The sequence below is a fragment of the Hemiscyllium ocellatum genome, chromosome 44 (genome assembly GCF_020745735.1).
Source record: "Hemiscyllium ocellatum isolate sHemOce1 chromosome 44, sHemOce1.pat.X.cur, whole genome shotgun sequence".
Lineage (NCBI taxonomy): Eukaryota > Metazoa > Chordata > Chondrichthyes > Orectolobiformes > Hemiscylliidae > Hemiscyllium > Hemiscyllium ocellatum.
In genome coordinates this window covers 10,951,874-11,023,962 of record NC_083444.1, presented here as the reverse complement: position 1 = coordinate 11,023,962, position 72,089 = coordinate 10,951,874, and the positions used below count along the sequence as shown (strand labels likewise).

Sequence of the window (72,089 nt, the reverse complement as noted above, 5' to 3'; positions counted from 1 at the left end):
GTCTATTCTCACACTCTTGATCCCTTTGGTCCAACCCGTCCATGGTGGATCGTAGATTAAAAATGAGAAGATACTGCTTCAAACCAAGGAAACTGTGTAATATGTTTGCACTTTTAAAGCAGGTTACAGAAATAAGTTGTATTTACAATTTTGAAAGTGTGGTGCTGGGAAAGCACAGCCGGTCAGGCAGCGTCCGAGGAGCAGGAGGACCATGTTTCCTGATGAAGGGCTTAGGCCCAAAACATCGATTCTCCTGCTCCTTTCTCTGCAACTTGTTCTCTCTGCAAAGCCCCACCTGGAAGAAAAAGGGAAAAGAGCCCCCTCAGAGGTACTGGAAGGGCAGATCCAAACCCAGTGAATGAAAGACTGAAAAGCAGTGCATTCACCACCTCACATCATTAGCAAAGAATTGGAAGGAGTCAATGGATAATCACGAGAAAACAACTCATTGATGGGCAGAAGTGGGTACTGCAGATGCTGGAGATTAGAGTGGAGAGTGTAGTGCTGGAAAAGCACAGCAGGACAGGCAGCACCTGAGGTTTATAAACTGGGCGGTGTGGGGTTCCCGAACTATGAGGTTGGAAGCTGTGGGTGGGAGATCCCCTGAGGTAGTGAGGTTGTGTATGGTCTGGGAGATGATGGTTTGGTGTTGGGGGGTGAAGTCGTGGTCGAGGGGGTGGTAGGAGGAGGTGTCTTCGAGTTGGCATCTGGCTTCAGCGGTGTAGAGGTCAGTACGCCAAACAACCACTGCACCCCCACCCCCCCCACCTTTGTCCGCTGGTTTGATGGTGAGGTGGGGGTTGGAGTGGAGGGCTGCGCATTGTGAGGGTGAGAGGTTGGGGGAGGGGGGTAGACAGGTTGAGGTGGTTAATGTCTGGCGGCAGTTGGAAATAAAGAGGTTGAGAGCGGGTAATCGTCGGGCATGGGGTGTCCAGGTGGATGCAGCGTGTTGGAGGTGGATGGGCGGGAGTCTAGATGAAGAATGTAAGCTCAGAGGCGGCAGAAGAAGTGTTCGACATCACAACGCGTATTGAAATGGTTGATGCATGGACGGAGGGGGATGAAGATAAGGCCTTTGCTGATTTCCTGATGAAGCCCGAAACGTTGATGTTCCTGCTCCTCGGATGCCGCCTGACCTGCTGTGCTTTTCCAGCACCACTCTAATCTTGACAACAACTCATCAACATCTGTGATCCAGACTGGTGCCAGGACTGTCCATCTGACTTTTTAACAAAATCTTTCCCAGCTACAATACTTGCACATCTTGTTTTGTGTGACTGTATTTGTAAGGGATCTTTAAGAAAGGGGTAGAGATTCATTTATCGGTTAGCGTTTCAACTTGTCCATTTTTTTTTCCTGGGGATACTGTTTGTTTCAGATCTCCGTCCTCCATAGTTTTTCATCATTTTTGTCTTTTATTTTGTCATTGGTTAAAAAAAGGTTGTTTATCTTGTTAATAGAAAACAGAAACCTATATTCTTTTAACATGAAGCTGGTAAAATTGGTCACATCAGTGGCTTGATCAAATTTGTAATGCCTGCAGGAATGATGGAGTTTGATTCGCGTGCAACTGTTCCAATGAATCCCGACACAATCCGCAGGCAATTGGACATTACTGTAAGACCCCAGAAAGTGAGGAAGCTAGCCTTGCATTGATGGGAAATCAGACACTTTTTGTATGGTATTTGTTAATGGGACATGGACGTTGCTGGGTGGGCCAGCATTTATCGTCCTGGAGAAAGTGATAGCGATCTACCTTCATGACCACTTGCAGGACGGGGTGGGAAAAGATTACCTTAAATCTTGAGGCGAATGAGTAGCAGAGCAGAGTCACACCAGTCAAGAGTCTTGCAGTGGAGTTCAGCGCAGCCACGCAATCCTGAGGGAAGAGGAGGAAGGACAGGTTTGAGCAGAGTTCCAAAGGTCGAGAGGGCAGGGTCAGGAGAGGTGTTTGATAGGCTATACGGATTGCAGCGTGAGTTTAATAGAGTGGATGGATAAGGTGAATGGGTTAATAGGCATGAATAGGGTGAATAGCCAAGGTCTTTTTTCTAGGGTGGGGGAGACCAAAACTAGAGGACATAAGTTTAAGGTGAAAGGGAAAGATTTCAAAGGGATCTAATGGGCAACTTTTTCACACAGAGGGTGGTGCGCGTGTGGAATGAGCTGCCAGAGGAAGTGGTGGAGGCTGGTACAATTAAAACATCTGGTTGAGTATATGAATAGGAAGGGTTTAGAGGGATATGGGCCAGGTGCTTGCAAATGGAACTAGATTAATTTAAGATTCCTGATTGGCATAGACAAGTCTGTGCTGTACAGCTTGGGCTAAATTGTTCCCAGGATGTTGGAAACGGGGGAAAAGGGTGAAGGATTGTAATATGAGTGTGGAGCTGCAAGAGGTCTATAAGGCAGCCATCTTGGTGGTTATCAGATTAGAGTCCTAACCTCTTCCAGCACTCTGTTCTGCACCTTTCCTTGAATTCTTTTTTCCTACGAGACCCCTATTTTCTCCGTCTCTACACTCCGCCATTGTCAGCCATGCCTTCAGCCATCTTCCCTTTACCTTGTCTTTGTTTTCTGTGGCCTGTTTGCTGCACTGCATGGTACCTTTAAGAAAGGTGTCCAGTCGGAGAAGTGCTCATCTTGAAGGTACTCATTCAAGAGCACTGCCCAGCCCTGCAGCTTGTCGGGAACATCGGTTTAAAGCCCCTGTGACTGAGGTCATCCCCACCCCTGCTTGCTTGCTTGCTTTTTTGACTAGGCGCAGTGTCCAGTCCCCTCAAACCTTTCTGAAGCACGTCAGTGGGTTTAATCCATTGGAGGGCTTTCTGTGGTCCCAAGCCCTACACTGGAAGGCCATGGAGGAGCTTCAACATCTCCACTTAAGAGGCCAGAATCTGCTGTCTTTAACACTATATGCAAATGGTTACCTCCTCCTTGTCCTCATTGTGAATCATAGAATTCCCTACAGCGTGGAAGCTGGCCATTCGACCCATTGAGTCCACACTGACTTCTGAAGAGCATCCCACCCAGACCCATCACCCAATCTTATCTCCATAACCCTGCATTTCCCATGGTCAATCCACCTAACCTACACATCCTGGACCATATGGGCAATTTAGCATGGCCAATGTATCTAACCTGCACATCTTTGGATTGTGGGAGGAAACTGGAGCACCCAGAGGAAACTCACGCAGATACGGGGAGAATGTGTTAACTTCACACACACAGTCATCCAAGGGTGGAATTGAATCTGGGTCTCTAGCACTGTGAGGCAGCAGTGCTAACCACTGAGCCACCGTGCCTCCCACCATTTGTAAAAATGCGATGTAAGGTACTGGCAGAGGTCACTCAGCCCAGCATGTGCTGGTCCCAGCTCTTTGAAAGCTATCTGATTATTCCCAGCCCCCTTCTGTCCCCCATATCATATGACCTTTGCTTTCCAAGTATATAGCTGAAAATGTAAGGAACAGGAAATTCGACGTTTCGGGCCGGAGCCCTTCATCAGGAATGAGGAGAGGGTGCCGGGCAGGCTAAGATAAAAGGTAGTGAGGAGGGACTTGGGGGAAGGGCGATGGAGATGTGATAGGTGGAAGGAGGTTAAGGTGAGGGTGATAGGCCGGAGTGGGGTGGGGGCGGAGAGGTCAGGAAGAGGATTGCAGGTTAGGAGGGCGGTGCTGAGTTCAAGGGAATCGACTGAAAATGTGTTGCTGGTTAAAGCGCAGCAGGTCAGGCAGCATCCAAGGAACAGGAGATTCAATGTTTCAGGCCGGAGCCCTTCATCAGGAATGAGGAGAGGGTGCCAGGCAGGCTAAGATAAAAGGTAGGGAAAGTATATATCCTTTTAAACACCATCCCTTTATCCTGCCAATCTGACTTTAGACAACTTTACCCCATTGGGTGCTGCTGGAGGTCAGCCTATTCAAACTGCAGAGGCTGAGAATGGGGCCCACAGGGTGCAGCTCACTCAGACTAACCAAAATGGTCCCAATTGGGAAGTGTTTGATGACTCGGAGGGACTATTTAGCCAATCACCCGTGATGCCAGTGCACTGTGTCGCTTGGACGACACCAGAGAATTAGTTTCAACTCACATGAAGAACAAAGTCTGGTTGCTGAGACTTGGGTAACTGCATCTCTTGTCTCCGTGCCTAAGAATCAAAACAAATATTGGAATTTTTATCAAAATCATTTGTATTTGCAATTATGACTTATATGATGACTAAGGCCTCATACTGATGTTTCTCATCATCAAAGACTTCTGCTCTTTGTGCATGAGCTCAGGCATCCATTATGGCTTAGATGGCATCCATTCGACCCATTAAGTCCAAGCCCAGTTTTAGGCATTCATAAGCTATTTGACTCAGAGAGTTGCAAAATAACAATAGTTTTCATTTATAAAGCACCTTTATTTAAAAAAAAACTGTTGCAATGTCTCAATCACGTATCAACCCATCTTAATTACCAGTTAAGATTTACCATGTCTTCCTGTGGGTCTCAAGTCACACATAACCTAGACCAGATTTCCTTCCCTGAAGGGCATTTCAGAGAATCCTATTGTAGAAACCCTACAGTTTGGAAGCAAGCCATTCAGCCCATTGAGTCCATGCCAACCCTCAGAACAGCAGCTCGCCCAGATCCTCCTACCCTCTCCCAGTAACCCCATATTTCCCGTGGCTAATCCACCTCGCCTTCACATCCTTGGACACGATGGGCAATTTAGCATGGTCAACCCACCCTAACCTGCACATCTTTGGACTGTGGGAGGAAACCTACGCAGACACGGGGAGAATGTGCAAACTCCGCAAGGGTGGGCTCTAACCCAGTCCCTTACACTGTGAGACAGCAGTGCTAACCACTGAGCCACCATGTCACTCCAAACAATAGCTTTATAAAAATGATTTCACAGTCACTATTCATCTGCAGATTTTGTTTTAATTTTTTAAGCTTTTGACCCTGTGGGATTTGAATCTGGGACCTCTAGTCTAGCAAAAATATGACTGCACCATCACTTCCCCATTAACCTTATAGAGTGTCTCAAAAAAGTATTATCAAAATGACATCTGACACTGAGTCACATAAGAAGAACAAAGGGACTGGTGACCAAAGGATATAAGTTTTAAGGATTGTCTTAAAGGACAGAGAGAGAGAGGATGAGAGGTTTAGGGGAAAGGATTCCAGAACACAGAGCTCAGGCAACTGAGGTCACGGCCACCAATGATGGGAACAGAAGATGATTCAGGGGGGTGAATTGGAAGTGTGCAGTGATCTTGAGATTACAAATAAAAGGAAGTGAGGGGTTGAGGGCAAGGCCACTGTGGCAATCTCAAACTGAGGCTGAGGTTGACCTACAAGATGTGGAAAATTGGCTGGACACTGAACAATGATCTAAAGCTGGGATTGTTGCCAATCTCCAACAGTTTCTTGATTGTGTGGTTCAACTACTGGTTGCTATGAGCTAATGAGTCATCAGGACGTGTTTCTCATTTGTGGTTGTGACTGAATCATGGAATCTCTAAGTGTGGAAGCAGGCCATTCGATCCATAGAGTCCATACCAACCCTCCGAAGAGCATACCACCCAGATCCAACCCTCTCCCTGTAACTGCACATCCCATGGCTAACCAACATAACCTGCACATCCCTGAGCACTATGGGGCAATTTAGCACGGCCAACCCACCCTAACCTGCACATCCCTGGACACTATGGGCAATTTAGCATGGTCAATCCAACTAACCTGCACACTATGAGCAATTTAGCACGGCCAATCCATCCTAACCTGCACATCTTTGGACTGTGGGAGGTATCCGGAGGACCTGGAGGAAACCCACACAGACAGGGAGAATGTGCAAACTCCGCACAGTCGCCCAAGGTTGGAATCGAACCCGGGTCCCTGGCATTGTGAGACAGCAGTACCCATCACTGAGCCACCATCCCACCCCTGGTGAGTGGTCAGCTGGGACTAATAGCCCCTTGAGTCAGGAGTTTGCAGGTTTAATTACCACTCCAAGCTCAGGTAGACTGTCCAGTGCAAAACTGAAGATGTGTTCTCAAGAATGCAAGGGCCAGGCTATTCTGCCCCTTGAGCCTGCTCTACCATCTAGCAAGAATATAGCTAATCTGATTATGGTCCCAGCTCCACCCTCCCTCTTCAATCAGAAACCTGTCTAATGCAAACTTTAATATATATATCCACTGCTCTCTAGTGTGAGAGAATGCCAAACACTAAAGACCTCTGAAAGAAAAATAATCCTCTTTATCTCCATCGTAAACGGGAGATCCCCCATGTTGAAACTGTGCCCCCTCCCCACACCCCCAATGTCTAGAGTCCTGCAACACCCTCAGCATTTATCCTGTCGAGCCCCCTTGAATCTTAAGTTTTAATGAGATCCCCTCGCATTCTTGTAAAATCTAGATAGATACGGCTGTCAGATGAGATTAACAAAGGCCGTGAGTACTCTCTCCGGTGGATACGAAGGATCCCATTCTGCTGTCCAAAGTTTTGTTGGATTTGCATATTAATAGCCCTCTAAAGTCCTTGCAGGAAGTCAGGCCTTGTAACTGCAAATGCAAAATACAACAAGCTCCTCCTGATCTGGAAAGTGAACATTTAAACTGTACAGGGTCATTCCACCAGCTAGACTCTTAAAGATTTAAAACATCTAAAAAACTTTCTTACTGTTTCTATGTGGATTTTTTCACTGTCTCTCCATCCAGTCTTTCTTTCCCTCTCTTTATCTCTTTCTCTCTCTCTTTTGACGTGAAATTTCCCTTCTTTCTGTCTTTCTTTCTCAATCCTTAAATTGCATTGTTTAAGGAGGTCAGAAAGAACAAAAAGCAGGACTTGTATTTAAATATCACCTTCCATTAGCCCAGGATGTCCTAACGTGCTTCCTCAGCCAACAGAGTAATGTTATACGAAGCACGGCAGCTCATTAACATACAGCAAGCTCCTACAAACAGCAATGTAATAATGACCACATAATCTGTTTTTGTGATGTTTGCCGAGGGATCAATATTGGCCACAGGACACTGGAGATAACTCAAAGCAAAACGCTGTTGTTGCTGGAGATCTGAAATAAGAACAGGAAGTGGTTCAGAAAGATGCTGCCCAACGGAGAATCCCTACAGTGTGGAAGCAGGCCATTCAGCCCATTGAGTACACACAGACCCTCCGAAGGGCAACCCACCCAGACCTGCAGCCCACACTGCCCATGGCTAAACCACCTCACCTACAGATCCCTGGATGCCGTGGGCAATTTAGCATGGCCAATCCACCTAACCTGCATATGCGTGTACTGCAGGAGGAAATCCACATAGACACGGGGAGAGTGTGTAAACTCCACACAGAAGTCGCCTGAGAGTGGAATGGAAGCCAGGTCTCTGGTGCTGTGAGGCAGCAGGGCTGACCACTGAGCCACTGAGCTGAGGGTCCTGCAGCACTTTCCAATTGTATTCCAATGGGGTTCTCGCTCCCTGCTGTCCTTCTCATTGGCACCAAAGAATCTTTAATGCCCAGCCACAGCTGGTGGCTTAATGTCTCTCTCCTGATTGGTGGCTCCACTGCATTCGCTCAGCACCACCGATTCTCATCTGACCTGGAGGTAGGAGCACTACCCGCTGAGTCACTCAAGGTTGGGTTCAAAGTTTTCCAAATGCCCACGCACACTGACCTATGACCTTGCAGCAGCTTGGAGAGCAAGACACACTGACATTTTTGAGTTTTGGATAAATTAAAGATTGAATTAACAGCGCGTGCTTGTGAGAAGGTTGTCCTTCTTTTTCATCACTGGATATACTTGCAAGCATGTCGTATCAGAAGCTTACCACAGCTGCCAATCAAAGTCTTCACTTTCAAAATAAACTGTGTGAACAATAAAATGGAAGTTAGCATCGGACGAACCAATAAAAGCAGAGTTCTGCGCAAATCTGAAACAAACGCAGGCAATGCTGGAGAAACTCAGCAGGTCTGGCAGCATCTGCAGAGAGAGAAAAACAGAGTTGATGTTTCGAGTCTGGTATGACTTTTTCTCAGAACACGAAGCGTTTTGAAGAGTCCTTCGTATTCTCAGAAAGAGTCATAGTGAATCGGAAATGTTAGCGGTTTCTGCTTTCACAGCTGCTGTTAGACCTGCTGTTTTTCTCCAGCACCTTTTGTGCTTATATCAGGGAAACTAAGTTTGTTTGAACAATCATAAGCATTACTGTTTGCAGTGCCGTTACAATGAACTAAAAAAAAGCACTCAATCATGGCAAAACCATTTACCTGTAAGTAAAAAGTGAGGTCTGCAGATGCTGGAGATCAGAGCTGAAAATGTGTTGCTGGTTAAAGCACAGCAGGTCAGGCAGCATCCAAGGAACAGAAAATTCGACGTTTCTGGCCCGAAACGTCGAATTTCCTGTTCCTTGGATGCTGCCTGACCTGCTGTGCTTTAACCAGCAACACATTTTCAAAACCATTTACCTGCAGGGCATACACAGGAAGCTAAGTTCAATCATAGACTCCAAAGAAAGACTAGCTTGAGGGAGAATCGAATCAGGGTCATTCAAGCATTTTACTTTATTTATTTACGGGATGAAGTCATCACTGGCTAGGTCAACATGTATTTCCCAGAGGGCAGTTAAGAGTCAACCACATTGCTGCGGGTGTGGAGTCACATGTCAGCCAGACCAGGTAAGGATGGCAGTTTCCTTCCCTAAGAGACTTTAGCTGGTCTGATGGGTTTTTCCCATCAATCAACAATGGTAGGAATTGAATTCCCCATCCAGGTGAAATGGTCTTGGGATATGCCTCTTGAAGTGGAAGGAAATGGCAAACCCCCACTGGCAAAAATCATACTGAGATGGAAATAACTCAGGATAAAATATCAGCTGATGAGGACCCTCCAACCTGTCCTGATTCACAGGACAAAGGACTTGTCTTTCTAAAGAAAGGTCAAGCTGGTTAGACCTATAAGTATTGGAGTTTTGAATAAGAGGTGATCAAATTGAAAGATATAAGACTCTTGAGGACACCCAACAAAGTGCATGTTGAGAAGAAGTTTCCTCTTGTGAGGGAACTGAGAGCCAGGAGCACACTTTCAAAGTCAGGGGTCTCTCTGAGGAGATGAGGAGGAACTTCTTTTCTTAGAGCATCATGAGTGTTTGAAACTCTCTCCCCGAGAGAGCAGCAGAAGCCGTTACAATGAGGTTTTGATTGTCACAGGAGTTGATGGTTGATGAGGGCAGTACAGGAAAGTGGAGTTAAGACCACAATGAGATCAGTCATGATCATAATGATGCAGAACAGTCCCAAGGGGTCGAATGGGCCTATTGATGCTCCTATTTCTTGCAATTTTATTTATCATGGACACTCCATGAATTTACATACATGAACTCCACACACATGAAGGGTGAAGTGGTGCATGTTGAAGAATCAGAAGCAGCAGCATTGATTAAGAGGGATGATGATAGCATGTTTGAGAATGGAAATGGGTGGGGGCAGAGCTACACAACTCTTAGTAGGCAACACAACAAGAGAAAAGGTTGCTTAAGAAAAGATGTTCAGGATTCCTAACTCTAACAATAGGGCCATGGCATAGAAAAGCACAGGGACCCAGTGGTTAGCACTGCTGCCTCACAGTGCTAGGGACCCAGATTCGATTCTGACCTCAGACTACTGGCTGTGTTGGAGTTTGCATGTTCTCCCTGTGTCTGTGTGGGTTTACTCCGATTTCCTCCCACAGTCCAAAGATGTGCAGGTTAGGGTGGATTGGCCATGCTAAATTGCCCATGGTGTCCAGGGATGTGCAGGGGAAATGTAGGGTCACAGGGATAGGGTAGGTCTGGGTATGATGCTCTTTGGAGGGTTGGCCTGGATTTGATGGGCCGAATGGCTGTAGGGATTCTATGATTCTTTGTAAAGTACTGGATCATCTGAACTGGAATGTTGTGCTGAGGTCTTGGCATCACACTATGGAGAGGGATGAGAAAGCCTTCAAAGAGGATGCTGAATGGATTTGTACAGAATGATGCCAAGGATGAGGGATGCCAGCCAATTGGAGAGGTGGAAAGTCAGACTTGCTCTCCCTGAGTCAGAGATGGATAAAGGGCTATTAATGAAGATGCTCAAAATTCTAAAGGTCTTTGATGGAGGAAATGAAAGTGGGAGAAACTCCACTGCTGAGGAGGCTTGTAAACAGAGGGACACAGATTTCAGTTATTGGCAAAAGGACCAGAAGCTATTGTGGGGCAATGGACAGTGTTCTTGCCTCTGCTCCAGAGGCTATGGGACCAGGTCCCTTTCAGAAGTGTTCATAACATGGTCAAACAGGCTGAGTTTCACTCTGAACATGTGCCTTTGGCATTTGGTAAGAGTGAATGTATGAGCAGGAGTAGGCCATTCAGCCCCTCAAACCTGCTGTGCCATTCAATAAGATGCTGCCTGATCTGATTCTAACCTTGAATCTGCATTCCTCCATCTCCTGATAATCTTTTGCCCCATTGCTTAGCAAGAATCTCCCTCCTTCGGCCTTCAAAACATTCACAGGCTCTGCTTTTGAGACAGAAAGAGTTCCAGAGACTTATGACCGACAATAAGAAAAGAAATCGCCTCCTTTCCATTTTAAATGGGTGACCCCTTTCTTTTTAAACAGTTACTCCCAGTTCTGGATTCTCCCACAAGAAGATCCATCCTCTCCACATCCACCCAATCAGGACCTCTCAGGATCTTACATGTTTCAGTCAAGTCACCCTATACTTTCCTAAATTCGAGTGGATATAAGCCCAGCCTGTCCAACCTGCCCATTCCAGGTATGAGTCTAATGGACCCTCTAACTGCCTTCAACATATTTGCATCCTTCCTTAAATAAGGAGGCCAATACAGTACTCACCAAAGCCCTATATAACTGAAGTGTAACCTCCCTGCATTTGTATTCAGTTCCCAATTAGCTTTCCACATTACTTGCTGTATCTGCATATTAGTCCTTTCTGGCTCCTTCTGGGCAGGACACCTAGAACCCTCTGCAATCTTTCATTACTGAGGGGTGACCTTCTAGAGGTTTATAAAATCATGAGGGGCATGGATAGGATAAATAGACAAAGTCTCTTCCCTGGGGTGGGGGAGTCCGGAACTAACGGGCATAGGTTTAGGGTGAGAGGGGAATGATAGAATAGAGACCTGAGGGGCAATTTGTTCACACAGAGGGTTGTATGTGTATGGAATGAGTAGCCAGAGGAAGTGGTGGAGGCTAGTACAATTACAACATTTAAAAGGCATCTGGATGGGTGTATGAATATGAGTTTAGAGGGATATGGGCTGGGTGCTGGCAAGTGGGACTAGATTGGATTGGGATATCTGGTCAGCATGGACGGGTTGGACCAAAGGGTCTGTTTCAGTGCTGTATATCTCTATGAGTGTATCTGCTTTTTTTTTCATTTGGGGCAGCATGGTGGCACAGTGGTTAGCACTGCTGCCTCACAGTGGCAGGGACCCGGGTTCAATTCCTGTCTCGGGCAACTGTCTGTGTGGAGTTTGCACATTCTTCCCGTGTCTGCGTAGGTTTCCTCCGGGTGCTCCGGTTTCCTCCCACAGTCCAAAGATGTGCAGATTAGGTGAATTGGCCGTGCTAAATTGCCTGTAGTGTTAGGTGCATTAGTCAGGGGTAAATGTAGGGGAATGGTCTTCGGAGGGTCGGTGTGGACTTGTTGGACCGAAGGACCTGTTTCCATACCATAGGGAATCTAATCTAATAATCCTTCATGCAAAAGTAGACAATTTCCCACTTTCCCACACAATAATACTCCATTTGCTAGATCTGAGCCCATTTACTTAAATTATAATCATTTAGAGTCAGAGCATGAAAACAGACCCTTCGCTCTAACTAGTCAATGCCGACCAGAGATCCAAAATTAACCTGGTCCCATTTGCCAGCATTTGGCTCATATCCCTCGAAACCATTCCTATTCACGTACCCATCCAGATGCCTTTAATCCAAGTCATTCCTGTAAATTGTGAACAGTTGAATTTCCCAGTTGCACACCACATGTTACTTATTGCTAACCTGAAAATAACCCATTAATTCCTGCTCTCTGCTTTGTGTTAGCTGACCATTCCTCAATCCACACCAGTATGATACTCCACATTTTATGTTCTGCAAAGGGATCAGAAAAGATTTACAAGGATGTTGCCAGGGTTGGAGGATTTGAGCTATAGGGAGGGGCTGAATAGGCTGGGGCTGTTTTGCCTGGAGCTTTGGAGGCTGAAGGTAGACCTTATAGAGGTTTATAAAATCATGAGGGGCATGGATAGGGTAAATAGACAAGGTTTATTCCCTGGGGTGGGGGTGTCCAGAACTAGAGGGTGAGAGGGGAAAGATATAAAAGGGACTTAAAGGGCAACTTCTTCACATAGAGGGTAGTGCATGTATGGAATGAGTTGCCAGAGGAAGTGGTGGAGGCTGGTACAATTACAGCATTTAAAAGGTATCTGGATGGGTATATGAATAGGAAGGATTTAGAGGGATATGGGCCAAGTGCTGGCAAATGGGACTAGATTAGATTGGAATATCTGGTCAGCATGGATGAGTTGGACTGAAGGGTCTGTTTCCATCCAGTACATCTCTATGACTCTATGATATGGCAGAAGTCTCCTGGAAATTTAAGTATAGTACATCCAATGATTTCCCCTTCATCTATAACACATTGAAGAATTCCTTCATTAAAGAACTCTAACAGATCAATTTAACACAAATTCCCTTTCGCAAAACTATATTGACTCTGCCAATTAGAGTCATAGAGTCAGACAGCATGGAAACAGAGACTTCAGTCCAACTAGTCCACATGGACCACGTTCCCAAACTAAACTGTCCCACCTGTTCGCATTGGCACATACCCCTCCAAACATTTTGTATTCATGTACTTATCCAAATGTCTTTTGTGTATTGTAACTGTACCCACACTCACCAGTTCCTCTGGAAGTTCATTTACACACTAACCACTCTCTCATGGAAAAGAAATTGCCCCATGTCTCTTTTGAATCTTCCTCCTTTTACCTTAAAAATATGCCCCCTAGTCTTGAAATCCCTGACCCTATGGAAAAGACACTTGCCATTCACTTTTTCTATACCCACCATAATTTTATAAATGTAACCTCCTACAGTGAGAAAAAGTCCCAGCCTATCCAGCCTCTCCTTATAACTCAAATCCTCCAACATCTTGGTAAATCTCTTCTGAACCCTCAGCTGCTTGATAATATCCTTCCTATAACAGAGCAGCTGGACTAGACACAGTACTCCAGAACAGGCCTCACCAACATCCTGTACAACCTTAACGTGACATCCCAACGCCTATACTCAAAATTCTGAGCAATGAAGGCAAGCTGATGGACTCTCTTTAAACTATATCTTTCTTTTTCGCTCCTTATTCTTAAATTATTCAAAATGGCATCGTATCGTGGCAACAAATGAAAGCTTTTCATTGTAATTTATTGTATCCTTACTATAAAATAGACATGACAATCAACCTAAGGCCATACTTTTAATTGTATATGATCTGCCCTTATTTGTTTTACCAATTTGGAATACCTCCCATTTACCCAGATTAAAACCCATCTGCTTCTCTTCAGCCCATTGACCCAATTGATCAAGTCCTTTTTGTAATCTTCGATAACCTTCTTCACTGTTCACCACCAAACTTGGTGTCATCTGCAAACTTACTAACCCTTCTACATTCTCATCTAAATCATTTATATAAATGACAAACAAAAGTGAAATTTCTTTAATTTAACCAAGCGACCTGCTAAAAAGTCTATAAAAATAGTTTCTAACGTTTTCTCCACAATAGATGTTAAGCTATGGTTTCTTGCTTTCTGTCTCCGTTGTTGAATAGAGGAGCTAAATTCACTACAGGTGAACGATGGTCACATCCAATCCCCCTAATAGGACCTTCCTTGAATCTGGGGAGTTTTGGGAAATCAAAATAGATGCATCCACCAACTCACTAGTCACTTCTTTTAAGTCCATCAGGATTGGGTTCTGGTCAGCCCATAGTACCAACATCAGGAGAGACTCCTGGTCAGCTGCATTTGATGTGGAGCAGTGCTCACCAGACTGATGGCCTAATCTGAGAAAATCCAAGCTCCAGGAACAGATGTAAGCATCTGTTTTGTCCACCTCACCTGTCCCTAGACGTGCAAAAGTCTTTGAAGTCCAGGAGAAATATAATGAAACTCTTTACAACATTGCAAGTTGTCATGACCTGCTGCATGAAAAGGGTGGTGGGAGAAGATTCTACGGTAACTTTCAAATTGGGAATTGGAAAAATGCTCATGGGGAAAAGAAATTCCAGGGCTAAGCAAAGAGAACAGTTAGATAACTGGATAAATTCAGAAAGCAGCTAGTTCAAACACAGTGGCTGAATGGCCTCCTCCTGAATGTGTCTTTCAACGATTTCAGGTGACTGATGCTTGTCCAAAATTGGAAATGCGTTTGCAATAAAAAGGACACCTCTCTTCACTTTACTGGCTGTTGGTATTTGGAATGCTGTCTTCAAGACAGGAGTAAAGGCTGGATCGGAGAGTCATAGAGTCATACGGTACGGAGAAGACCCTTTGGTCCAACCAATCCATGCCAAACATAATCTCAAACTAAACCTGCCTGCTCCTGGCCTATATCCCTCCCAACCTTTCCCATTCATGTACTTATCTGAATGTCTTTTAAAACATCGTAATTATGCCCACATCCTCCACTTCCTCAGAAAGTTATTTCCACAGAGTCACTCTGTGTAAAAAAAAAATTGCCTGTAATGCCTTTTTAAAAATCTCTTTGCTCTCACCTGCTTTTGCCCGAAACGTCGATTTTCCTGCTCCTTGGATGCTGCCTGACCTGCTGTGCTTTTCCAGCACCACTCTAATCTAGACTCCAATGCCAGGATGTCATTCCTTAGATAATCTCCAGCATCTGCAGTCCCCACCTCTGCCATAACAATGTGCACCCTATACTTGAAATCCCCCATCCTAGGGAAAACGTAACCCTATCTGTAAACGTCATTTTGTATAAAATTCTATAAGGTCACCTGAGGTTGCATTGTTAGGTCAGTGTTTAATGGACAAGAGAGTTTGGAGATGGGGGCAGAGTTGGATTTGGGTGCGTGGTGGTTGTGGAGACGGCAAGGAACTGACAACCTTCCTCCAGCCTTTTCCAGCCTGGCTAAAGGAACTGACAATCTTCCTCCAGCCTACTCCAGCCTGGCTAAAGGAACTGACAACCTTCCTCCAGCCTACTCTAGCCTGGCTAAAGGAACTGACAACCTTCCTCCAGCCTTTTCCAGCCTGGCTAAAGGAACTGACAATCTTCCTCCAGCCTACTCCAGCCTGGCTAAAGGAACTGACAACCTTCCTCCAGCCTACTCTAGCCTGGCTAAAGGAACTGACAATCTTCCTCCAGCCTACTCCAGCCTGGCTAAAGGAACTGACAGTCTTCCTCCAGCCTACTCCAGCCTGGCTAAAGGAACTGACAACCTTCCTCCAGCCTACTCCAGCCTGGCTAAAGGAACTGACAACCTTCCTCCAGCCTACTCCAGCCTGGCTAAAGGAACTGACAATCTTCCTCCAGCCTTCTCCAGCCTGGCTAAAGGAACTGACAACCTTCCTCCAGCCTTTTCCAGCCTGGCTAAAGGAACTGACAACCTTCCTCCAGCCTTTTCCAGCCTGGCTAAAGGAACTGACAATCTTCCTCCAGCCTGCTCCAGCCTGGCTAAAGGAACTGACAACCTTCCTCCAGCCTTCTCCAGCCTGGCTAAAGGAACTGACAACCTTCCTCCAGCCTTTTCCAGCCTGGCTAAAGGAACTGACAATCTTCCTCCAGCCTTCTCCAGCCTGGCTAAAGGAACTGACAATCTTCCTCCAGCCTACTCCAGCCTGGCTAAAGGAACTGACAACCTTCCTCCAGCCTACTCCAGCCTGGCTAAAGGAACTGACAATCTTCCTCCAGCCTACTCCAGCCTGGCTAAAGGAACTGACAACCTTCCTCCAGCCTACTCCAGCCTGGCTAAAGGAACTGACAACCTTCCTCCAGCCTTCTCCAGCCTGGCTAAAGGAACTGACAACCTTCCTCCAGCCTACTCCAGCCTGGCTAAAGGAACTGACAACCTTCCTCCAGCCTTCTCCAGCCTGGCTAAAGGAACTGACAACCTTCCTCCAGCCTACTCCAGCCTGGCTAAAGGAACTGACAACCTTCCTCCAGCCTACTCCAGCCTGGCTAAAGGAACTGACAACCTTCCTCCAGCCTACTCCAGCCTGGCTAAAGGAACTGACAACCTTCCTCCAGCCTTTTCCAGCCTGGCTAAAGGAACTGACAACCTTCCTCCAGCCTACTCTAGCCTGGCTAAAGGAACTGACAACCTTCCTCCAGCCTACTCCAGCCTGGCTAAAGGAACTGACAACCTTCCTCCAGCCTACTCTAGCCTGGCTAAAGGAACTGACAACCTTCCTCCAGCCTACTCTAGCCTGGCTAAAGGAACTGACAACCTTCCTCCAGCCTACTCCAGCCTGGCTAAAGGAACTGACAATCTTCCTCCAGCCTTCTCCAGCCTGCCTAAAGGAACTGACAATCTTCCTCCAGCCTACTCCAGCCTGCCTAAAGGAACTGACAATCTTCCTCCAGCCTACTCTAGCCTGGCTAAAGGAACTGACAACCTTCCTCCAGCCTACTCCAGCCTGGCTAAAGGAACTGACAATCTTCCTCCAGCCTTCTCCAGCCTGCCTAAAGGAACTGACAATCTTCCTCCAGCCTTCTCCAGCCTGGCTAAAGGAACTGACAACCTTCTCCTGTCTTCCGATGAACAAAAGTGCTCAAATGCTTGTGACATGTTTCTTAATGGATTACCTCACGACCCCTCCCCACACCCCCCCCCCCCTCCCCACTTTGAAGATTGCTTGGATTGTCTGTTCTCTGCTGTCCCTCTCTCCCATCCCTTTGTTTTGCCAACAACTTTTCCTATAGGCTCATTATCAAACTGGTCTAAGAAACTCTTTCTCCAGCATCTACACAGCTATTGCCTTTTATCTGGCCCCTTCAGCCCTTATGGGGACTGCACCATTTGTGGCTCTGATTATCCGAAGGGAAAACATTTGCAGGACCTGGAGAGATATCAGGTGGGAGTGGGAGTGGAGGGAAGGATGCTGAGTTGTCCTTGTGGAGTGACAGCACAGACATGATGAACAGAACGGCCTCCTCCTGTTCTGGAACCATTCCCAGATTCCATTCTGGGATCCCTGATTCTAAATCACATGGAAATTCTGAATTACCTTGGCTCTGAATTTGTTTAGACAGGAATCCCATAAAAATCTGGGATTTGTTTAGATGGAAATTCCACTAAAATTTTGGGGTTTGTGCGAATGAGAATCCAATTCAAATTCTGGGATTTGTTGAGATGGGAATCCCATTAAATTCTGGGATTTTAAAAACCCACTAAAATTCTGGGATTTGTGTAGATGGAGAGCTCATTAAAATTCTGGGATTTGTTTAAGTGGGAAATCCCACCAAAATTCTGGGATTTGTCTGGATGGGTACTCATTAAACATCTGGAATTTGTTTAGACCTCAATCCTATTAAAATTCTGGGAGTTGTTTAGGTGGAAGTTCCATCAAAAGTTTGGAGTTTATGTTGGTGAAAATCCCATTAATCCAGGATTTTTTAAAATACCCAGTCCAACTAAAATTCTGGAATTTATGTAGATGGAGATCTCATTAAAGTTCTGGGATTTTTAAAGACCCCCCAGTCCCATTAACCTTCTGAAATTTATCTAGATGGGTGTCTCGTTAAAATTCTGGCATCTGCTTAGACCTCAATCCCATTAAAATTCTGGGACTTGTGTAGATGGGAATTCCTTGACTCTGAATTCCATATGTTTACATATGCGTGTCTGTACCAACAAAAAAAATTAAAATTTGTTTGGATTAGGAAAGTTCTGGGATGAGTTTGGATCTGAATCCTGTGCAGGCAGAGAGCTGGATGTGCCTAAAAATCCCCTGGCTGTTGAATCTGGGACAATCTCATCCCTCCCTCAAATCCCCGAGGCAAGCTCCGATTTACCAGGGTGAAGGTGTTGAACGCCAGTACAGCCAGCACAGCAGAGCCAAAGAGGCAGAAGATGAGCAGCTCAGCAGTGAGGCATTGTCTGCCGGCGATAATGTAGGCGCACTTCTCTGCAGGAATCCAGGACCTCTCCTTCTGGAACCACTGGCATGGTGGCAAGGGAATGACCATGAGGGAGAGTGGCACTGAGCCAGGAGGGTAGGAAAACTGGGGGCAGGCAGGGAGGTTCTAGCTCTTGGGTTTGGGGTGGAGGTGGGGGGGAGGGGTGGTTGGGTGATCTACACACCCTGGGGGGTGGGTGTTGTTGGAATGTGTGTCAGATTCCACATTGTGACCCCGCCTCCCCTTTTGTTATGCGAATCAATTGAGTTTCAGTGTTAATGCAGTGTTTTGCCAGCCTCCTCTCAATGGGAGAAAACTCACTGCTCTCTTAGCAATGTGTTCAGTGAAATTGATACATATTTCCCATACATTACAGACATCCACATGTATTCCATGTACATTTTGCATCTGTTACATACGTTTGTGCACATTTCACGCCCAGCACGTCCAATTATATTTCCCATACATTTGCATATATCCATATGCATTTCACGCACAAGTATATATCACATGCACGTATATCACACACATTTTTCATATACATTTCCTTTGCATACATAACCCACGAGTATTGGTGATGTGTAAGTGCCGGTGTTGGACTTGGGTGGACAAGTCAGAAATCCCACAAGGCCAGGTTATAGTCCAACAGTTTATTTATAATCACAAGCTTTCGGAACACTGCTCCATTGCCAGGTTGCGCTGTAATGTTCTATGTTCTATGACCTCAGCTTATTCACTTCACTTCGCTTCAAACAGGGTTTCAAATAAACCTATTGGAGTATAACTTGGGGTCATGTGACTTCTGACTTTATCCACAGGTTCAGTGTTTGGAAATACACATCCATAGGTCCTGGAAGGCAGCAGGGCAATCACAGAATTCCTACACTGAGGGAGTAGGCCATTCGGTCCACATTGACCCTCGGTAGAGCATCCCTCCCAGACCCCATCTCTGTAACCGTGTATTTCCCCACAGCTAACCCACCTAGCCTGCGCACCACAGGGCACTTTAGTAGAAACAATCCACCCTAACCTGCACATCTTTGGACTGCGGGAGGAAACTGGAGCACCTGGAGGAAACCCACGCCAACACGGGGAGAATGTGCAAACTCCACACTGAGTGGACTCGAATCCAGGTCCCTGCCACGGTGAGGAAGCATTACTAACCACTCAGCCTCCCCTGAGGCAGTTATGGGATACTGAAGATCTAGATCCCAGGAGGGACCTCTTGGTTTCGAGATCGGTCAACAGAATCACAAGGAATGCTGTCTGTATAAAGCAAGGTTACCAGTTAAATAAAATAAGGCAGCCTGGTGCAATTTTGTACAGCAACACAGAAGTTAAGGCTTCTTGTATTATGTGCAGAAATTGTGCAATTATGTTCGAAAAATTAAACATTATTTATAGGTTGTTAAGAGACAGCACAGCATTAATTACAAGAAAAGACAAATCAAATGTAACAAGGTGACATGATTGCTATTCTTCATCCTCAGAAGCCCCAGCTCCTGACATGATTGACAGCAGGTCCTGGGAAATGGTCCCTGTCCCACATCCATCATCATCTCATATGTGCAGTTCAAGGCTAGCTCAAGTGGTCAGCCAATGTCCCATGATTCATTTTATGAAGACTCCATTATCTGCTTTATCTTCTAGTTCAGCTAACTCAGCCAAGCAGAAATGCAGAGTCACAGTGTCAAATCATAACTTGAAGCCATTTTGTTTAGATTAGATTCCCGACAGTGTGGAAACAGGCCCTTCGGCCCAACCAGTCCACACCGACCCTCCAAAGAATAACCCACCCAGACCCATTTCCCTCTGACTGATGCACCTAACACTATGGGCAGTTTAACATGGCCAATTCACCTAACCTGCACATCTTTGGATTGTGGGAGGAAACTGGAGCACCCGGAGGAACCCCACACAGACACGGGGAGAATGTGCAAACTCCACACACACAGTCACCCGAGGTGGGAATTGAACGTGGGAACCTGCTGCTGTAAGGCAGCAGTGCCAACCACTGAGCCACTCTTGCCGTTGTTGTCATAGAGTCATAGAGATGTACAGCATGGAAACAGACCCTTCGGTCCAACCTGACCATGCCGAACAGATATCCCAACCCAATCTAGTCCCACCTGCCAGCACCTGGCCCATATCCCTCCAAACCCTTCCTATTCATATACCCATCCAAATGCCTCTTAAATGTTGCAATTGTACCAGACTCCAACACTTTCTCTGGAAGCTCATTCCATACATGTACCACCCTCTGTGTGAAAAAGTTTCCCCTTAGGTCTCTTTTATATCTTTCCCCTCTCACCCTAAACCTATGCTCTCTAGTTCTGGACTCCCCCACCCCAGGGAAAAGACTTTTTCTACTTATCCCATCCATGCCCCTCATAATTTTGTAAACCAATGTCCTGTACAGCCGCAACATAACCTCCCAACTCCTGTATTCAATACAATAAAGGAAAGCATACCAAATGCCTTCTTCACTATCCTATCTACCTGCGGCTCCACTTTCAAGGAGCTATGAACCTGCACTCCAAGCTCTCTTTGTTCAGCAGCACTTCCTAGGACCTTACAATTAAGTGTACAAGATTTGCTTTCCCAAAATGCAGCACCTCACATTTATCTGAATTAAACTCCATCTGCCACTTCTTGTTATTTTAAATTGAAAAGCCATTTTGTAGTTACCTACATTTACTTGTTGTTTCTGACAACAGTCCAAATTCAAATTTTAAATCCTCAATACTTGCCATCTTTAGTCAAGTCATTGAGTACAAGAGCAAGGAGATAATGGTGGAGCTGTATATGATATTAGTTGGAGTACTATGTGCAGTTCTGGTCGCCACATTATAGCAAAGGTGTGATTGCAGGAGAGAAGGTGCTGAGGTTGTTGCCTGGGATGGAACAATTCAGCGATGAAAAGAGATTGTATAGACTGGTGTTGTTTTCCTTCGAGTAGAGCAGGCTGAGGGGAACCGGACTGAGGTGTACAGAGTCCTGAGGGGCATGGACAGGATAGATAGGGGAAACCTTTCCCCTTGGTACAGGGATCAATCAGGGTTGGGTAAGGAGCAAGAGGTTTAGATTGGATTTAAAGCAGAATTTAAGGTAACTTGGTGGTTATCTGAGTGCCACGGCCTTCAAGGATGATAGAGGTGGACAGCATGACAACACTTAAGGAGTATTTTGATGATTTCTTGAACCACCATTAACGTACAAGGCTGTGGGCCAAGTAGTGGGAAATGGAATTAGATGCTTGATGGCCGTGTGCAGACATGATGGGCCAATGGGCCTCTTTCTGTGCTATAAAGCTGTGTGATCCTATCGATATACATGAAGTGACTTAAAGAACATGCCCTCTGAGGTTGTCAAGTACTGTCCTGATGTTACAACAACAATGCACATTTATATAGCGCCTTTTGAGCTGATTTTAAAAACTCTCAAGGATTGTCTCAGGAGCATTATAAAGTCCTAACGTGACACCAGGCTATACAAGCAGGCCTTAGCTGAGGTGAGCTGGAGCAGTGCCAAAAAAGCCAGTTTTTAATGACTGTTGTAAAGGAAGTTAAAAATCACATGACACCAGGTTATAGTCCAACAGGTTTTATTGGAAGCACTAGCTTTCGGAGCGACGCTCCTTCATCAGGGGGTTGTGGAGTATAAGATTGTAAGACACAGAATTTATAGCAAAAGTTTATAGTGTGATGTAACTGAAGTTATACTTTGAAAAACATCTTGATTGTTTTGTTAAGTCTCTCATCTGTTCGAATGAGCACGGTAAACGTGAGGACTGCAGATGCTGGAAGTCAGAGTCTAGATTAGAGTGGTGCTGGAAAAGCACAGCCGGTCAGACAGCATCCGAGGAGCAGGAGAATCGATGTTCTGGGCAAAAGCCCATCATCAGGACGGAAGGCTTCAGTCCTGATGAAGGGCTTTTGCCCGAAGTGTCGATTTTCTTGCTCCTCGGATGCTGCCTGACCGGCTGTGCTTTTCCAGCACCACCCTAATCTAGACTCTATTAGAATGACCATGTAAGTGTCACTTCTTTCATATGTAAATTGCAAAACTTTTTTTAAAAGTTACATTCTCAGGTGAACTTTAACAATTGGTGTCAGCCCAGATAATGTGTTGAAGGTGTTAGCCCCACTGTGTGCTGCTGTCTGTGCCATCATGTTTAGATTGATTCTAATCTAAAAAAATGAATGAACAGAGTCTTAAATGGATTCATGCAATTTTTGAGTAAAGTACCATGTAACTGTGCAAGTTGTAAAGGGAGAGAGTGAAGCAGAGACTTTCAGATCTCGGTGTCCAAGTACTGGAAAGCATAGCTGCCAAAGGTGGAGCGATGGAAATTGAGAGGCTCAAATTGGAGGAGTGCAGAGATGTGCAAGGGAGCTTTTGTGGGACCTGAGAAATTAACAGAGGGGGGTGTGGGGTAATGGGGGATTCATAAACAAGGGTGAGAAAGCTAAAACTCAAGTTTCTTGACCCAGGGTCTGTGAGAAGTCATAAAGGAACAGAGCTCACTGCAAGTTCAGGACAGGAGCAGCAGAATTTGGATGACCTCAGCTTTTTGGAGGATGGGGTATTGGGAGACCAGTCAAGAGTGTGACGGATAATCTCATTTAGAAGTTAACAGAGGCATAGACAAGGGTTTCAGCAGCAGATGAGCTGAGGGAAGGGGAATGTCGTGGAATGTTAGTGGATTGGGAAAGCCAACAATGTGCACAACAAGACTCCACAAACAGAGACAGGCTATATTAGTGTCGAGAGTGAGGTGCTGGAAAAGCAAAGCAGGTCAGGCAGCATCTGAGGAGCAGGGCATATTAGCACGGGTAACATTTTTCAAAGTAGTGGCAGTCAAGGGAAAAGTTAAAAATCCCCCAACACCACGTTATAGTCCAACAGGTTTTATTGGAAGCACTAGCTCTCGGAGCGCTGCTCCATCATCAGGTGGTTGTGGAGGACACAGTTGTAAGGCACAGAATTGATAGCAAAAGTTTACAGTGTGATGTAACTGAAATGATACTTTGAAAAACACCTTGATTGTTTGTTAAGTCTCTCATCTGTTAGAATGACCATGTTAGTCTCACTTCTTTCATATGTAAATCGTAATTTTTCAGTCAAGGAAATAAGTAGTTGGCTGGGTTGGGGCGGGAGTGGAAGAGGTTCACTATTTACAGGGGAACCTCGATTATCCGAACGAGATGGGAGGGCACTATTTCGTTCGGGTAATTGATGATTCGGTTAATCGATTCAATGCCTCTCCTCTGGGGCTCGGAGTTTTCTATTACGTCTGCTCCCTGTTCAGATTAGGTAGCAGCAGACCGCACACAAGCCCCTGCCCCCAACACCACCCCTCCAACCCTGCACCCCAACCCCGTCCAACACTGCCCCCCCAACCTCCCCCAACACCGCCCTCCCAAACGCCTCCTCCAACCCTGTCCATCAGCGCGTCTCCCATTCCACCCCCCCCCCCCCCCGCCATCTTTGATGTACTATGTCTGTCGGGACCTCGAGACCTCCTTTGGATAATCCGATTTTCAGATAATTGGTATTTAGATAATCGAGGTTCCTGTGTATTTTTTTTTAGACTTACAGTGTGGAAACAGGCCCTTCGGCCCAACAAGTCCACACCGACCCGCCGAAGCGAAACCCACCCATACCCCTACATTACCCCTTACCTAACACTACGGGCAATTTCGCATGGCCAATTCACCTGACCCGCACATCTTTGGACTGTGGGAGGAAACCGGAGCACCCGGAGGAAACCCACGAAATCTCCTACACCCACTGATACATCCGGATTGGGTCTCGAACCTTTGATTTTCCCAGTTGAATCAATAAGCCATCCATAACACTTGGGTTAGAGTTTATTTATACAGATACAACCCCAGGTTTTCCTTCTTTGCAGCCAGTCTCAAGTGTAGACACTTCAGAAACCTGCCAGCCAATTCGTACACAGCAAGCTTCTTCAAGGCAGAGATTGATAGATTCTTGATGTGTCGAGGAATTAAAGGCTACGGGGAGAATGTGGGTAAGTGGAGTTGAAATGCCCATCAGCCGAGTGGACTCGATGGGCCGAATGGCCTTACTTCCACTCCTATGTCTTATGCTCTTAAGCTCCCGGTACTGTGCTTAAGTCCCAACCTGACCTTGAATTGTCTTCTGAGATGTTGGCCAAGGGATCAATGTTGCTCTCTCAAGAACACGTTGGAAAATATTCCATGCTTTGTTTTGAAATAATGATCAGGGATCTTACATGTCCACCTGAGGAATCAGAATACAAACATGAGTTGGCTATTCAGCCTGCTCCACCATTCAACATGATTTGGTGTTATCGTCTATCTCAAGACCATACTCCCAGCAATCTCCTCTTACCCCTTCAGTCTCTAGGCATCTAATCTTTTCTCAAACATATTCAGTGACCTGGCCTCTACCTCCTTCTGTTTTAGCTTCACCACCACCCCTGCTGAAGAAATTTCTTGTCACCTCAATCCTAGATGGCCTACACTGGATCTTCAGTTTATGACCTCTTGTCCTAGATCTCCTCAACCAGGGGAAATATCCTCCTTGCATTCAGTCTAGTCAGCCCTTTCCAGTCAGAGTTTGATATGTCTCAGTGAGATCCCCTCTCATTTTGCTTAACTCTATGAAAAACAGGCCCAGTTGACCCACGTTTTCCATATAAGACGGCCCTGCCAGCTAGGAATCAGATTGGTGAGCATTAAGAAGTAGACTTTATTGTCATGTGCACTCACGTTCAGGAGTACAAGTGTACAGAGTCGCCATTCTTGTTGCCACCTTGGATACAAATCTTAGTGAGAGGGGAGAGAGTTAAAAAAGATGTGAGGGGCAATTTTTTTTACACAGAGGGTGTTTGCCTGTGGAATGATCTTCCTGAGAAAGGGCAGGTGCAGTTACAATGTTTAAAAGACATTTGGATAACTACATGGGGAGGAAGGGTTTGGAGGGACAGGGACCAGGAGCTAGCAGGTGGGACTAGTTTAGTTTGGGATTATGTTTGGCATGGGCTGGTGGGACCAAAAGGTCTGTATCCATACTGTATGAATCTACAATATTATAATTCTTCTCAGTATAAAGCAGGAAGTAAAGAAATAGAGTTCAGTTCAAAATTACGATCCTTTTTTTAGCTATAAGCCTGCACTGGCTCCAGGCGATGCTTTAGCCACAAAGGTATGGGGTCCCCACGATGGGCTCGATCTCTCCCTCGCACTGGGCTCAATCTCTCTCCCACAGTGGGCCTGATACCTCCCTCCCACTGGACTCAATCCCTCTCCCACAGTGGGCCTGATACCTCCCTCCCACTGGGCACAATCCCTCTCCCACAGTGGGCCTGATACTTCCTCCCACTGGGCTTACTCCCTCTCCCACAGTGGGCCTGATACCTCCCTCCCACTGAGCTCAATCCCCCTCCCACAGTGGGCCTGATACCTCCCTCCCACTGGGCTTAATCCCTCTCCCACAGTGGGCCTGATACCTCCCTCCCACTGAGCTCAATCCCTCTCCCACAGTGGGCCTGATACCTCCCTCCCACTGGACTCAATCCTTCTCCCACAGTGGGCCTGATACCTCCCTCCCACTGAGCTCAATCCCTCTCCCACAATCGGCCTGATACCTCCCTCCCACTGGGCACAATCCCTCTCCCACAGTGGGCCTGGTACCTCCCTCCCACTGGGCTCAATCCCTCTCCCACAGTGGGCCTGATACCTCCCTCCCACTGAGCTCAATCCCTCTCCCACAGTGGGCCTGATACCTCCTTCCCACTGGGCTCAATCCCTCTCCCACAGTGGGCCTGATACCTCCCTCGCACTGAGCTCAATCTCTCTCCCACAGTGTGCCTGGTACCTCGCTCCCACTGGGCTCAATCCCTCTCCCACAGTGGGCCTGTTACCTCCCTCCCACTGGGCTCAATCCCTCTCCCACAGTGGGCCTGGTACCTCCCTCCCACTGAGCTCAATCTCTCTCCCACAGTGTGCCTGGTACCTCCCTCCCACTGGGCTCAATCCCTCTCCCTCAGTGGGCCTGATACCTCCCTCGCACTGAGCTCAATCCCTCTCCCACAGTGGGCCTGATATCTCCCTCCCACTGGGTTCAATCCCCCTCCCACAGTGGGCCTGATACCTCCCTCGCACTGAGCACAATCTCTCTCCCACAGTGGGCCTGATACCTCACTCCCACTGAACTCAATCCCTCTCCCACAGTGGGCCTGAGATCTCCCTCCCACTGGGTTCAATCCCTCTCCCACAGTGTGCCTGATACCTCCCTCACGCTGAGCTCAATCCCTCTCCCACAGTGGGCCTGATACATCCCTCGCACTGGGCTCAATCCCTCTCCTACAGTGGGCCTGATACCTCCCTCCCACTGAGCTCAATCCCTCTCCCACAGTGGGCCTGATACCTCCCTCGTACTGAGCTCAATCCTTCTCCCACAGTGGGCCTGATACCTCCCTCCCACTGGGCTCAATCCCTCTCCCACAGTGGGCCTGATACCTCCCTCCCACTGGGCTCAATCCCTCTCCCACAGTGGGCCTGGTACCTCCCTCACACTGAGCTCAATCCCTCTCCCACAGTGGGCCTGATACCTCCCTCCCACTGAGCCCAATCCCTCTCCCACAGTGGGCCTGATAGCTCCCTCCCACTGGGCCCAATCCCTCTCCCACAGTGGGCCTGATACCTCCCTCCCACTGGACTCAATCCCCCTCCCACAGTGGGCCTGATACCTCCCTCCCACTGAGCTCAATCCCCCTCCCACAGTGGGCCTGATACCTACCTCCCACTGAGCTCAATCCCTCTCCCACAGTGGGCCTGATACCTCCCTCCCATTGGACTCAATCCCTCTCCCACTGTGGGCCTGATACCTCCCTCCCACTGGACTCAATCCCCCTCCCACAGTGGGCCTGATACCTCCCTCGCACTGGACTCAATCCCCCTCCCACAGTGGGCCTGATACCTCACTCCCACTGGACTCAATCCCCCTCCCACAGGGACCTGATACCTCCCCCACACTGAGCTCAATCCCTCTCCCATGGTGGGGGATCCCTGTGCCAACTACCGCCTCAGCTCACCAGCCATCTTGCTGCCGACTGCCAATGAAAGACACCAGCCACCATCGCCACTCCTGCCTCCATGACCATGCTCCCTCCTGAGGTGGAGAAATGAAAATTCAAATAACTAAACTCTTGCACTCCCTCTAGGGTGAGTATCTTTTCTTCGGTCAGGAGACCAAAACTGCATGCAATCAATGCTTGTTACAAATATAGCATGACTTCCTCGCTCATGTACCCAGAACAACTTGCAACAAAAGGCCAACATACCATTTGCCTTGCCAAAGATGATGGGATCTCTGTTTAATATCTTGAACTGAAAGATAGTGCTTCCAATAGTGCAACATTGCCCCAGTACAAGGAATTATTGAATTCCTACAGTGTGGAAGCAGACCATTCAGGCTGTCGAGTCCACACTAAATCTCCAAGGAGCATCCCACCCAGGCCCATTCCCCTGTCCCAGTAATCTTGCATTTGCAGTGGTTTATCCACCCAGCCTGCACATCCCCGGACACTATGAACAATTTAGCATGGCCAATCCACCCTAACCTGCATGTCTGTTCCTGTAACTGCCTGACTGTAATAGGAAATTTCAACTTGGCGAGAGCTCTTGCAGTTTGGTATCACCCCTAGTTGCCTTCCTTTTCATCACAGTCGTTTGGGGATGCTATATAAATACAATTATAAACCATCACTTCAAAGGCAATAATAGTGTTGAATAACTGAGACAAACTGTGAGATTTGATGGGCCGGAACTGTAGATGGGGCTCACTGGCGACTCACTCAGGCTCACTCTCAGTGTCAAAGGTAGTCCCAAACCAGGAGCCCCGGCTCAAAAACTGACACTCCTGACTCAGTGGTTTACACTGCTACCTCACAGCACCAGGGACCCTGGTTCGATTCCACCCTTGGGCAACTGTATGTGTGGAGTTTCCATGTTCTCCCTGTGTCTGTGTGGGTTTCCTCTGGGTGCTCCGGTTTCCTCCCACAGTCCAACGATGTGGAGGGTTTCTTTTCAAACTGGAGGCCTGTGACCAGTGGATCAATGCTGGGTCCACTGCTTTGTGTTATTTATATGAATGGTTTGGATGTGAACATAGGAGGTATGGTTAGTAAGTTTGCAGATGACACCAAAATTGGAGGTGCAGTGGTCAGCGAAGAGGGTTACCTCAGATTACAACAGGATCTTGATCAGATGGGCCAATGGGCTGAGGAGTGGCAGATGGAGTTTAATTTACACACATGAGAGGTGCTGCATTTTGGAAAAACAAACGAGGGCAGGACTTATACACTTAATGGTAAGGTCCTGGGGAGTGTTGCTGAACAAAGAGACCTTGAGTGCAGGTTCATAGCTCCTTGAAAGTGGAGTCTCAGGTGGATAGGATAGTGAAGGAGGAGTTTGGTATGCTTTCCTTTATTGGTCAGAGTATTGAGTACAGGAGTTGGGAGGTCATGTTGCGGCTGTACAGGACATTGGTTTGGCCACTTTTGGAATATTGTGTGCAATTCTAGTCTCCCTAACCCTAACAGGAAGGATGTTGTGAAATTTGAAAGGGTTCAGAAAAGATTTGCAAGGATGTTGCCAGGGTTGGAGGATTTGAGCTACAGGGAGAGGCTGAATAAGTTGGAGCAATTTTCCCTGGAGCATTAGAGGCTGAGGGGTGACCTTATAAGGGTTTATAAAATCATGAGGAGCATGGATAGGGTAATTGAACAAGGTCTTTTCCTGGATTGGGGAAGTCCAGAACTAGAGGCAATAGGGTTAGGGTGAGGGGAAAGTTATAAAAGGGACCTAAGGGGCAACCTTTTCACACAGAGGGTGAAGCACGAGCTGCCAGAGGATGTGGTGGGGGCTGGTACAATTACAACATTTAAAAGGCATCTGGATGGGTATATGAATAGGAAGCATTTGGAGGGATATGGACCAAGTGCTGGCAAACGGGACTAGATTAATTTAGGATAACTGGTCGGCAGGGATGAGTTGGACCGAAGGGTCGGTTTCTGTGCTGTACATCGCTGTGATTCTATGACTCTGTGCAGATTAGGTGGATTAGCCGTGGGAAATACAGGGTGGGATGATCTTTGGAGGTAGTGTGGACCTGATGGCCCTAACGGCCAGCTATAGGGATTCTATGATTAATGATACAATCAAGTGTGGGCAATTTGATAACCAGCTCCTTGCAGGTTTAAAACAAAGATGATTTTTATCTTATGCGCTCACCCTGAGATCTAACACCATGGGATTGACTCAAACAAAGCCTTCTCAAGGATAGTACGGCTCTGAAGAATACGCAGCATGGAAGAGTAGGTCAGAAGTTGCAGAATTTGAATTGTGCTACAGGTCTGACACAAAGGTCATGCTTCACTCCTGAAGGGTGGCTTTGGTGAATTCAACAGCCAACATTGTTTCAGGATTTGTTTGAAGGGGTGAACCTTTTCAATGCTAGCTGCTAGCATTAGTGGACACAAAGAAGGAACAGGTATGGAGGTTTAAGATGGTACAGCCTCCCCTGCTTAGATTGCAGAGGCTATGCAGTTTTCGTTTTGTAGAGAATTAAAGAAAAAATTGCGAATGGGAAACACGTACTGCCTTGCCATGTGACTCCTCAATTTCAGTTCCTTTTCCAAATGGTATTCTGAGGTTGATTAGCTCACAGCCTGGTTTATTGCCCTTTGCGCACCCCAAGGTTTTATTTATTCATTCATAGGTTGAGGGCATCGCTGGCTAGGCAGCATTTATTGCCCATCTCTAATTGCCCAGAGGGCAGTTAAGCACCAACCCCATTGCTGTGGGTCTGGAGTCACATGTAAGCCAGACCAGGAATGGACTGCAGTTTCCTTTCCTGAAGGGCATTAGTGGACTGGATAGGTAGGTTTTTCCGACAATCGGTAATGGTTTCATGGTCATCAGTAGACAGTTTTTAAAATCGAATTCAAATTTCACCATCATCCAGGGAGTTGAACCTGGATCCCTAGAACATTACCTAGGTCTGTCATCAACAGTAGCAATACTACCATTAGACCACAGCTTCACAATAAGGTCTGGGGGAGTGTTGCCGAACAAAGAGACCTTGGGGTGCAGGTTGATAGTTCCTTGAAGTGGAGTTGCAGGTAGTCAGGGTAGTGAGGAAGGTATTTGGTGTGTTTGCCTTTATTGGTCAATGTACTGAGTATGGGAGTTGGGATGTCGTGTTGTGGTTGTACAGGACATTAGCTGGGCACTTTTGGAATACTGTGTTCAATTCTGATTTCTCTGCTATTCAAAAGATGTTGTGAAACTTGAAAGGGTTCAGAAAAGATTTACAAGGATGTTGCTGGGTTTGGGAATGTTTCAGCTATAGAAAGAGGCTAATGCTCCAGGGGCGATTTTCCCTGGAGTGTCAGAGGCTAAGGGGTGACCTTTTAGAGAGTTTTTGAGAAGATTTGCAGCTCAGGTTGAGGTTCTGGGTGTAGGTTTGCTCATTTCCAGCCCAGCCAGCAAACCTACATCCATGTCCTTAGAGAGGTTTATAAAAACATTGGGTGGAGTGGAAGCAGAGCTTGGGTAGGATGATTAACCAAGGTCTTTTTCCCCAGGGCAGGGGAGTCCAAAACTAGAGGGCATAGGTTTAAGGTGAGACGGGGGAAGATTTACAAGAGACATAAGGAGAAATCTTTTCACGCAGAGGGTGGTACGTGTATGGAATGAGCTGCCAGAGGAAGTGGTGGAGGCTGGTACAACATTCAAAAAGGTATCTGGACGGGTACATGAATAGGAAGGATTTTGAGGGATATGAGAGATGCTGACAATTGGGATTAGATTTAATTTACAATATCTGATCAGCACAGACTGGTTGCACCGAAGGGTCGGTTTACCATGCTGTATGACTCTTGAATGTTTTTAAGAGTTGTTGCAATGGTTTAGGGAGGGAATTCCAGTCCTTGGGCTCCAGGCAATCGAAGGCAAGGCGACCAATAATTGAGAAGCCAGATCTGGAGCAGGGTAGGGAGACTGTAAGAGGGAGAGCGAGAGCAAGGTGACAGAGGGATTTGAAATTTCAAGTCAAGACTGAACTGCTGGTCACCTTTCCTAGTTAGCACACAGCCAAAGACCTCAAGGGGAGGGGTGTCTCCCATTCCAGATAGAGATGGGGATGAATTCCTCTCAGAATACCTCGAATTGTCTCTGAGAGAGCAGTGAGGTTTACATCATTAAATATTATTAAGGTAAAGGGGAGGCAGGAGGCCAGTACATGAGAGTTTCAGGGAACATCTCTGGGACACACGCATCAAACAACCCCACCGCCCTGTGGCCGACCACTTCAACTCCTCCAGGGACATGCAAATCCTGGGCCTCCTCCCCTGCCAAATCCAAGCCACCCGCTGACCAGAGAAAGAACACCTCATCTTCACCCTTGGGACCCTTCAACCACACTGCATCAACTTCACTAGTTTCCAAATCTCCCCTATCCCCCAAACTCATCCCAGATTCAAACCTCCAACTTGGCACCGCCCTCAACCTGTCCATCTTCCTTCGCACCAACCTGTCACAATGCCTCTCCCACCTGCATCTACCTAACGCCTTCCCACCTATCTTCTACGCCCCAGCTCTGCCCCACCATCCTACTTCTCTCACAGCCTCCTTTCCCCTCCACATTCCTGATGAAGGGCTTATGCCTGAAACATCGACTCTCCTGCTCCTCAGATGCTGCCTGACTTACTGTACTTTTCCAGCGCCACAGTTTTTGACCAACACTCCAGCATCTACAGTCCTCACTTTGCTCTAGATTACTAGTGCAGTGACATGACCACTACACCCTTGTCTTTCTGATTATCTTCAACCAGAAGAACTTTGGCTCAACTGAAAATTTGGTGATAACAAAGGGGTTGCTGGAAAAGTGCAGCAGGTCAGGCAGTATCCAAGGAGCAGGAGAATCGACATTTCGGGCATGAGCCCTTCAGGAAATTTGGTGCAACAGTTAGAGAGTTAAACGCTTTGAATGAAAGAGGAATCAATTTTTTAGTCAACCTTTGTACTGTACATTTCTAAATAAGATAATGTGATCTTACAGACAGGATATGAGCCATCATTATCACCAAGGGACTTTCCCTACCTACCATCAATTCTGAAGGGGTTTTACTGGACTCAAAACATTAACTCTGCTTAAGAAAGGTCTGGTAGCATTTGTGAAGAGAAAGCAATCTCCTTTTATTTTCACCTCTAGATGGTCACCTAGACTTTTTGCTGAAACCCTTATCTTGGCCTTAATGCCTAAGTTTGGCTAATCTAGTGGAGTCCTGCCTGGTGTTTCATGTGGTACCACCTGCAAACTCCGGCTCCTCCAAAGCTCTGCTAGCCTGCATCTTCACTTAGACGATGTCCTGCTCACCATCATTTGTGGCTTTTTGGCCTACATTGGCTCCCGGTCTGACAAAGATTTTAAAACTGTCAATCTTGCATTTGAACCCTTCTCCTTCATCTCCTCCAGTCCCACAACCCTCCAACCTCCCCATTGATCTAACGCCAGACTCTCAAACCATCAATGCTAGGCAGACGGTCCTCAGATAGGAAGCCTCACCACTAGCAGCAGTGCTTCATCACTCCCGATGATAGGCTTTTGCCCGAAACATCAATTTTTTTCCTGCTCCTCGGCTGCTGCCTGACCTGCTGTGCTTTTCCAGCACCACTAATCTGGACTCTAATCTCCAGCATCTGCAGTACCCACCTCTGACTAGCTGCAATACCGAAGCCTTATGGTCTGGAATTTCCCACCTGAACACTTGCTCTTTTAAGAAACTTCTATAAGCCTAACACTTTACCTGAACATTTGGTCAGCTGGATGAATATCTCCTTCAGCAGATCAGGGTCAAAATGTTGCTTTAGGAGGTTTTCTCAATGCACCATGGGCTATATTATTGTTAAAGGGACTATATAAATGCAGGCTATTGTGGAAACTGCAGTAGAATCCTGATTTTTTTAAAAAAAAACTTATAGGGCATCTGCTCCAAACAACAAAAAACATCTGTAGGGAGAAAGAGGAATCAATGTTCTAAGTCTGGTGACTCTTCATCAAAACGGAGGTAGACAAGCGTGTGAATTATTGAAGATTGTGAGCAGTTAACCAAAGCATACAGTACCCTAGCCCACATTAAATCAGGGCACAGAGTAAAGAGCAAGGAGGTTACATTAAACCTGTATAAGATTAGTTTGGCCTCAGCTGATTATTGCATCCAGCTCTGGGAGCACACTTGAAGAATGACTTCCAGGATGAGTCAGCTCCATTGGAGAAGGTTAAGAGAAAGATTTGATGGAAGTGCTCAAACTCCCAAGGGCCCTGTGGAGAATGACAAGCTGTCCCCACTGCTGGAAGAATTGAGAACGGTTTGCAACATAATCTTAAATTGTTGGAAAAACCCAGATCCGGTAGAACCCATGGAAAGAAAGTAGGATTCAGCAGCCCTTCTTCTAGAACGGATGGTAGCGAAGAGATGGTGGGTAGTTGTGTAGAGAAAAAAAAAGAATGATAGGTGATCCAAAATCAGAAAGTAAATGTCAGCTTGGGAAAAACAGGATCTCCTAATGGGCACCATTAGTAGCTGGCAATTGTGAACTGAAGGATGACACCAGAAATGCGGACTTCACCTCCTGTGTTCTTCCAGTCTCCTGTTGGTCTACAATGGATTGTGTGTAGTTGCAGCCCACAAGGTCTGGTGTGAGAGGTTTGGGAGCAAGGATGTAGGAAGGAGATGCTCAAGCCCGAAATTGATGAACTCTTGAATCCAGAGAGCTGTAGAGTTCAAGGGGAAAATGAGGGACTGCCCTTCCAGCTTGTGCTAAGCTTTGCGGAACACTGCAGCAAGCCTGAAACAGATGATGACCAGGGAACACTGAAGTGGCAGACAGCTGGAAGCTCAGGATCATTTTGTAGACATTAAAAAAGTGGTCAGTTTATGCTTCGTTTCCCCCAAAGAGGATACCATATTGTGAACAGTGAATACAGTAGGCTGAAGTACAGGCAAAAGTGCTGCTTTACCTGGCTGGGTCAGGGAAGGTTCTGTGGGGACAGTGTTGAGTAGTGGAATGAGTCCCTGAACCTGAAGTGTTAACTGCTTTCTCTGCCAGACCTACCAGGCTTTTCCAGCAATGTTTATTTTTGGAATCTATTTTGTGATAGTGGGGAAAAAAGTGATCCAGACAGAACTCCTATCCACCCAGCCCCCAATCTTTTTCCAATAGTTGAGAACATTGTACATCCAGGTAAAGAGGTAGTGTTAATTTAGCATTTCACCTGAAAGACAGCATTTGATAGGGCAGGGCTCAACACTATACTGTACTGGAATTTCAGGAAGATGTGTTAAAGTGCAGACCATTCAGCCCCTCGAGGCTGCTTCATATTCTACCCACACCGCAACATTCTTCAACTTCCAGAATCCAGCTCTGCCTTAAGTACTCATTGGTTCCTGTTTCCACTTTTAGTGAAGACATCTCCAAAGACTTGACCCTTAAATATTTACTCTCCACTCCAAGACAGCCCTCATTTTGAAATCAAGATTTTATCTTGTTTCAAAAAAAACAAGAAGTGACAAATACAAAGCAATAAGTTTATTTTACAACAACTTTTATACAAAAGTCTGTCTCAATTAAAAGTCAGTGAATTCATGTATATCACTAAACCTAGCACTGCATTACATTTTCATAGTGTCACAATTATATAAATTCTATAAATCCAGACTGCACCTGCTAAATGTCTTCTCAGAGACAGATCAGTACAAGCAAAGTTGATTCTGAATTGGAGGGTCAAATCAAGGTAGTAGGGGGTCTAGTAGTATTTCCCCCCCCACTCAAAAGGGTATCAAGTCTAAAATGGGCCCATAGACAGGGTCTCAATCAGTAGCAACAGGTTACAATCTCTGCCCCATCATTACAGGTTACTACTATTCCCATCAGCAACTGGATTTGATAAATATTCCAGAAGAGGATACATGTACCAGTGCCTTCAATGATTCAGCCCAATGCAGAACAGTGCCATTGTGATGCCCAACCCACTGGCACCAGGAGGGGTTGTGGTTTCGAGAAATCAGATCCCAACCTCAAACAGTAACTATGAAGGAAGATGGCTGACTTCAGACAAGCACTCCCACTACAGCCACATGAAAAACATGGCCCAACAGGAACAGCTGAACCTGTTAGGTCACTATCTCAGTCTGACTAAATTAGTAATTTGTTGGTACAAAACAGGTTTACTGAAAGGAGACATGTTGCTAATGGAATTTGTCTTGTACTAATCAGGACCAACTCTCAAGAATGCCACATTGCAAACAATCAGCCCCCTGCTTCTTCCCAGAAAAAGAAGTGATCCTTTGAGATGTGGCATTCTTGTCTGTGTCTTTCATCAGGACAAATTTGAGAACATTTGTCCTTTCAGCAATACTTAATCTAATTGCATCATGGTTAAAATTCTGCTGCATGGCCAAGTTATGAGCACTCAACAGACTTCAGACAAGATGGAATGGGCACAAGCAGAACTGGGGGCAAGAACAATTTAGCACAGCAAGTGATCAAATAGCCCTAGCAGATTGGAACACTGGCTTCAGACCAGTGGTATGAGTAGAGATTGCTCACAGGTGCCTTATACAGAGGGTTTCCAAATACTACTGAATTTAAAAAGGACCCACTCCAATATATACTCTAGAGGCATGTCGAACTCCACCCGGACTGCTGTGTGCTTCCTTGCCAGGATTCCTGCCAGTGTCAGAGTGCCATGGCTGCCCAGCCCACGATCAGAATGGTTCCTCCAAAAGGTGCAGCTTTAGTGAACATTGGGTCTCCAGTCACTGCTTGATAGTAGAAGGCACCGCAGAACATCACCATGCCAGATGTCAGCAACGAGCCAGCCTACAATCCAACAATATTCAGTCAGCAGAATGAAACACCACCTATGTAGGCTCAGGAACTAAGGATTTCTTTGAATAGGAAGAAATACAAATCAGTTCTAAAATCTGCCAAAGGGATTTAGATGCAATGGGCATTTATTGCCCATCTCTAATAGGCCTCAGACTCTAGGTGAGAAGCTACCTTCTGAACTGCTGCAGTCACTGGTGCAGGAATACCCACAGTGCCATTATGGAGGAAGGTCCAGGATTTTGATCCAGTGACAGCGAAGGAACAAATCATTTCCAAGTCAGGATGATGAATAGCTTAGAGGGGAATCTCCAGTACTGTTCCCATTGTCTGTCCTTCCAAATGCTAACATTCATAGGTTTGGAAGGTACAATAAAAAAGATACTTATACTTAAGGCGAGTTTCTGCAGCATATCTGTAGATGGATCCTGCTGTGACTGAGTAGTGGGGGGGGGGAATGCAAGACTGCTTGTGGCTGTGATGCCTATCAAGCAATCTGCTGTGTCTTGGATGGGCAAACATCTAGAGTGTCAGCTATGCACATCTGGAGTTGGGTTAAGCCATACGAACTCTGAAGGTATTCAGATACCAAGTTTTAAACTCTGGTAATCACCATCTTGTCATCTAACTCGATGAGAAAGAGGCCGGAGTGAGAACAAGCCAGACTCTGACACTAATGCACAGATTGCTATAAGGGATGTGTATAAAGGGACAATCACTACAGATGAATGCCAATGCAAGCCAGCTATTCAGGGAGGGTAAATAAGTCCAAATGCATCCCACTCAAACAATGGAAAGTTCTGAATACTAATGGGAGAGGTAGTTCATTAGGTTATGCAGATATTGTAGGTGACTTAGCTACACAATTAGGGTACAAGGAACATTGTTAGAGCCAGTGATAGGGGAATAAAACGAGAAGGAAAGAAACAAGTCTCGTACCAGCAGAGGTTTCCTGCAGAGGGGAACTCCCAGGAGTGCCAGGCTGTGGAGGAAGTGGTACTTGTTTGCAGTTTCAAACAGCTGTAGAAAAATAAAAAGTTAGTGCTGTGGCTAGAACACTGCTTATTCAGAAGCCAATCCATCACACTTTGGTAATTAAAGTAAAAACAACCCTCTCAAGCCAGTAGTTAATGTGACTTTTGCTAATGCAGTTTCTGAGCTTTAAACCCTTTGCAAATTTTAGTTTGTTTTTTTTCTTCGAACACTACAATCTGGAACCAGCCAGAGAGCATGCTATACTAGGTCTGGTATTGTGCAATAGACAGCATTATGGTAGGAGTAGGACCTCAGCAAAACTGCTCCAGGTAGTAGCAACAATAGGGTTGAATTTTATATTCAATTTGGAAGGAGAGAAGAATGGGTCGAAGACCAAAAAAAAGTAAAGCATGAAAACACAGCTGGCTAAACTGAATTGGTAAGTTAGATTAAAGGACAGTCATTAGAAGTGGGCGGCACGGTGGCACAGTGGTTAGCACTGCTGCCTCACAGCGCCTGTAGACCCGGGTTCAATTCCCGACTCAGGCGACTGACTGTGTGGAGTTTGCACGTTCTCCCCGTGTGTGCGTGGGTTTCCTCCGGGTGCTCCGGTTTCCTCCCACAGTCACAAAGATGTGCGGGTCAGGTGAATTGGCCATGCTAAATTGCCCATAGTGTTAGGTAAAGGGGTAAATGTAGGGGTATGGGTGGGTTGCGCTTCGGCGGGTCGGTGTGGACTTGTTGGGCCGAAGGGCCTGTTTCCACACTAAGTCTAATCTAATCTAATCTAAGTGCAGTGGCAGACATTTGAGGATATTAGAGAAATGGCTTAGATGCATTTTGAGTAACAATCTTATAGACAGACTCAACATTTATGGTCAACATAAAGGATATGGTGAATTAAACTAAAAAGAAAAAGCATTAATTGTTCAAAGACTGGTGAGCAAGTTAGAAGGTTACTAATTCTTTTTAATCATTACTGCAAGGGTAAAATAAGAGAAAGCTAATCAGAATAAGTTTCTACAAATATTTAAGAAAATGTTAAATGAACATCAGTCCTATAGAATAAGACTGCAGGATGAATAATGGAAAGGAAGAATTGGCAGGTGAGTGGTATTTTGTATCAGGCTTCACCACAGAAGAAAAAACAGCCATATTGAATCAGGAGATGAAAAGAGAGAAGAACTCAAATCAAAGTGGTACTAAATAAATTGGAGTGTGGACTAACAAGTGCCCAGGGTCTGCAGCCTATGGCTGTAAAAGAAGTTTGCAAGAGGTGGCTGATGCATTGGGTGCATGTGGGTATGCCAGTATTGAACTGGGATGGAAAAAATTCAGAAGTCATACAACATCAGGTTTAGTCCTACAGGCTAACTCAAAATCAAACTTTCAGAGTGCAACTCTGTCACTTCACCAAAGCATTCTGAAAGCTTGTGATTTGAAATCAGAGTGCTTCCAGTGAAGTGATGAAGGAATTGCACTCAAAGTGTGTAATTTGATTAGATTTCTTTGGTATGGACACAGGCCCTTCAGCCCAACAAGTCCACAACGGCCCTCTGAAGAGTAACCCACCCAGTTTGGTACTCAACTAATATACAATGAGCAGAATTGTAATACTGAAACATTACTTTTAGAAAAATTTGAAATCATTGTTGGACAATAGCCTGGTGTCATGTGACTTTCAATTTTTCAAACCCCTTTGATTCATGTATGGTTGCATCAGATCAGAAGAGAGTGTAACTTTAGTGCAAAGAGGGTGACAGAGCAAGAACTGTTAACTTATCATAAGGATTATACAGCAACATTTCATCAACTGGCACCTATGGGACCAGAAGTGTAGTTGGCTGATCAAAAGGTACACATGATCAGTGCAAAAAACACTAAGTAATAGAAACAATGTGGGGGTAGGCGAAAGTGAAGACTGCAGACACTAGAGATAAAGTAGAGACTGTGGTGCTGAAAAAGCACAGCAAGCCAGGCAAGATCAGAGGAGCAGGATAATCGACATTTCAGGCATAAGTCCTTCATCAAGACTCCAAAATGTAGGATTTTCCTGCTCCTTGATGCTGCCTGCTTTTCCAGTACCACACTTGATAATGTCAGTATACAATTAGACTTTATTGACAGTGTAATCACTAATGCAACTTTTGCCGTACTAAAACTTACTGGCAAAGGGTCTTCCCACTTGCACTCAACTATCAAACATTGTAGTGATAATAATACAGTAAGTGTCCAGTATTTCAGGTGTAGTTTCTGCTGGTTCAGAAGGTGCCAGTTAATAAAGTTTGCTGTGTTATAACAAGGCTCAAGTTCAAGGTAACCAGGCAGAGCAGACATGGCTTTGTTAAAGGGAGGTCATGTTTAACCAATTTCAGACTGAGGAAATAAAACATCTTGTGCATATAGGCAAACTCATGGCTGTACAGCTTTTCAATTTCCAGAAGGCTTTTGACAACAAATCCAAAGGTTACTGCAGGAAACACAAGTCTACAATATAGGATTATAATACTGACAAGGACAGAAGATGGTCTATTCAAGTCAAAGTCTTTTATTGGTTGGCAAAATGCAATGAGCAGTGGATCACAGGGTCAAGTATCAATTTATATTGAGAGATAGTGAAGGGACATGAGGTATGGTCACCATATTTGCTTATGACAAAGATAGGTAGAAAGGTGTGCTGTGAGGAGGACAGGAAGATGCTGCAAAAAACAATAAAGTATGTGGAAGTCCAAATAGAGAAATTACAGTTCTGAAATGCAGAGGGATCTGGGTGTTCAGGTAGGAAATCACAAAGGGCTATGCAGATACAGCAAGTAATTTGGAAAGCTAACTACTTCTATTGAGGGGAATTGAAATCAAAGAGGCAATGACGGAAACACATCTGGAGTACTGTGTATACTACTGGCCACCCACTGTATCCAGTCACACTCAGAAGATATTCCCCAGGACATGGCTGGGTATGGAAGGTTTGAGTTATAAAGACAGACAAGATAGACTGGGATTATTGCCATGGGAGTGTACAGGTTGAGAGGTGATCTGACAGAAGTAATGGGGCATAGAAGCAAGTTGATTGTTGCTTTCTCCCGAGGATGGGGGATTCCAGGACTATGGGGCATATTTTTAAGGGTGAGGAAAGGAGAGAGAGATTTTAAAAACGGAGGGGGCAAGTTTTTTTTTTAAAAAAAGCAGAGGGTGGTACACATGTAGAATGAACTGCCAGGGGAAGTGGTGGATGTGGGCACAGTTACAGTGTTTAGGTTTGGAGTTGAAAAGGTTTGAGGGAAATGGACCAGGAGCAGGCAGGTGGGACTAATATAAATTTGTGATTACGTTCGGCATGGACTGTTTGAACCGAAGGGGCAGCTTCCATGCTTTACATATAAGCATATGCAAGTGCAGCAGAAGCAGTTTCAGATTTATTTAAAATGGCTTGTCTCAGGAGGAAACGTTGGATAGATTGCTGGTATTTAGAACAGTAGTGATTCGGCTGAACCATAACTCTTGGCAGGGTTGATGTGGAGCGATGGTTTGCCCTTAAAGAAGAATTAGGAGCTAGGGGCTATTTAAAAATTTGTCATCCTCCACTTAAGACTTTTTTCGTCCTATGGGCAGAGAGTCACAGATCATTGGAAAAGATGGAGAAAGTGGAATCCTTGAATAGTTTTAAAGAAGCAGTGGATAGATTCTTGCTAATCAAGAGAGGAAAAAAGTCATCAGGATGACTGGGAATGCAAATTTGAGGTTTGCTGATTAGCTGTGATTTAACAGAATGGAGGAGCAGGCTCAAGGGGCTGAATGGCCTACTCCTGTTTATGTTCTTTATGTTCATAAGCTCATACGCTTAAGGATCCAAGAACACAAATAAATGGTTAACACCAGTGCAACACCATTTTTAAAAACCTGATATTTTTAGAGGGCTAGAAGTGAAAAACAAAACTCATGATAAATTTGTATTTGATCCTGTTAAATCAGACTTTGATGATCAGAATCTCTACATTGTGGAAGCAGGTCGTTTGGCTTAAGTCCGCACTGACCCCCTGAAGGGCTAGGGAGGATATTTTTAAAGAGGATTCAGAAAAGATTTTCCAGGACTGGAAGGTGTGAATTATAAAGAGGCTGGATGGGCTGGGTCTTTTTACACTGGAATGTTGTGGTGGTCTTGTAGAGATTATTAAAATACAGTAAGAATATTTTCCCTAGGGTGGGAGTGTTCAAAGCTAGGGGGTATATTTTTAAGGAGAGGGGAGAAAGATCTTAAAAAGACATATGGGGCAATTTATTTTTATTATGGAGTAGTTAGTGTGGAATGAACTGCCAGAAAGTGGTAGATATGCATACTGTTACAAAATTCAAAACATTGATAAATACATAAAAAGGAAGGGTTTAAGGAATATGGGCTGAGCACAGGCAAGTGGGACTAGTTTAGTTTGGGAACATGGCCATCATGGACTAGCTCGACAAAAGGGTCTGTTTCCATGACTATGAATCTAAACTGTTAAAATAAATCACAAGTGTCATTATGGAATCATGAAACTCTAGATGAAAAATCCTAGAAAGTTCACTAATGCGTCTAGGAAGGAAATTTGCCAACCTTGCCCGATCTAGCCTACATGCAGCTCCAGGGCAAATTCTAGATGCCCTCAGTCATGACCAGAAAGTTTTGCTTGCATCAAACTCTACCTGCAGTTCATGGAATCTCTGGCCACCTGAGTATCCAAATATGGACAATGAGAACCTGCTCCAACACAATAAAAGCACAGAGGCACTTCTTGCACAAGGAAATCATAGGCCAGACCTTAGACAGAACAGAGTTATTTACCAGAATGATTCCAGGATATTGATTTTTAGTGACAAGGTTAGATGGGGGAAGTTAGAGCTGTCTGCTTTGGAGACAGAATCTGCAAGGGGAGTATGCAATTTCAGGTGAACATTAGGTTTCTCTTCTCAAACTGAGAGTAGTGATATTAATGACTAGAGGAGCTTGCTACTGATTGTTCAAGAAACTGACTCATTTATCAAGATGCTTTAAATGTCAATGTCTCAAGGTGGAGCAGCAGTTAGAAAGATACTGGTTTTTTTGGCAGGGTGGTGTCAGAAATGAGGGTTGAGAATCAGCCTGGCAGATGATGAATGTTGGCAACTTCATCAATGGTCCCCCACCCTCAAGTTAAGAGGGCAGCCGATAACAAGATTAAGATGTGTTTACATAAGGTAGGCAAAGAAAACTTGTCCCATTAGCTGATGGCACAAGACTAGGGGGACACATTAAAAGTTTTGAACAAGGGAGTGAGGGGAGGAACTTTTTAAAAAGGTAGCAATAATGGAACATTTAAGTTCATGAAGGGAACTGAAATGTCAGATGCAGAGATTGCTTCCCCTCAAGGGAGGCACTAGAACTAGTAGAAATAAGGGGCCTCATTCAGGAGATGAGAAGTTTCGTCAGTGTCACTGGTGTGTAAGATTGTATCGTACAAAGCTAGGTCACTGACTATTAAGGCCAAGCCAGGAAGATTCTTGAGTAACAAAGACAAGATGCATATAGGTAGAAGGGATTAAGTGCCGTGATCAAAACCAGATTGGCCATCAGTTGTAGCAAACAGTGCAACAAGCTTGAGGGGCCAAATGGCATTCTGCTGGAACTCTGCCTGTGAGGATGGTGGAGGCCAAGGTGATGAACAATCTCAGAACGAGATACCAGAGGGATAAAAGACCTTCACAGGGCTGCAGGAACTGGACTGACTGGATTGTTCCTGCATGGACTCAATGGGCCAAATGGCCCCCTCTGCAAAGGTGCAATTATTTTTTATTCATTTGTAGTATGAGGGCAGCAGTGGCTAACAGCATTTACTATCCATCCCTAGTTGTCCAGAGGGCAGTTAAGAATCAACTACATTGCTGTGGATCTGAAGTCACCTGTAGGCTGGAGATCAGGTAAGGATGGCAGTTTCCTTCCCTAAAAGATTTAGTGAACCAGATGAGTTTTTTCCCCCAGAAAATCTGTAATGGATTCATGGTCAGAGTCTTAATTTTTTTATTTCAAATTCCACCACCTGCTGTGACAACATGAGAACCCAGGTCCCCAGAACATTCCGGGTTAACAGCTCAGCAATGCCACTCGGCCATCACCACCCCGATGCTCAGCTTTTTGCCTCACCTCTTTCAAATACTCATCTCGGTCACTGCGTCGAAATCCTGCAAAAGTCAACAGAAAAGACGTGAGCACATCTCAACCATAACTACCCCAAATAAATCTCCAGGGTTTCCGTTGTCCACTGGTATCCAGTGGCTCCTTACTGGAAAGGGTAACAGTTTCATGGAGAAAATATGGTGGTAGCGCCTTAACCAACTGAGTGACCAGATCACCTGACTGTGGGAACTTGCTGTATACATAGTGACTGTTTGCTGCATTGCAACAGTGACCAGGCACTTAAGTGCCCCACTAAATGCAACATGTTGGGACAGCCAGTGATACTATGTAAACATTCTTTTCATGAAAAATCACAACACCAGGTTATAGTCCAGGTTTATTTAGAAGTGCAAACTTTGAGGACTGCTCCTTCAACCAAGCTGATACCATGCAACAATCGCCAGACAGGGATATTCCTCCCAGAAGTCATTGAAGCACTTCAGCATTTGGGGATATTCAGCCTCAGAATTCAGGTGACTGTCCAAGGCAGACTTTGGGAAATGCAACAAAGCAGAGTGGCCAAGCAGACGTCGATAGCCACATTCAGTACCCATGATGGCCTCAACCAGGACCTCTGGTTCATGTCACTACAGGTGACCCCACTACACTACGCACAAGTACACACACGCAGACCCACTCTCACACCCCTCAATCACCCATGCATACACACTCACATGTATTTAAGTCTATCAGGTGACTTTGCATTGACAGATATATCCGATTTTGTTCAAAATCTGTAGGCAGTCAATTTTTTATAATTCATGCAACATTTTATAAATTCCTACTTGGAAACAGAACCAGTCTGACTAGATTGGAATGCTAGACTAACCTCACCTTTAATCCATTGCCTGAGCTGAGATGTCAGGTTTTACAAAACGTGACATTCTCTCAGGAATGTCACTTCAATGTAAATTCCAGAACTACTTTCAAATGGATCAAAACCTGCAACCTATTCTAAGAGATGAGACTTAATCTAAGTTTGTTGAATATATTGCAGTGTATGACACTATGATCTTTTGCTATAAATTCTGTGACCTATGATCCTACTCCACCAGCTAGGTGAAAGAAGCAGTGCTCCAAAAGTTTGTACTTCCAAATAAGCCTGTTGGACTATAACCTGGTGTTGTGATTTTCAACCTTTGTTCAGCCCAGTCCAACACCAGCACATCCACAACATTCATTTAGATCAGCACTAGCCAAGATACACATCCATGACCTTCAGCATTGCAACACAACTGAAACCCTTATCTGCTCACATACATACACCCACCCTGCCCACACACCCAGTTATTTTATAAACCCACAGGATCCAGGGCAAGCAGTCAGATCTGCAACGTCCAATTCACAGGATAGGAGGCCCACCTTTCAGATCCTGATGGACTTGAGAATGAGGTGAACAGACAGGCTTCCATTTACAAACTTTTGACTGTCAACTGCACTGTCCACAAGTGCTGGCTGAGCCAAATGCTCCTAGCTATTCCAGCTTCCCCTTTCAGAATTCCAGCAGCCACAGCACCTGCATTTATATAGCCCCTTTCACATTCTTCTAAAGTGATTTAGCCAATTAAGCTAATTGTTTTAAGCCTTAGAACATAGAAAAATATAGCACAGTACAGGCCCTTTGGCCCTCAATGTTGCGCCGATCCAAGCCCACCTAACCTACACTAGCCCACTATCTTCCATATGTCTATCCAATGCCCATATAAATGCCCCTAAAGAGGGAGAGTCCACCACTGCTACTGGCAGGGCATTCCATGAACTCACGACTTGCTGAATAAAGAATCTACCCCTAATATCTGTCCCATACCTACCATCCCTTAATTTAAAGCTATGCCCCCTCATAATAGCTAACTCCATATGTGAGTCAGCTAACCGTATATCATAAAATCTGGAATAAAACCCAAGTCAGGTTCAATCAATATTTTCAAAAGGGAATGGATAACTATTTAAACAAATAAAGAACTATTTACCAGGCTACAGTTAAAAGGCAGGGGAGCATTCATGCCTCAGAAGAACACAGTCTAAACAAGGGGGTGGGTGCTGGTCCAATGGTAAAACACCTGGTGTTGCAGTATTTGATCCCCACCCCACCAAGACTAGGGAAGGCAAAAACAGAACCCTAGTCAAGGCAACTACCGACCAGCAAACCAGAGACAGAGATGACACACACCATACTGCACAGCCAGTCTGCAATGGCAGACTGCTGCCTCACAGGGACCCAGGTCAGATGCCAGCCTTGAATAACTGCAGTTTGCACATTCATCCCAGAGCTGAAAATGTGTTGCTGGAAAAGCACAGCAGGTCAGGCAGCATCCAAGGAGCAGGAGAACCGACATTTCGGGCATAAGCCCTTCTTTCAGGCTTATACACGAAACGTCAAATCTCCTTCTCCTTGGATGCTGTCTGACCTGCTGCGCTTTTCCAGCAACACATTTTTCAGCTCTGATCTCCAGCACCTGCGGACCTCACTTTCACATTCTTCCCAGTGTCCGGGTGGGTTTCCTCCCACAGTCCAAAACCTGCGTAGGTCAGGGTGAGCTGACCACACTAAGTCACCCACCGTCACCATGCCCAGGAATGGGTACATAGAACATAGAAGGATACAGCGCAGTACAGGCCCTTCGGCCCTCGATGTTGCGCCGACCGAATCCTACCTAACCTATACTAGCCCAATAATTTCCAAATGCCTATCCAATGCCCGCTTAAATGACCATAAAGAAGGAGAGTTCACCACTGATACGGGCAGGGCATTCCATGAACTCACAACCCGCTGTGTAAAGAATCTACCCCTAACATCTGTCCTATACCTACCACCCCTTAATTTAAAGCTATGTCCCCTAGTAACACCTGACTCCATTAGCAGTAAATTAGGGTAGGTTAGGTGCATTAGTCGGGGGGGGGGGGGGGGGTAAGTGCAGAGTAATGGGGAATGGGTTCAGGTGGGATACTCTTCAGAGGGCCAGCATGGACTTGCTGGGCCGAATGGCCAGCTTCCACACTGTAGGGACTCTAAGTTCATCAGGAAGTAATGAAGAGCTGTAGGACAGTACAGTAAAGGGGGGTAGGGGGGGTGGGGGTGGGGGGGGTCAAGTTACCATCCCCCCCCAACAGAGGAGACCCTGCCAGAAGCTGTGAGGCCACCCACAGTCAAATAGCCCAGTTGGACATCACTTTGCAGACTGGCAGCCCCAAAGAGGGTGACCAGAGCCAGCCCAGTGGGAATGGGGGGGGGGGGGGGGCGGAGAAACAAAGACGTCGATGGCGGTGGGGAGTGTGAAGCCTCCCACAGTCGAACAGCGCCCTCGCTGACCCAGCTTCAGGGGAACAGATGTCAAAAGCGATCACCGTCCTAACCCCACCCCACCCCACACACTCCGGGGGAGGGCAGAGCATCACCACAGACTCACCGTGCGCCCCATAAGCGCCGAGGCCCACGGCCAGCGCTCCCGACAGCCCGGCCACCCTCGTGAACACACTCACCGCCATCTTCCTTCCCCTCCCCCCCACCCGCCACCAACCAACGGCCAACCGCCCGCCCCGCCGCGAGCCGCCTCTTTTATACCACTCCCGCCCACCACGGCGGCTCCCCCCCTCCGATTGGCTGCCGCCGCTGCGACTGACGGGCGGGCGGACCACTCAGGATCGGGGGCGGGGGTTTAACCCGCGCGCGATCTGGATCTCTCCAATCACACCCCCCGGGGGCGGCCGGGTGGCACCAATAGTGAGAAGGGGATTGGTTGCGATTGACGAACCAATCGACGACGAGGGGGAAGGCGGGGCTTGATGGACATGCGCAGAACTGCCCGAGCGGAGTGCAAAGGGGTCAAGGGCCTTGGAGTTTGACCCTTTATGACCCTGAGGCCCTTCAGGTAACCCCTTGACCTTCATATTGCTCGTTGAAATGGATTGTTACCCCCTTCCCATAACAAACCCTCTTTTCCAATTCTCCAGTTAGTGTTCCACTGAATCTGGAGTTCCATAAGGTGGTCCAATGTTAGGATCACCACAGCAACAACAATTGAATTTATATAGCAACCTCATGACAGTGAGAGGCCATCCAGGCACTTTGTGCTCAGTGCTATCCAGCAAAATCTGACGTCGTGAGGATTTAGGGCACAACAAAATGTTTTGAGCGAAGAGGTAGGTTTTCAAGAGTGTCTTTTTAAAAGGAAATAGAGGAGTGGAGAAATTTAGAATTTGTTTCTCTTAGAGTTTATAGAACAAAGAGGGTAGAACATTTCAGCGCAGTACAGGGCCTTTGACCCTCAATATTGCGCCTACCTGTGGAACCAATCCACCTCCAAACGGACCTCACCACCAATGATATATTTCCCTCCCCTCCCCAATCAGCGTTCCGAAAAGACCGCACCCTCCGTGACTCCCTCGTCAGGTCTACACCCCCCACCAACTCAACCTCTATTCCCGGCACCTTCCCCTGCAACCGCAAGAAATGCAAAACTTGCGTCCACTTGCGGTAGCGTGGCCGAGCGGTCTAAGGCGCTGGATTTAGGCTCCAGTCTCTTCGGAGGCGTGGGTTCTAATCCCACCGCTGCCAGTTGGCATTTTCTGCAATTACTGTTGTTCTGCCGCTTAGAACTGGAGTTTATTATTTGGGCAGCACGGTGGCTCAGTGGTTAGCACTGCTGCCTCACAGCGCCAGAGACCCAGGTTCAATTCCCGACTCAGGTGACTGACTGTGTGGAGTTTGCACATTCTCCCCGTGTCTGCGTGGGTTTCCTCCGGGTACTCCGGTTTCCTCCCACAGTCCAAAGATGTGTGGGTCAGGTGAATTGGCCATGCTAAATTGCCCGTAGTGTTAGGTAAGGGGTAAATGTAGAGGTATGGGTGGGTTGCGCTTCGGCGGGTAGGTGTGGACTTGTTGGGCCGAAGGGCCTGTTTCCACACTGTAAGTAATCTAATCTAATCTAAACCTCCCCCCTCACCTCCCTCCAAGGCCCCAAGGGATCCTTCCATATCCTCCACAAATTCACCTGCGCCTCCACACACATCATTTACTGCATCCGCTGCACCCGATGTGGCCTCCTCTATATTGGGGAGACGGGCCGCCTACTTGCGGAACATTTCAGATAACGCCTCTGGGACACTCGGACCAACCAACCCAACCACCCCGTGGCTCAACATTTCAACTGCCCCTCCCACTCCACCAAGGACATGCAGGTCCTTGGACTCCTCCAACGCCAGACCATAACAACACGACGGCTGGAGGAAGAACGCCTCATCTTCCGCCTAGGAACTCTCCAACCACAAGGGATGAACTCAGGTTTCTCCAGTTTCCTCATTTCCCCTCCCCCCACCTTGTCTCAGTCCCAACCCTTGAACTCAGCACCACCTTCCTAACCTGCAATCTTCTTCCTGACCTCTCTACCCCCACCCCCACCCCCACTCCGGCATATCACCCTCATCTTAGCGTCCTTTCACCTATCGCTTTTCCAAAGCCCCTCCCCCAAGTCCCTCCTCCCTACCTTTTATCTTAGCCTGCTTGGCACACTTTCCTCATTCCTGAAGATGGGCTCATGCCCGAAACGTCGATTCTCCTGCTCCTTGGATGCTGCCTGACCTGCTGCGCTTTTCCAGCAACACATTTTCAGAACCAATCTGAAGACCATCTAACCTACACTATTCCATTTTCATCTATATGTCTATTCAATGCCCATTTAAATGCCGTTAAAGGTGGCAAGTCTACTACTGTTGTAGGCAGGCCATTCAACACCCCTACTGTGTTTCGTCCCCTGTCTAGGTGACATCCTCAGTGCTTGGGAGCCTCCTGTGAAGCGCTTCTGTCATGTTTCCTCCGGCATTTATAGTGGTTTGTCTCTGCTGTTCCCGGTTGTCAGTTCCAGCTGTCCGCTGCAGTGGCCGGTATATTGGGTCCATGTCGATGTGCTTGTTGATAGAATCTGTGAATGAGTGCCATGCCTCTAGGAATTCCCTGGCTGTTCTCTGTTTGGCTAGTCCTATAATAGTAGTGTTATCCCAGTCGAACTCACGTTGCTTGTCATCTGCGTGTGTGGCTACTAAGGATAGCTGGTCGTGTTGTTTCATGGCTAGTTGGTGTTCATGGATACGGATCATTAGCTGTCTTCCTGTTTGTCCTATGTAGTGTTTTGTGCAGTCCTTGCACGGGATTTTGTACACATCGACTTGGACCCAAAATACCGGCCACTGCAGTGGACAGCTGGAACTGACAACCGGAAGCGGCAGAGACAAACCATTACAAATGCCGGAGGAAAGATCACAGAAGCACTTCACAGGAGGCTCCCAAGCACTGAGGATGTCACCTAGACAGGGGACGCAACGTCTGCAACACAAATTCCCAGCTCGGAGAACAGAACCACAACAACGAGCACCCGAGCTACAAATCTTCTCCCAAACTTTGAACCCCTACTACTCTGAGTAAAGAAACTACCTCTGGCATCTGGCCTATATCTATCACCCCTCAATTTAAAGCTATGTCCCCTCCTGCTAACCATCATCATCCGAGGAAAAAGGTTCTCACTGTCCACCTTATGGCCCAGGCAGCATAACAGATAGCAGCGGAGTGGTTGAAATTTGGGGGTAAACAAGAAGATAGAGTTGGAGGAGAAAAGAGCAGTGACATCGAAAGGCTGGAGGAGGTGACAGAGGCAGAGAAGGGATGTTGAAACCGAGGAATGATTTGGAAACAGTTAACTATTTTAAAATGTGAGGTGTGGCCAGGACTGAAGAAGGGTTATACCTGAAACATTGACTTCTCCACCTGCTGATGCTGCCTGGCTTGCTGTATTCTTCCAGCCTCTTACCTCTACACGTGACTTCTGGGAACCATCTTATAAATTGATAGATTACTAGTCTAGTGACATTCCCACTATGCCACACTACTTGTTAATTGGGAAACCACTGAGCAGCACATTTTCTTTGCAAAAGTATACTTCATGCATAAAATCTGTAGAAGCATTACAAAACATTTTGACTTCCGAATTCCAGAAGCTGTAACAAAATTCAAGTTCCCTCTGTGCAACATGTCCCATTCTTTGTTGTCTCAGTGTAACTGTAATATTTACATCCTGTGTTGGATAGACAGCCTAAGGGAAGAATTTCACAAATTCAGAATCACCACTCATGCAGTAGTGTTAAAGGAGAGGTTCGAGACAGTCCAGGGAATCCCTTGTGGCTCAATGACTCTATGACTTAGACCTGTAAAGCCTCTCTCCAGGTTTGTTCCAGAGATCGTAATCTTTGGAAGTCTGGAATTAAAACCTCTTACAGACAGATTAGTTTAATTTTAGTCACCCCCTTTACTCACTATTAGCATCAGTGTTACAACATACTACTAAGCTAAACTAGCTAGGTTCTAATAACCTAGCAGAGTAGGGTGCCTGCCCTTCAAGTGCCCCAGCAGGCTACTCCGATATACTGATACAAAGTGGCTTCCTTTATACAAAAGTTTTTAAAAATTGCATGTTCTTAAGTAGACAGATTACAGTGAAAGACAATAATTTGTAAGGAAGCAAAGTTCATTGACAGTTCTGTGTACGCTTGACTAATCACTGTTACAGGCTCTAAGGCATTCATCAAGTGGGAAAAACATACCCAGCCGAGTTAGGTACCTGCTGGTGAGATAAACTCCTCTCATAAAGAGGTACCAGTCTGAGCTAATTGGCGAGTTCATAAGGTAGTCTTCGAGTAAAACGTGAGGTCTGCAGATGCTGGAGATCAGAGCTGAAAATGTGTTGCTGGTTAAAGCACAGCAGGTTAGGCAGCATCCAAGGAACAGGAAATTCAACGTTTCAGGCCAGAGCCCGTCATCAGGAATGAGGAGAGTGTGCCAGGCAGGCTAAGATAAAAGTTAGGGAGGAGGGACTTGGGGGAGGGGCGATGGAGATGTGATAGGTGGAAGCAGGTCAAGGTGAGGGTGATAGGCCGGAGTGGGGTGGGGGCGGAGAGCCGGATTTCTCCAGTTTCCTCATTTCCCCTCCCCCCACCTTGTCTCAGTCCCAACCCTCGAACTCAGCACTGCCTTCCTAACCTGCAATCTTCTTCCTGACCTCTCCGCCCCCACTCCCACTCCGGCCTATCACCCTCACCTCGACCTCCTTCCACCTATCGCATTTCCAACGCCCCTCCTCCAAGTCCCTCCTCCCTACCTTTTATCTTAGCCTGCTGGACACCCTTTCCTCATTCCTGATGAAGGGCTCTGGCCCGAAACGTCGAATTTCCTGTTCCTTGGATGCTGCCTGACCTGCTGTGCTTTAACCAGCAACACATTTTCAGCAGAGTTCATATGGTAACCTTGTACAGCTCACATGTCAGATACAAATGTTTTACAAAATGGCTTCTTAGCAAGGAGGGCAAGCTTTTGATCATAAAATGACTTCCTGACACATTGTGTCAGGATCTCTTTAATGTTAGGTTTAGAATAACTTTTTTTAAAGCTAGGAGCAGACTCCTGCTTTTTCGGCCCTGAATCATTCTGTACCCGAGGCTGAGATCTCACCATAAGGTTGCATTTAAACTGATTCATTAGTCTTTGAATAGTGCCATATCTTTTCAGGGTTGTGATTCAAATTCAAATAAGACATAAGATCTGATTAGCTAGAATTGACAGTGGGGCAGTCTGTGAGGTCTGTAACAATAGCAAGTTAAAGCTTCATTAATGTTAGCTTTCACAGAGTTTGTAATTAATTACCCGTAATAGCTACTCAATATCATCATGGAGTTCCAAAATGTAATTAAATTCAATCCACAGCAGATACACACTAAGAGTTAATTTTCTACTGGCTCCAACTGCCTCAGCACTAAAATGGTCTCTCTCTCTAGTGTCCTTTTGACAAGGCCTTGTAACAGCAAAGATGTTTTTCTCTCTCTGCCCCGCTTGCAAGGGGTGATAAGAATCCATTATAATTGACAAGCATCTGACCATTAATTATGAAGCTTTTGATAGCGCTGAGTTTTGTTTCAGGGTCAGAATCAAACACTGTCATGAATTTCACAGGGGAACGGCTGTGAATGTTATCACTTGGTGTCCTGTTCACACAGATTCACTGATGCTGAGGCAAATGTTCTTAATTGCCTTACAGCACCCTGTTATCACTTGGTGAGCCCCGATGTCCCTATCTTCTGCATTCCTTGAGTTCTCCCCCTTTTTCTGAGCCTTCCTGCCTCTATTTTCTAGTGCAGTAAATGTGTTCTATAATTCAGCATTACATTTTTGTCTAAATGTTTAAAGACGAGTTTTAAGGCTATTGACTTTCTCAGTAGAATTACACTTTTCTTCTGCCTCATGTTCTATTGTGCCATATCTCACAACAGTTTCATTACTCTTGAAGTCCACAATCCATTTCCTAGCCAGGTACTCAGACTGAGTATACTATGTTCAGCCTCTGGGTGTGTAAAGACTGATAGGTGTAGACAGTGATCTTTTTCCATTATTTCTGTTTCGGCTTCTCAAAGCTTTAGAGCATCCCTTAGCAGCTTGGAGTGCTGTGTCCAGTTCTGGTCTCCTAGTTATAGGAAGGATATTATTAAGCTAGAGAGAGTCCAGAAGAGATTTACCACAATGTTGCTGGGTATGGAAGGTTTCAGTATACAGAAAAATTGGATAGGCTGGGACTTTTTTCACTGGAACATAGGAGGTTGAGACCTGATAGAAGTCTGTAAAATAATGAAGCATATAGATAGAGCTAATGGTAGTTGTCTTTTCCTGAGATGGGGGATTTCAAAACTAGGGGGACACATCTTTGAGGTGAGTGGAGAGAGATTTAAAAAGACACAAAGGGTGATTTTTTTTAACGTATGTGGAATGAAATTCCTGAGGAAGTGGTGGGTGTGGGTACAATTACAACGTTTAAAAGACATTTTGGATAAGTCCATGAATAGGAAAAGTTTGGAGGGATATGGGCCAGGAGCAGGCAGCTGGGACTAGTTATTTGGGATTATGGACTGGTTGAACCAAAGGGTCTGTTTCTGTGCTATATGACCCTGGGTAGTTCTAAATCTTGATAATTGGTTGACTAGAACTTTTTGTTGTCGAAAAGTTTGTAAAAATACATGTCAAATTATTTTGACTTGAATCGTAGAGAATTTGCAGTAAAATTCAACTTGCCTCCATACTGTATGTTCTAACCAATACTGTTGTGATAGGATTAACTTTCAGCAAATCTGCTTGATATTGGGATTACAGAGCAAGGGCAAATTGAAAATGACAGAAAGACCACAAGATATAAAGTTGCCATAATCACAGAGGACTGCTGTCTTATTGGAGAGCGTTTAACCTGAGGATCACCATCCTCAGGCGAGGGATGAGGTTGAGAAGGTAGGATTTTCATGGTAACCTCAGCTTTTGCAGGAATTGAACCTCTGCTATTCCCACTGTTCTACATCACACACCTGCCTCCCATCCAACTGAGGAGAAAGTGAGGTCTGCAGATGCTGGAGATCAGAGCTGAAAATGTGTTGCTGGAAAAGCGCAGCAGGTCAGGCAGCATCCAAGGAGCAGGAGATTCGACGTTTCGGGCATAAGCTCTTCTTCAGGAATGAATGGGCATTCTTCATTCCTGAAGAAGGGCTTATGCCCGAAACGTCGAATCTCCTGTTCCTTGGAAGCTGCCTGACCTGCTGCGCTTTTCCAGCAACACATTTTCAGCTCCCATCCAACTGAGCTAACTTTACCAAGTGATCTAAATTAGTTCTCCATATGCCACTTGCCACATTGAAGTACCTCAATAATCTTACTTTACAACGTACATTCTCTATAATGCGCGCAGCCTGAGGGGTTCTACAGCTCCTAACCCCTCTTTGAGCTGTGGCTGAATGGCCTTAGACAGTGACCTTTCCACATTCTCTAAGCCTGAGAGGGTTCCTAACCCATTGAACTGAACACTGTAGGCTCATAAGGAGAGTTGACGTTTACTGTGCTGACTTCTAGAGGTCGTGCAGCATCAGTGGAGAGTTTTCCCAGCATTTTCCCAGCCTTTAAGCTTGATGGGTAATATAAATGGTAACAACCGCTCTTTCAATGTTGGCAAGACAAAAGAACTAATCAATGACTTGAGAAAGAGAGGATGAGAACACATCCCATCTACATCAATGGAGCGGGGGTTGAGAGTGTCAAGTTCCTAGGAGTGATGATAACCAACAATCTCTCCTGGACCTTCTTGCAGTCAAGAAGGCACAATGTGTCATCTTTCTCATGCGGCTGAGGAAATTCAGCATGTCCATTAGGACCCTCACCAACCTTTACAGACGCACCATAGCACCAAATCCAGGTGTGTGATAGCCTAGTAAGGCCACCGCTCTGCCCAGGACTGTGAGAAACAACGGAAGGTTGTTCCTTCATGGAAGCCACCCTTCCATCCATGGACTCCATTTACACTTCTCGTTGCCACGGAAAGGCTGCCAACATCATCAAAGACCCCCCACCCTAGTAATGTTCTCCTACAACCTCTTCCGTCAGACAGAAGATGCAAAGTCTTGGAACAAATGGACCAACAGGTTCAAGAAATCCCTACTGATGAATGGCCTTCTCTAATCTTGTTAATGTTGATTTTGCTTTGTGCCCCTCCTGTGCAGTGTAACCTGTATGCCTCCCTCTGTCTAAGCACACTGTAATCTGTATGTCCTTGCTTACCATGACCTTCCTGGACAGCTTGCACACACAGTTTTTCACTGCACTTCGGCAGGCATGACTATAATAAACGAAAGCAAAAGAAATTTTGGAAGACTCAACGGAAATAGAAAAATGAAATTCTCAGAAAAAGTCCAACTTTCAACTGTAGGTTTCGACGGCTAGATCAGAACCTTGTTGGTAAGTGGCCATTTGCATTTCATTATTAGCTAAATGCAAGAAGATTGATGAGGGCAGAGTGATAATCATTGTCCACGTGGACTTTAGTAGAGCTTTGACCAGGTTCTGCATGGTAGACGGATTAGTAAGGTTAGATCAGATGGGGTTCAGGGCGGGCATGTCAATGGATACAAAATTGGCTTTATGGTAGGAGACAGAGAGTGATGGTGGAGAGTTGTTTTTCAGGCTAGAGACCTGTGACCAGTGGTGTTCTGCAGGGATTGGTACTAGTCATTTTATCTGAAAATGTGTTGCTGGAAAAGCGCAGCAGGTCAGGCAGCATCCAAAGAGCAGGAGAATCGACGTTTCGGGCATGAGCCTGAAGAAGGGCTCATGCCCGAAACGTCGATTCTCCTGCTCTTTGGATGCTGCCTGACCTGCTGCGCTTTACCAGCAACACATTTTCAGCTCTGGTCTCCAGCATCTGCAGTCCTCACTTTCTCCACTAGTCATATTATATAAACAATTTGGATGAGAATTTAGCAGGAATGGTTACTAAATTTGCAGATGACACCAAAATTGGTGATATAGTGAACAGTGCAGAAGGTTATTTAAGATTACAAAGGGATCTTGATCAATTGGGCCAATGGGCTGAGGAATGGCAGAGGAAGTTTGGATAAACACAAAGTATTGCACTTTGGTAAAAAAAACAAGGGCGGGACTTGTACAGTTAATGGTACAGTTGTCGAAGAGAGATTCAAGGGTCAGGTATGTAGTTCTTTGAAAGTTGCGTCACAAGTAGATAAGTGTGATTAAGATGACATTTAATAAATTTGCCTTCATTGTTCAATCCGTTGAGTATAGGAGTTGGGATGTCATGTTGAGGTTGTACAGGACATTGATGAGGCCACTTTTGCAGTATTGGTCGGTCTGCTATAAGAAGGAATATTATTAAATTGGAGAGGGTGAGGGTTCAGAAAAGATTTACCAGGATGTTGATGGGACTAGAGGGTTCGAGGATGAGTAGAGGCTGGATAGGCTGGAACTTTTTTCACTGAACCGTAGGGCGTTGAGGGGTGGTTGTTTAAAAGCATGAGAGGCAAAGATAAGGTGAACAGCACTAGGGTGGAGGAGAGGGCATAGTGTTGAGAGGAGAAAGATCTAAAAGGGACCTGAAGGGCAGTGTTTTCAGACAGAGTGGTTGGTTTGTGGAATGAATTGCCAGAGAAAGCGGCAGATACAGGTACAGTTACAACATTTGAGAGATGTTTGGCTCAGCCCATGAGTAGGAAAGGTTTGGAGGAACATAGACCAAGCGCAGGTAAATGGGACTAACTTAGTTTGGGAAACTTGGTCAGCATGGACAACTTGGAATGAATTTTTGTGCTGTAAGGCTATGACTCCATTTTCTACAAGCCTGTTTTAACTGTTCTTTGGAAGTCTGGCTTGTTAACTTTGGACCCTATCCTGCTCCAATTTTTTTTTAATGCAATGAGACCATTTCATAAGAAGTACGAAGTAAGTTTATAATGGCAATAAAACTTAGCACAGTCAAAGGTACAAAGTGAGAGGGGTGGTTGGACACAGTTGCTATTTCTTAACTGGCTTTGCTGAAATGGTGTAGGATTGCGGAGGTCGAATGTGGCTTCCTTATCTGCCAGCCTATTCCTACAGCCCTGACACCGCCCTCCCAGTTTACTGATAACAAGCTCCAACTGAAGAGACAAGCTAAGTTTCTCAGCGAATGAAGCACCTCAGGTTCAGGGCAATGTTGCATACTATTGACTGGCCCATTCGGCCCAACTGCTCTATGCTCCACACAAGCCCCCATCCACACTCTTCTCTTCACATCACTCTGTCAAGATTAGAGCGGTGCTGGAAAAGCACAGCAGGTCAGGCATCACGCGAGGAGCAGGAAAATTGACATTTCGGGCAGAAGATTTTCCCGGTCCTTGAATGCTGCCTACCCTGCTGTGCGTTTTTAGCACCACTCTTACCTTGTCTCTAATACCTAGCATCTGCAGTACCCACTTCCGTCTACTTCACCCTGTCAGCATGTGGAGTCACACTTTCTAAAGCCTCCAACTTGTCAATTGTTCTTTTACCTGTGAATACTCTTGTGTAGATTAGATTAGATTACTTACAGTGTGGAAACAGGCCCTTCGGCCCAACAAGTCCACACTGACCCGCCGAAGCGCAACCCACCCAGACCCCTACATTTACCCCTTTACCTAACACTACGGGCAATTTAGCATAGCCAATTCAGCTGACCTGCACATCTTTGAACTGTGGGAGGAAACCAGAGCACCCGGAGGAAACCCACGCAGACACGGGGAGAATGTGCAAACTCCACACAGACAGTTGCCTGAGTCGGGAATTGAACCCGGGTCTCTGGTGCTGTGAGGCAGCAGTGCTAACCACTGTGCCAACACAGGAACACCCACAATGCCTCAGCGATGACCCAGCAGGCTGACAAGTGAAGCCAGACAGCACTTGCAGACAAGGGAATACACTCCCCAAAACTCACTAACAATACCCGGTCAACACAGCTGTCCCAAAACCCCGAGGGCAGTCTTATAACGCAGCAATACCAAAGTCACACAAAGAACAGATTAGCCAGAGAGGCACCACCAAGGACATCGCTCCCAGGACAGGACAGTGGGAGCGCCTTACTGTTTCAGAGACATTCTCACCTGCCTGCAAAGAGAACTGGAATCACCCGATCCCATGGATAGAGTCATAGAGATGTACAGCACGGAAACAGGTCCTTCGGTCCAACCCGTCCATGCCGACCAGATATCCCAACCCAATCTAGTCCCATCTGCCAGCACCCGGCCCATATCCCTCCAAACCCTTCCTATTCATATACCCATCCAAATGCCTCTTAAATGTTGTAATTGTACCAGCCTCCACCACATCCTCTGGCAGCTCATTCCATACACCTACCACCCTCTGCGTGAAAACGTTGCCCCTTAGGTCTCTTTTATATCTTTCCCTTCTCACCCTAAACCTATGCCCCTCTATCTCTGGACTCCCCCACCCCAGGGAAAAGACTTTGCCTATTGACCCTATCCATGCCCCTCATAATTTTATAAGCATCTATAAGGTCACCTCTCAGCCTCTGACGCTCCAGGGAAAACAGCCCCAGCCTGTTCAGCCTCTCCCTGTAGCTCAAATCCTCCAACCCTGGCAACATCCTTGTAAATCTTTTCTGAACCCTTTCAAATTTTACAACATCTTTCCGATAGGAAGGAGACCAGAATTGCATGCAATATTCCAACAGTGGCCTATCCAATGTCCTGTACAGCTGTAACATGACCTCCCAACTCTTGTACTCAATACTCTGACCAATAAAGAAAAGCATACCAAACGCCTTCTTCACTATCCTATCTACCTGTGACTCCACTTTCAAGGAGCTATGAACCTGCACTCCAAGGTCTCTTTGTTCATTAACACTCCCTCGGACCTTACCATTAAATGTATAAGTTCTGGTAAGATTTGCTTTTCCAAAATGCAGCACCTCGCATTTACCTGAATTAAACTCCATCTGCCACTTCTCTGCCCATTGGCCCATCTGGTCCAGATCCTGTTGCAATCTGTGGTAACCTTCTTCGCTGTCCACTACACCTCTAATTTTGGTGTCATCTGCAAACTTTCTAACTGTATCTCTTATGCTCGCATCCAAATCACATATGTAAATGACAAAAAGTAGAGGGCCCAGCACTGGTCCTTGTGGCACTCCACTGGTCACAGGCCTCCAGTTTGAAAAACAACCCTCCACCACCACCCTCTGTCTTCTACCTTTGAGCCAGTTCTGTATCCAAATGGCTAGTTCTCCCTGTATTCCGTGAGATCTAACCTTGCTAATCAGTCTCCCATGGGGAACCTTGTCAAACACCTTATTGAAGTCCATATATATCACATCTACTGCTCTGTCCTCATCAATCTTCTTTGTTACTTCTTCAAAAAACTCAATCAAGTTTGTGAGACATGATTTCCCACACACAAAGCCATGTTGACTATCCCTAATCAGTCCTTGCCTTTCCAAATACATGCACATTGTGTCCCTCAGGATTCCCTCCAACAACTTGCCCACCATTGAGGTCAGGCTCGCCAGTCTATAGTTCCCTGGCTTTTCCTTACCACCCTTCTTAAACAGTGGCACCACATTTGCCAACCTCCAGTCTTCCAGCACCTCACCTATGACTATCGATGATACAAATATCTCAGCAAGAGGCCCAGCAATCACTTCTCTAGCTTCCCACAGAGTTCTTGGGTACACCTGATCAGGTCCTGGGGATTTATCCACCTTTAACCGTTTCAAGACATCCAGCACTTCGTCCTCTGTAATCTGGACATTTTGCAAGATGTCACCATCTATTTCCCTACAGTCTATATCTTCCATATCCTTTTCCACAGTAAATGCTGATGCAAATTATTCATCTAGTATCTCCCCCATTTTCTGTGGCTCCACACAAAGGCCGCCTTGCTAATGTTTGAGGGGCCCTATTCTCTCCCTAGTTACCCTTTTGTCCTTAATATATTTGTAAAAACTCTCTGGATTCTCCTTAATTGTATTTGCCAAAGCTATCTCATGTCCCCGTTTTGCCCTCCTGATTTCCCTCTGAAGTATACTCCTACTTTCTTTATACTCTTCTAAGGATTCACTCGATCTATCCTGTCTGTACCTGACATATGCTTCCTTCTTTTTCTTAACCAAACCCTCAATTTCTTTAGTCATCCAGCATTCCCTATACCTACCAGCCTTCCCTTTCACCCTGACAGGAATATACTTTCTCTGGATTCTTGTTATCTCATTTCTGAATGCTTCCCATTTTCCAGCCGTCCCTTTACCTGCGAACATCTGTCTCCAATCAACTTTCGAAAGTTCTTGCCTAATACCGTCAAAATTGGCCTTTCTCCAGTTTAGAACTTCAACTTTTAGATCTGATCTATCCTTTTGCATCACTATTTTAAAAGGAATAGAATTATGGTCGCTGGCCCCAAAGTGCTCCCCCACTGACACCTCAGTCACCTGCCCTGCCTTATTTCCTAAGAGTAGGTCAAGTTTTGCACCTTCTCTAGTAGGTACATCCACATACTGAATCAGAAAATTGTCTTGTACACTCCTCTCCATCTAAACCTTTAACACTATGGCAGTCCCAGTCTATGTTTGGAAAGTTAAAATCCCCGACCATAACCACCTTATTATTCTTACAGATAGCTGAGATCTCCTTAAAAGTTTGTTTCTCAATTTCCCTCTGACTATTGGGGGGTCTATAATACAATCCCAATAAGGTGATCATCCCTTTCTTATTTCTCAGTTCCACCCAAATAACTTCCCTGGATGTATTTCTGGGACTATCCTCCCTCAGCACGGCTATACCTTATCAAAAATGGCACTCCTCCTCCTCTCTTGCCTCCCTGTCTATCCTTCAGGATGTTGCATTGTCCCGGGAATCGGGACATCCTTCCGATAACTGGTATTCAATTATCATTATTGTAACTGGATTACTCCATTTCCCAACACATTGTATCTTTCCCCATTTCTAATTAACCTTATTGTACAAGATTCCTATAAAACCTGGCTTCACCCTCAGCTCGAAGAAGACAACCCTTGATCTACCTGTGCAGACTGTCAATGCTGTGTCAGCCTCATCAATTTCTCTTCTAGCCATATGCCTTGTCAATTTCACCCGATCTGGTTTGTGTGGTCTCTGCAATATTGGGCTAATTTCTCCGACACTGACTTATGGCATTAACATTTAGATTAGATTACTTACAGTGTGGAAACAGGCCCTTCGGCCCAACAAGTCCACACCGACCCGCCGAAGCGCAACCCACCCATACCCCTACATTTACCCCTTACCTAACACTACGGACAATTTTAGCATGGCCAATTCACCTGACCCGCACATCTTTGGACTGTGGGAGGAAACTGGAGCACCCGGAGGAAACCCACGCAGACACGGGGAGAACGTGCAAACTCCACACAGTCAGTCGCCTGAGTCGGGAAATGAACCCGGGTCTCAGGCGCTGTGAGGCAGCAGTGCTAACCACTGTGCCACCGTGCCGCCCACTGTGCCACCGTGCTGCCCACACTGTGCCACCGTGCCGCCCACCACTGTGCCACCGTGCCGCCCACCACTGTGCCACCGTGCCGCCCACTTTGTCTTAGTCAAGTTAAGAACTTTGACTTTTTTGGAAGATGTGTCATTGGACCCGAAACATTAACTCTGCTTTCTCTCCAGAGATGCCGCCAGACCTGCTGAGTTTCTCCAGTGATTTCTGTTTCTGTTTTTGGAAATCTGGCATCCACAGTTCTTTGTTTCATTTTTGTTGGGTGTCCAGGGAAGTGCTTTGAAATGATTGGTAGAAGGATGAGTGGGGAGATGAGGAATAATCTTTTCACCCATAGTGTGGTCGGGGTCTGGAATTCACTGCCAGAAGGGGGTTTTGGGGGGGGGGGTGGGGTGGGGTTGGGGATGGGTGGGCTGATCATCAAAGCAGAAACTCTCAACTTATTTAGATATGTATCCCAAGTGCCGTAACCTAGAAAGCTCCCAAGGCCTAGAGATTACCATAATTGTTAAATATCATTAGGAATAGCTCAGAACCTCAGGCTGTCCTAGGAGTGTCCATCATTAATGAGGTGTTTTACAAGATTGGTCGCACAGAAGGGAAGGGGAAGAGTACAGTAACCACGTGTATATTCATTGTAACACAAAATATATAAAAATATGTTTTTTTATTGTAAAATCTGAGTGTGTCATTGATCTCGCTTCTGATCTGAGCTGAAGATTAAGACAACAATTGTATTTTCACGTCGAAGCCAGATTTGGGGAAGATCCTTTGGCCCTCTCCCTGCACAGGCCTTTGCTTTAATAAAAGTCCACTACTTGCTTGGATCCTGTTTGCCTCCTTAGCCTTTGTCCCTGTTGGGGGGAATCACACCTCCACAGATATGTACCCAAGTGCTGTAACATACAGGCCTATGGTCAATACGTTGAAAGGTGCTGGGTGACTTGTTTCTCGGCCGTGCAGACATGATGTCTGTGGCGTCTTGCCATGCCACGAACTTTCAATGATTGTATTGTGGACCAAAGGATGTAAGAGTGAGTTAGATTAGATTTAGATTAGACTTACAGTGTGGAAACAGGCCCTTCGGCCCAACAAGCCCACACCGACCCGCCGAAGCGCAACCCACCCATACATTTACCCCTTACCTAACACTACGGGCAATTTAGCTTGTCCAATTCACCTGACCCGCACATCTTTGGACTGTGGGAGGAAACCGAGTTGGGACTACAGATCCAATTAAATGCTGGAAGAGGCTCGAGGGACCGAATGGCCACTTTGCTATTCTTCTTGTGGAACGAGCAGACACACGCACACTCATACACCTGAACACACACCTCATCAGACCAGTTGCTCTGCACAGCCTGGGTACCTCACTCAGTCTCCTTGGACTGAGCTACAGCCCAGGGCAAACCCTCAGCACTGTTCAAACGAGAGCCACAGTTTGCTCCACTCTTGGACAAGCAGCTGCAGAGTCATCGTGGGACGCAAGTTAGCAGGAGAGCTTGGGACTTTTTTTTCCTTGAAGCTTAGGAGGTTGACAGGTCACCTTGTAGAGGATTATAAAATCATGAGGGGTATAGTTTCACTTAATCGTAGGTGCCTTTTCTCTAGGGTGGGGGATTTCAAGACAAGGGGGTGTACTCTTAAGGTGAGAAGAGAGAGGTATAAAAAAGACAATGAGGGGCAACTGTTTCACACAGAGAGTGGATCGTGCGTGGAATGAACTTCCTGAGGAAGTGGTGGATGCAGGTACAGTTACAACAGTTGAAAGACATTTGTTTAAGTGCATGAATAGGAAAGGTTTGGGGGGATATGGGCCAGGAGCAGGCAGGTGGGTTGAGATTATGGTGGATGTGGAGTGGTTGGACCGAAGGATCTGTTTCTGTGCTGTACAACTCTTTGACTCCTTGTCATTGGATGATGCAACCTCCAATGGTCCAATGAGAAAAGTCCCAACCTATCCACCCTCTCCTTATAATTCAAGCCCTTCATTACTTCGTGGTTAGTCTTACTTCGGTGGTAGGCAAAGTAATGGAAAGGGTACTGAGGGATAGGATTTATGAGTATCTGGAAAGACGCTGCTTGATTAGGGACAGCCAGCACGGATTTGTGAGGGGTAGGTCTTGCCTTACAAGTCTTATTGAATTCTTTGAGGAGGTGACCAAGCATGTGGATAAGGGTAGAGCAGTGGATGTAGTGTACATGGATTTTAGTAAGGCATTTGATAACGTTCCCCATGGTAGGCTTATGCGGTAAGTCAGGAGGCATGGGATAGTGGGAAATTTGGCCAGTTGGATAGAGAACTGGCTCACCGGATGAAGTCAGAGAGTGGTGGTAGATGGTAAATATTCAGCCTGGAGCCCAGTTACAAGTGGAGTTCCGCAGGGATCAGTTCTGGGTCCTCTGTTGTTTGTAATTTTTATTAATGACTTGGAAGAGGGAGTCGAAGGGTGGGTCAGTAAATTTGCAGACGATACGAAGATTGGTGAAATTGTGGATAGTGAGGAGGCTGTTGTCAGCTGAAAAGGGACTTAGATATGATGCAGTGCTGGGCTGAGGAGTGGCAGATAGAGTTCAACCCTGTCAAGTGTGAGGTTGTCCATTTTGGAAGGACAAATAAGAATGCGGAATACAGGGTTAACGGTAGGATTCTTCGTAAGGTGGAGGAGCAGAGAGATCTTGGGGTCTATGTTCATAGCTCTTTGAAAGTTGCCACTCAGGTGGATAGAGCTTGTAAGAAGGCCTATGGTGTATTAGCGTTCATTAGCAGAGGGATTGAATTCAAGAGTCGTGAGGTGATGTTGCAGTTTTACAGGACCTTGGTAAGGCTACATTTGGAGTACTGTTTGCAGTTCTGGTCGCCTCACTTTAGGAAAGATGTGGAAGCTTTGGAGAGGGTGCAGAGGAGATTTACCAGGATGTTGCCTGGAATGGAGAATAGGTCGTACGAGGACAGGTTGAGAGTGCTAGGCCTTTTCTCATTGGAACAGCGAAGGATGAGGGGTGACATGATAGAGGTTTATAAGATGATCAGGGGAATAGATAGAGTGGACAGTCAGAGACTTTTTCCCCGGGTACAACAGAGTATTACAAGGGGACATAAATTTAAGGTGAAGGGTGGAAGGTATGGGGGGGATGTCAGAGGTAGGTTCTTTACCCAGAGAGTGGTGGGGGCATGGAATGTGCTGTCTGTGGGAGTGGCAGGGTCAGAATCATTGGTGGCCTTTAAGCAGCAATTGGATAGGTACATGGATAGGTGCTTAAGCTAGGACAAATGTTCGGCACAACATCGTGGGCCGAAGGGCCTGTTCTGTGCTGTATTGTTCTATGTTCTATGTTTTATTCCCAGCAACATCCTGGTAAATCTTTCCTGAGCCCTCTCCAGCTTAATAATATCTTCACTATAACATGGCAACCAGGACTGGACACAGAAGGGGCTTCATCAACATCCTGTATAACCTTTACAGTAGCTGGGACATCATGTTCTCAAAAGTCTGAGTAAGGAAGGCAGGCCTGCTAAATGTCTTCTTAACCAAATTTCAAAAAATTACGCACCTCGGTCTCTCTGTTCTACAGTGCTACCCAAAGCCCTACTTTTAATTGTATGAGTTGACTCAAGTGCCCAACACAAACTCTGAAACTTATTTACCGTCTATACTCGAGTGCGTCGATCTCCTGTAAACGTCGACCACCTATTTATGACCAAAGAAATTGGAATTTTCCATATATCTCATGTAAAAGTCGACCCTAGTTCTTCACGGATAACAGATCAACATTTGTGAGTCAGTGTCAGCTGTCGTGCACAGCTCTGGCATTCCAGTCGGCGGGTCATCCCACTCTGCTCTGGCTCTTCAGAATTGGGGCAGCACGGTGGCACAGTGGTTGGCACTGCTGCCTCACAGTGCCAGAGGCCCGAGTTCAATTCCTGCCTCAGGCGACTGACTGTGTGGAGTTTGCACGTTCTCCCCGTGTCTGTGTGGGTTTCCTCCCACAATATGAAAATGTGCAGCTTAGGGTGAATTGGTCATGCTAACTTGCCCGTAGTGTTAGGTGTAGGGGAATGGGTCTGGGTGGGTTGCGCTTCGGTGGGTCGGTGTGGACTTGTTGGGCTGAAGGGCCTGTTTCCACACTGTAAGTAATCTAATTACTGTAATTGTTTTTTTATTATTCTTTTGTTCCATTAGAGATCAGTTGAGTTTCTGCTGATACAGTATGAATTTTGACACACACGAATTTTAGCCACTCAAAAGTAGTATCCAAGTAATAGTTGGCCCCATATAAAAAAAAACAAAAAAAAATTTGACTAATACTCGAGTATGTGTTCAATAATGCCGATGGAATTTTTACTTGAGCTAATAGGGAAAAATGCATTTGCTGAAACTATTTGAGGGTGATTGAGTTTGGAGTTTCACACTCATAATGTTTCACATTTGTATATAAATATGACTGAGTAAAGATTAGCTCAGGTGCAGCACAGTGGCTCAGTGGTTAGCACTGCTGCCTCACAGCACCAGCGTCCCAGGTTCGATTCCAGCCTCGGGTGACTGTCTGTGTCTGCACGGATTTGCTCCAGTTTCCTCCCACAGTCCAAAGATGTGCGGGTCAGGTAAATCGGCCGTGCTAAATTGCCCATAGTGGTAGGTGCATTAGTCAGAGGGAAATGGGACTGGGTGGGTTACTGTTTAGAAGGTCGGTGTTGACTTGTTGGGCCCCAAGGGCCTGTTTCCACACTAATCTAATCTAATATTATCCTGCACCAATATTGGTGAAACATATTGGTCCGTTATCCTTATTCCTCTAGCCACTGAGTATTCAATCCCAGTGGAGGTACTGACAAACTAAAGTAGATTTCAATTGTTTCAGGCTTTAGAAAAAGGAGGGGAGATCTAACTGAAGTATGTAAGATGCTACTGGGGATTGACAAAGTAAATGTTGAGAGGATGTTTACTGCGGGGCATTCTAGAATGAGGGGTCATCGTCTTAGGATAAGATTTAAAATGAGGTGAGGAGGAATTACTTCTCTCAAAGGGTCATGGAATTCACTCCCCCAGAGTGTGGTGGATGCTGGGATAGTGAGTAAATTTGAGGAGGAAGGGGACAGATTTGTAATTCTTACTGGTCTGAAAGGTAAGGGAGGACAGGCAGGAGAGTGAAATCGGAGCTGTGGTGAGATCACCCGTGATTGTGTTGATTGGTGGAGCAGGCTCGAAGGATGAACTGCCTATTCCCGCTCCTAGCTTTTATGTTTTCCTTTATGTTACGCTTAGTTACAGAATGGAACATTGCATGTGCACGCCTACGACATATCACTCCCAGTGTGGGCCACACAGCAGCACAGTAGCACTGCTGCCTCACAACGCCAGGGACCCAGGTTCGATTCCACTCTTGGGTGTTTGTGTGGTGTTTGCACTTTCTCCTCATGGCTACATGGGTTTCCTCCGGGTGTTCCGGTTTCCCTCCCACAATCCAAAGATGTAGAGGTTAGGGTGGATCGGCCATGCTAAATTGCCCCATAGTGCCCAGGGATGTGCGGGTTAGGGTGGATTGTCCAGGCTAAATTGCCCCATAGTGCCCAGGGATGTGCAGGTTAGGGTGGATCGGCCGTGCTAAATTACCCATAGTGCCCAGGGATGTGCAGGTTAGGGTGGATCGGCCATGCTAAATTGCCCCATAGTGCCCAGGGATGTGCAGGTTAGGGTGGATCGGCCATGCTAAATTGCCCCATAGTGTCCTGGGGATGTGCAGGCTAGGTGAGTTACCCATGGGAAATGGGGTTGGATCTGGGTGGGATGTTCTTCGGAGAGTTGGCGTGGACTCGATGGGTCGAATGGCCTGTTTCCGTTCTGTCGGGATTCCATGACTGAACCACTATTTACAAATGCCCTGAGACAGTGCTCAGACATTTTTGTCCGGATGTAAACCCATGTTAAAGCCTCATCTGACATGAGGTGGGGCTGAACAGGGTTTGGCTGGGGGGGAGGGGGTGAAGTGGTGAGTGTTCGAGTTTCTGAGCGGGAGGTTTGGGAATGTCGGGAAAGGACTCAGTGCAGTGGGAATTGTTTAAACATTGTTTTTTTCATAAATGTACCATATCACAGGGTTTCGTTTTGCAACAGCAATCAGGCCTCAAAAGATCTGATCATCAGGCAGTCTGCGCTCGGTGGCATCCATTGCTGCCAAAATCTTGACCCACGACCTGACAGGAGGGACAACTGCGTACCTTAACCCCATAGCACCTTAAATAAGATACCGCTCCATTCAAACAAGTCCAACCGAGAGCCTGCTTATGATGCTGGATGATTGCCAGTGTGTATTGTCTTTTGTCTTGAGGGGGGTCTTCTGGTGCACTGGGTGACATGAGGCTTCAGCTTTGAGTTCCCGCCCCAGGAACTTAGGAATAACCAGCTACTAATCGTTCCAACACCTCGCTGCAACTCCCCGAAAAGGGGAAGGGAAAGGAAGTGTGTCAGAAACAGCGAATATGCTTTGTGCGTGGAAAATCATGTTTCACGAACTTGATTGAGTTTGGTGAAGAAGTAACAAAGAGGATTGATGAGGGCAGAGCAGTAGATGTGATCCATATGGACTTCAGTAAGGCGTTCGACAAAATTATCTCCATGGGAGACTGATTCACAAGGTTAGATTAGATTAGATTACTTACAGTGTGGAAACAGGCCCTTCGGCCCAACAAGTCCACACCGACCCGCCGAAGCGCAACCCACCCATACCCCTACATAACACTACGGGCAATTTAGCATGGCCAATTCACCTAACCCGCACATCTTTGGACTGTGGGAGGAAACCGGAGCACCCGGAGGAAACCCACGCAGACACGGGGAGAACGTGCAAACTCCACACAGTCAGTCGCCTGAGGCGGGAATTGAACCCAGGTCCCTGGCGCTGTGAGGCAGCAGTGCTAACCACTGTGCCACCGTGCCGCCAGATCTCATGGAATACAGGGAGACCTAACCATTTGGATACAGAACTGGCTCAAAGGTGGTGGTGGTGGGTGGAGGGTTGCTTTTCAGACTGGAGGCCTGTGACCAGTGGAGTGCCACCAGATCAGTGCTGGGTCCACTACTTTTCATCATTTCTCTAAATGATTTGGATGTGAACGTAGGAGGTATAGTTAGTAAGTTTGCATATGACAACAAAATTGGAGGTGTAGTGGACAGCGAAGAAGGTTACCTCGGAGTACAATGAAATCTTGATCAGATGGGCCAATGGGCTGAGGAGTGGCAGATGGACTTTAATTTGGATAAATGCGAGATGCTGTATTTTGGGAAAGCAAATCAGAGCAGGACTTGTACATTTAATGGTAAGGTCCTGGGGAGTGTTGCTGAACAAAGAGACCTTGGAGTGGAGGTTCATAGCTCCTTGAAAGTGGAGTCGCAGGTAGATAGGATAGCGAAGATGTTGTTTGGTATGCTTTCCTTTATTGGTTAGAGTATTGAGTACAGGAGTTGGGAGGTCATGTTGCGGCTGTACAGGACATTAGTTAGGCCACTGTTGGAATATTGTGTGCAATTCTGACTTCCTATCGGAAGGATGTTGTGAAACTTGAAAGGGTTTAGAAAAGATTTACAAGGATGTTGCCAAGTTTGGAGGATTTGAGCTATAAGAAGAGGCTGAATAGGCTAGGGCTGTTTTCCCTGGAGTGTCATAGGCTGAGGTGTGACCTTATGAAGGTTTATAAAATCATGAGGATAAATGGACAAGGTCTTTTCCCAAGGTTGGGGTTTCCAGAACTAGAGGATGTAGGTTTAGGGTGAGGGGGTAAGATATAAAAGAGATCTAAGGGGCAACATTTTCAAGCAGAGGGTGGTGTGTGTATGGAATGAACTGCCAGAGGAAGTGGTGGAGGCTGGTACAATTACATCATTTAAAAGCCATCTGGATGGGTATGTGAATAGGAAGGGTTTAGAGGGATACCAGACAAGTGCTGGCAAATGGGGCTAGATTGAAACCTGTTGGATTATAACCTGGTGTTGTGTGATTTTTAACTTTGTACACCCCAGTCCAACACCGGCATCTCCAAATCGGGGCTAGATTGCGTTGGGATATCTGGTTGGCATGGATGAGTTGGACGGAAGGATCCGTGCTGTATATCTCTATGACTCTATAAGAGAGCAGATGAAGTCCACGGTTTAATGTTCCATCTGCCCAGCACAGTCATTATCACACACCCTGCCCCCCCAGTCCACCCCATTTCCTGATGTGGCCCCATTTTAATGCCTCTGACGGAGCTGGGTCCACTGTTGTTTGTCAATTATGTAAATGATTTGGATGTGAATTGAAGAGAAATGGTTAATAACTTTGCAGATGACACCAAAATTGGTGGTATAGTCAACAGTGAAGAAGGTTAAGATTACAAAGCGATCTTGACCAGTGGAGCCAATGGGCTGAGGAGTGGCAAATGGAGTTTAATTTGGATAAATGCAAGATATTGCATTTTGGTAAAGTGAACAAAGGCAGGATTTGTACGACAAGTGGTGGGGCCCTGGGTAGTGTTCTCCAACAGAGAGAGACCTAGGGGTTTAGGTACATAGTTCTTTGACTGTTGCATCACAGGTTGGCATGGTTGAGTTGGACGGAAGGATCCATTTCCATGCTGTGGTTAAGTCGGCATTTCGCACATTTGTCTTTGTTACTCAGACCATTGCCCAGAGGAGTTGGGATGTCATGTTGAGATTGTACAGGATGTTGGTGAAGCTACATTTGGATAGCTGTTTCCAGTTCTGGTCGGTCTATGATAGGAGGGATACTATTAAATTGGAGAGGGATCAGAAACGATTTACCAGGATGTTGCCAGAACTGCGGGGCTTAAGTTATAAGGAGAGGCAGGATGGGCTGGGACTTTTTTCACTGGACAATAGAAGGTTGAGGGGTGACCTTTATAAAATCATGAGGGACATAGATAAGATGAACTGCAAAGGTTTTTTTTCCACCTAAAGGGGTGGAGTTCAAGACAAGGGGGTATATTTTTTAAAGGTGAGAGGAGGAAGACGCAGGGCAACTTTTTTTATACAGAGTGGTTTCTGTGTGGAATGAACTGCCAGAGGAAGTGGTGGATGTGGGTATAGTTACAACTTAAACGTCATTTGGACAAGTATGTGAATAATAAAGGTTTGGAGGGATAAAAGCCCAACACAGGCACGTGAGACTAGTTTAGTTTGGAATGATAAAAAGTGGATGAAGGGATCTGACCCGAAACAGTGACTTTCCTGCTGCTCCGACGCTGCCTGACCTGCTGTGCCTTTCCAGCTCCACATTTTATCGACTCTGACGTCCAGCAGCTGCAGTCCTCACCATCTCCTAGTTTAGTTTGGGAACATGGACAATGGACCGGAGGGTCTGTTTCTGTGCTGCGCGACTCTATGACTTCAAGTGACCCCAGAGTGAAACTTTGGGAAGAGGGATTGGGGGGGGTGGTGGGTGGAATGGCATCGCTGGTATGGAGTTGGGGGTGATAGGAGGAAAGGCTTTGAATTACCGTGCTGGACAGGTTGATGAAAATGGATTTCTATCAATTCTCACACCTTTTGTTGTCAGACCTGATAAAGCACTCCATTAGGCTTGTGCCTATCGGTCGGGGCACAAATGGAGATTTTAAAGAGCTGCTTGGCTCCTAGAGATCATGGCGGCCATTGCTTTACCTGCAGCCTATGATCCCAGGATCCTGTCTCACGAGCCCGATTGGGGTCATGACCCACGAATTGGGAAACGTATCTCAGCACTGGCACCTCAACCATCACCCTGGGGCTACGTGCTCAAATCTCAGGGAATAGGATCACAGAGGAAGGGACATGCTGTTTGTGTGCCCAGTTCTGATGTTTTGATGATGTGCCCCAATGCAACGTGGAACAATTCTTCTGTCTTTCAGCAATTCTGGAGAGCCAGCTAAGCAGAGGACTCATCAAAGACTGTTGAACTTTGAACTTTATTTTTCTAGCTTATATTGAGAAGGACTTTAATGTCAACTATTATTGTATTTCTTTATTTTTCTACTTATTTTATGAAGATAAAGCTTAACTTTTAAAACTTTGTTTCTTTTACTACTAAGTGTTTTCGTATCAGAGTACCTTTGTACCTAAAATGGCGCCAAGTATTGGCGACATTATACACTTTTCACTGTACTCCTGTACTTGAGTACGTGTGACAGTAAAATCTAAAACCTAAACCTGAAAGTTCCACTTCAGTTGCGCCACTGACTGAATTGAAAGATGACACAGGCTGAAATGCAAAGATTGTATTGATTCAGCATCAACAAAACAGGCAGTGATTACAGTCAAGATTAGAGTGGTGCTGGGAAAGCACAGCAGGTCAGTCAGCATCAAAGGAGCAGGAAAATTAACGTTTCGGGCAGGAGCCCTTCATCAGTTACACTTGGGTCCAAAGATGCAAACAAACAAACCAGAGAATTCAACTGGATTTATTTGCGCATTTGTCGACAGTGGGATGATCTGTGAGAGATGTCACATAGAGTCCATTCAGTTCCTGCAGCCATATCTACCATTCAGTGAGGTCATGGTTGACTTGCAACCCAACTCCAAATTCATCCCAGATTCTTGTGTGTGTTCATGGAAGTGCAATCCCAATTTCACTCCTGAGGAAGTTGTGCCTCTGATCTTTAGAGTGCACCCACTGCGATGGTGGGGTGGGGGGGTGGCAAGGAAGGGCAGTTTGGATGTGTACAGGCACTCTTGCAAAATGCCATCATTAGTCAGGGATCCCTGAGCTCTCTCAGATTGGCATACCTTGGCTAAAGTATGATATGAATCTGAGTTAACAGTAGTGTGCCAAGTGCTTGCTACTTTTGTTGAAATAGAGGTTTTAAAGGTCTTCAGAGCTAGTTTTCAAATGGCGACAATCACTTTATAAATTGCTAATATCAAATATCTGGTCAGCATGGACGAGCTGGACAGGAGGATCTGTTCACGTG

General features: G+C 46.1%; 1 protein-coding gene and 1 non-coding gene across 2 annotated transcripts; one reads left to right on the top strand and one right to left on the bottom strand.

Annotated features, from left to right (window-relative positions):
* Nucleotides 1-34,808: 34,808 nt before the first annotated feature.
* Nucleotides 34,809-46,793, bottom strand: tmem256 (transmembrane protein 256). The gene is made up of 4 exons (XM_060854603.1): nucleotides 46,692-46,793; nucleotides 43,252-43,289; nucleotides 37,062-37,142; nucleotides 34,809-36,116 (listed from the first exon to the last, which is right to left on the bottom strand). Exons 1-4 carry the CDS (start codon nucleotides 46,768-46,770, stop codon nucleotides 35,973-35,975), a joined length of 342 nt encoding a protein of 113 aa, XP_060710586.1. The 5' UTR covers nucleotides 46,771-46,793; the 3' UTR covers nucleotides 34,809-35,972.
* Nucleotides 46,794-47,757: 964 nt separating this feature from the next.
* trnal-uag (transfer RNA leucine (anticodon UAG)) lies at nucleotides 47,758-47,839 on the top strand. Its single transcript has one exon. It is a non-coding gene; the product is annotated as a tRNA-Leu (tRNA).
* The last annotated feature ends 24,250 nt before the right edge of the window (nucleotides 47,840-72,089 follow it).

Bases quoted from the DNA above. Each gene is read 5' to 3' on its own strand.
- tmem256 (XM_060854603.1), bottom strand. From the start codon at position 46,770: ATGGCGGTGAGTGTGTTCACGAGGGTGGCCGGGCTGTCGGGAGCGCTG. The intron at 43,290-46,691 runs GTGAGTCTGTGG...TGACTTTTGCAG, and splicing joins CGGCGCTTATGGGGCGCACG to GATTTCGACGCAGTGACCGA. The intron at 37,143-43,251 runs GTGAGGCAAAAA...ATTTTTCTACAG, and splicing joins GAGATGAGTATTTGAAAGAG to CTGTTTGAAACTGCAAACAA.